General features: G+C 44.9%; 1 protein-coding gene across 1 annotated transcript; it reads right to left on the reverse strand.

Moving 5' to 3' along the window:
- Positions 1 to 7,568: 7,568 nt before the first annotated feature.
- wdr17 (WD repeat domain 17) lies at positions 7,569 to 40,382 on the reverse strand (the record flags this gene model as incomplete). Its single annotated transcript, XM_083764442.1, is given in 33 exon segments — positions 7,569 to 7,688; positions 8,339 to 8,436; positions 9,421 to 9,515; positions 9,971 to 10,072; positions 10,264 to 10,366; positions 11,020 to 11,161; positions 11,564 to 11,675; positions 14,499 to 14,577; positions 14,580 to 14,637; positions 15,259 to 15,294; positions 15,296 to 15,324; positions 15,327 to 15,358; positions 15,998 to 16,086; positions 16,196 to 16,328; positions 16,904 to 16,968; positions 17,826 to 17,981; positions 18,473 to 18,598; positions 19,034 to 19,164; positions 19,839 to 19,988; positions 23,983 to 24,069; positions 25,474 to 25,589; positions 33,531 to 33,695; positions 33,958 to 34,044; positions 34,403 to 34,485; positions 34,747 to 34,838; positions 35,419 to 35,587; positions 35,903 to 36,090; positions 36,638 to 36,760; positions 37,218 to 37,358; positions 37,451 to 37,561; positions 38,694 to 38,924; positions 39,769 to 39,952; positions 40,260 to 40,382. Coding segments are annotated over 33 exon segments (3,756 nt in total).
- Positions 40,383 to 72,089: the final 31,707 nt, after the last annotated feature.

Genomic DNA, 72,089 nt, shown 5'->3' on the forward strand with positions numbered 1-72,089 from the left:
CAGTAGGTCCAGGGTGAGCTTGTAGATTGGCTACTTTCCAGCAAGCTAGCAGGAGCTGGCTAGCAGGAGCTGGCTAGCAGGTAGGCTGGCAGGCAAACTGAGGCAGAGGGAAAAACCAAAGTCAAAAACCAAAAAACACTGGAACAAAGTAAAGTAGGCCTAGAGCAAAAACACTAGGGATAAATATCACTGGGAAACACTAAGAGATAATAGCTAGAATTACCGCACGGAAAACTGTGGGACGATCTGGCAGCTCGCGGCTGGGAAACCAGGGCTTTTATGGAGTGGTGGTGATGGGAAGATGGCAGGCAGGTGAGTGAGATTGGAAGATCAGAGCCAGGTGTGCCAATCTGGAAAACCAGGAACCAAGCCACGCCCACACATGCTCACACACAGACAGACAGACTAACACAAATAGACACAGACAGGACACTGGCAGGGGCCGTGACACACCTGACACCTTGTGAGACACCAAATCAGGTGAAACTGTATAAATATACTGAAAATAATGGTACAGTTAATTACTGTATTCCTGCTCTAAGTTGCTCAATAGATTAGAATTTAAACAAAATCTACAGTATGTGCACTGCATTTATACTATTACCACTAGTAGGCCTACTGATAATAATAATAACTAGAACTGCACTCTGTCGAGTGCATACTTGCTTGTTGCAAACTAGTAGGCCTGCATAAATGGCCTACTAGTGCGCAAGCAGAGCGCACAAGTACTTTCGACCGCTACAAACTGTCAAATGTCTGCACTGACCTAGGGTTGGGTGACGATACGAATACATCGTCAATCGTGAATATACGAATCCAATCGCCGAATATTTTTATTAGGCGATTTTTCGGGACGATTTAGCCCAATTAACCTGTAAAGTGTGAGCAACATGTGAATCAATTTGGGCCAGCAAGCGGCCGGGTGGAAATCCCCTCCTCCCGTTATAATGGTATGCTCCCACAGTCCGACTACCCGCACTCAGCAGTCAGCAGCATCGGGGAACGGCACTAACGGCAGCCGTAAGAGCCGAGGGAGGCTGTAGCCTACATGTTGTTTACGCTCCGGAGTCCAGACCCATGCAGTTTAATAATATACAGTCACAACAGAATGCACACTGCTGTCTCGTGTCTCATCACAATCCCAAGCAGGAGCTTGTGGGCTCCGCTCCGAGCCTCCGACGGACCGGTGCGGGGAGGCAAGGGAGCAAGTTACCCTGGCTGCGCAGCAGAAACAGACTGATCTACAAGCTCTCAACGCCTAGCGAACGGAGCTGCAAAAACAGGCAGGACCCGGCACCTTAAGAGCTTGTAGATCTGAGCTGTTCTCACTTTACTATTATGACACGAAAACATCGTCAATCGCCGATTCTTGGTCAGACGATGGCCGGTTGAAAAAAATTGGCATATCGCCCAACCTTACACTGACCTAAAACTTTGCTCTACCCCTTCCAACGTATAGTTCATGCCATAAGGTTTTATAGGTTTAACAAACAGCATACAAAATATTAAGCCTTAAATGTAAAATGCTCAAATCATAAACTTGACCTTATTTCAGACCAGTTTACAAAGCATACAGGCTTCTTAGTACCCACTCTTCTGGTTTAAATTCACATTTACAGTTACTAAGCCAGTGGTTCCCAAAATGGGGTCCGGGGACCCCCAGGGGTCCTTGAGTGAGTTCCAGGGGGTCTCCAGCTAAATGATACTTTGGAACCAAATGGACCCTTATGGGTCTGTAACTCTGAGAGTGCAGGTCCATTTGGTTCCATTTGTATACTCTCAGAGTTAATAGATTTTACAATATAAATTGGGGGTCCCAGAGGTAGAAATGCCATCAAATGGGGTCCGTAGACTAATGCATGACAAACTGGGGGTCCTTGAAATTAAACGGGTTGAGAATCACTGCTAGAGCCTTAAAAATCTTCTCTTATGGGGGTCCATGGCATTATGTTTTCAAGTGGGGGTGCGCAGGCTCATTAGTGTCAATTTGAGGGTCCTTTAGCCCTGGTCTAGTGCTTACAGCGGGGGTCCTTGACATGAAAAAGTTTGGGAACTACTCTAGAGTTGCTTGATGAACAAGGAACTATATGTGTCCCTGTCAGGGCTAACTGGCACATGACAGCACAGTCCTTTGCAATTTGCAACTCTAGATTTATTATAATGATATGAAGTGACTTGCCATAAACCATCCATTGACTCCCCATTCATCCAATTTGCATCTGCTTGTATTAAACGACATTAAACTCACCAACATTGCAGCTGTAGGGAAAGCTTGAATATCCACTTTCAAACTGCAAAGCTTTTGTTTCATAAAAATCCACCGAATCTTTTTCCCACTCAGCTCTGCACTTAGTTTTTCTTCTTTTTTAGTTCTATCTCACTACTAGAACTTTATGACTCTGAGGTAGATAAGATGTTTGGCTGTCAACAGCATCCATTTGTTTTTTCAATGTTGTGGACCAGAGCGTGGTGAAATAGTTGCTAAGATACGATACTGCATAGTGATTGGCTCTGCTGCATGCCTATGAAGAGTACTGACCAATGAGCTGTGCCTAGCGCCTTTCTAGACACCAGGTTCCATGTCTTCCTCCTGTTCCCATAGCTCAGATGGCTGCCCAGTAAGGGCTGAATCCATTTCTTGCGACCGGCACGTCCGTCGCTAAGCACCGTCGGCCGGTCTTTTTATAGGTCGGCCGGTCGGTCCGAATGCATTTTTAGCGGCCGACGTGAAATACGTCGGCCGGCCGGTGCGATGGGTCGGCCGGTCCGTCTTTACGTCGGTCGGTCTGTGTTCACGTCGGCCGGTCCGTATGTGCGTCGGCCGGTCCGTATGTGCGTCGGCCGGTCAGTTGTTACGTCGGCCGGTCAGTATTTACATCGGCCGGTCAGTATTTACGTCGGCCGGTCAGTATTTACGTCGGCCGGTCTGTGTTCACGTCGGCCGGTCCGTATGTGCGTCGGCCGGTGATTAGGTCTTTCTTCATATTTTTTTTTGTTCTGCTCTCGTTGCAAAAGATAAGTCCAGTGGAACACTTCTTTGTAATGTATGGCTTCCGTAGTGTCGCGGTCTATGCTGTCGCCTCTCAATTTTTTTGGGCTGGGGAAGTTAGTTCGAATCACGCTCGCGGCAGACAACAATTATTATATTTTAGACAGACAGACAGACAGACAGACAGACAGACAGACAGACAGACAGACAGACAGACAGACAGACAGACAGACAGACAGCCTGCCTGCCTGCCTGCCTGCCTATCAAATAATGTATTAATTCCATACGGCTATTTTTTTAAATATAATAATTTTTGTCTGCCGCGAGCGTGATTCGAACTAACTTCCCCAGCCAAAAAAAATCTAGAGGCGACAGCATAGACCGCGACAGTACGGAAGCCATACATTACAAAGAAGTGTTCCACTGGACTTATCTTTTGCAACGAGAGCAGAAAAAAATATATATGAAGAAAGACCTAATCACGGACCGGCCGACGCACATACGGACCGGCCGACGTGAACACAGACCGGCCGACGTAAATACTGACCGGCCGACTTAATACTGACCGGCCGACGTAAAAACTGACCGGCCGACGCACATACGGACCGGCCGACACACATACGGACCGCTTAAATTGCATTCGGACCGACCGGCCGACCTATAAAAGACCGGCCGACGGTGTGTAACGACCGACGGTCAGTCGCAATAAATGGATTATGCCCTCCCTCTGGCTGCCCCTTCTGCTTGTGTGTGTATGTGTGTGTGTGTGTGTGTGTGTCCGCATGTCAGCGACTGAGAATCACCATAACCTGCTGTCATTATTCCACGACCCCAAAATTCGGGATTAAGTGCGTCCCGTATCGGTTCATTACGGGACAGGTCTTTTAGTTGCCAAATAAGGGACGATCCCGTATTTTACGGGACGGTTGGCAACCCTAGCTAGAACACATACTATGGGCTATTTTATCTAGCTAGAGCACATGCCGTTTTCTCTTTCATGACGATGCTAAATGGCAGAAAGCTCTAAGAACTAGATAAAGCCTAACCTATTTCCTTTTAAGAATATTATATACATTAACTTTCTTACTGTTATAAAACTCTGTTCTAAGTATTGGACCCTCGTCTGGTTCTGGTGTGTGACGACCCGGTTGACATTTCCATGGTTCGGACAGACGGACATATGGGCAGGCCTGCTCCGGGAGAACGAGATTAACATGACACGAAGACTTGGTCACCTTAATTCATTCACCAGGTTTATTACACATACAGGATCATATATAGCTTGGATACTTCATGTCCTACTGACGTCACTGACTAGACATCACAATCACTGCTTGCCAGCACGCGGCCTTCAGCGTGCCCTAACACAGCTCTTAAAGTATGTTACAGTTCAGTCCACCATACATATATATAAGTACATGCATATTCACGTACAAGTACCACGTATCAGTACACAGCATGCTGTATTACAACACTTACCATTTGACAAGCATAATAAAAAAGTAGGACTTGCTCAATTGGATGTTGTCTGCAAAGGAGGTTATCTTATAGCTGTCTTCTTCCCAGGATGCTTTGCTGTTCACAGGATGCTTTGCTGTTAACAGCAAATTTACAGCAATTCCTGTAAATAATAAATAGTAATACAGTATAATACTGTTCAGATTTGCCCAGAATGCATTGCCGTTTAGACTATACTTTATGATTGATACTAATACAGTATAACATAACAAAATTTACAACAAGGTGTGTATTGATCAACTGCCGTGCCATGCTCTCAGAAGAGGCTGCAGACATCATACCTCTCCATGTAATCAGAGATGATAACTGCAGGCAGCCATCTTGGATTATAAATAAAAAAACGGGTTTAATCATTAAATGATGGATAATGGATGCATCAATTATGGATTCCTCAGCCAAATAAGTTACAGAAAACAAGTTATACTCATCACTGGAGGTCAAACGTAGAAAAATGTATTTCCGTCATAGCTGCGGTAGCCACTTTGGATTTGGGACTCTCACAAATTTAGCTCGAATTTGTTTTTTAACACTCATAGATGATAAATCCATTGAGAAATAGACCTTTGCTCTCCATGGTCACAGAAGAGTCAGAAATGACCCTACTGGGGGTCAATCGGTTTTGTAAACAAAGTGGCGTTCACAAACATCAGATCAATAAAGACAGATGGATCCTTTACATCAAACAACATTTATTTTTCATTCTAGATCTTTGATACAGGAAAATATCTGTACAAACATTCTATCAACTATGTCATACTGTAGCTCTCTCATAGAATTGCATTACGCATGAATGTTTAAACTTAAAGCATGGTGTAAATTATATTGTGTTTGTTAAAGTAGGCTACATGTTAAAAATACTATATTCTGATAATAGCTACAGTTTGTTCAGTAACAGGGGTCTCTCTCTCTCTCTCTCTCTCTCTCTCTCTCTCTCTCTCTCTCTCTCTCTCTCCAGCTCGGTAAACAACTTTCATCCGGTGGGGTGCATGTAAGACGCTAATTTCATCAAATCAAAAGAGAGAACTCATACAGGATATACATTGATTGATTGATTGATTGAAATATTTATTAACAGTTTGTAGAATTTACAGTACATTTTAAGCACAAACTCAATACAAAGACTGTTAACTGTGAGTGGACGACCCAATTAAGCATTACACTTGTTTACAACAGGGTCCACATTGTTCAATTCATCAAATATTGAACATTTGGAAGTGAGAAAAAAATGATTGTGAGTTCTCTCTCCTGATTGGATACAATTAGTATCCTCCTGACCTGAAGTTGTGTTTACTTTAAGATTCACACCCCTGTTACTGAACACACACCACCTTTATATTTACAATCCTCGCCAGGATTAATTAAAGAATGATTACTATATGCCAGCATTTTCCCCCCTTAAACCCTTATTTTGAAGATCCAAAACACGCGACCGGATGTTGTGTCTACTTAAGGGTGTGTGTGTGTGTTGTCTCGACCGGATGTTTATCTCTCGCTGGGCGAAGAGAAGTGCAGGCCGGCGCCATTACAGCGACCACCAGGCTCCGTGCAAAGCATTGTTTGCCAGTCTTATGGCTAACAAGTTGTTAACAACAGATAGTCGTCCGAAGCTAATGTGAGTATAGCCTTTCCACTAGATCAAATCAAAACATTTTATACAACTGAATTAACGTATGTTGTTATTGGCACTTGTCGAGAGTAAACAATAAAACGTAGGCTAAGTGTTGTGGGGACGAAAGTGTTAAGAGCTGGAGTGTGGTAACCACAACCAGAATAGTGGTTGGTTGTGGTTAATAATTGAAAAAGAAATCTGTCTGAATGTGTATGTATACATGTATTTATTTTGTGCTTTACATTTTATATTTGATTTTATATTAAAATTGATTTTATAAATGAGGGGCCATATACATAAATGTAGGTCTGATAATGATGTAAATCATGTAGCCTACTGTACACTTTACATTATATACAACGATTTTTCCAAAGCATACATTCCTTATTCCCCACTGGTGCCCACTGGATCTTGGTTGAGCTACAACCAATTTGTAAAATGTTTTAGGCAACAAAAACGTATAAAAGACATCATAATCAGTGGTACAGAGGCTTGTAAGACAATCAAATATGGTGATAATTGAAAGTCATAATTATGTAAAAAAGCAATTTGTAGGTTGTTTTTTGTTTTAAATTTTATGATCTGATTGTATTTGTTGATTGTCTTGAGTTTGGTTGAAAAACATCTGTCATCTCTAATTTAGTGTAAAAAATAAATAAAGTTATTTTATAAATTGAGGCCGCATATCTTGAATGGTGGTCATTAGCCTATTATATAACCAATGTGTATGGTAGAGCACTTGTTCTTAATATGACCCTCAAATTAACATTATTATAATCAAAAAAATACAGGAATTGTGCTGTTACAATGTTTCAGTGTATTTCTTCAAGAGCTATATGCTTGTAACTGATCATCCCCTCAAGGACTCCTGTGGTGGTCCCATCCCCTCAGGACTCCTGTGGTGGTCCCTGGACCCCACATTTGGAACCAATGTTTTCTGTTATTGTGGGGAAAGCTTTTGCTGAAAATAGCTGATCAACAAGCTCACAACGACGGATGCTGGGGTTATGTAGTTTTTGTTGTTATTTATTCCCTATTTGTGCCACAGAAACAAGTAAATCTTCATTATAAAAAAACATAACTGTTTGGAATTTGCAACTAACACAATAACAGAGCCAGTGTAAAATTGCAACCCAACAACACAGAAACATCGTCTACTGCCATTGCTGATGAATGTCAATGTATTAGTCAACGAGGCAAATATTGGCGGATACCGATATAGGAGCGATATATCGGTGCATCGCTGTTACAAAGCATGGATACCGATATACGAGCGATATATCGGTGCATCGCTGTTACAAAGCATGGCTAGCATGATCGTGTTGCTTCCTCCACCTTCCTGCTGAAACATCCTCTTCCTTCAATGTCCGTTCTTTCACATTAAAGACAAGACAGGGATTTGATCTGTGGAATGTTAAAGCGTGTGTGTGTGTGTGTGTGGGGGGGGGGTGATCAGAAGGGGTTAATCCGGACCCCGGTCCCCAGGGGAGAGAAGGGGTTCACTTTAGCCCACATCAGAGCATCGTTGAGGGGGATGGCTGATTTACCGTCCTCCAGGAAAAACACCGGACCCTGCACATGAGCCAAAACAACAGTGGAAGTACATTTACTTGTACAATTTCAAGTTACTTTTTTTAGGCTTCGTCCTACTCCTCCCGCACAACATTCCCTGCTGAGAGCTAGGAGCCCGTAGAATGATGTGCAGCTTCCCTCCCCCCACCACGGGGCCAATGTCCCTTGCCCCACCACAGGGCGAATAGAGTGTTGCAGTCCCGCCCCCTTTCATGATGACGACTGGCCCAGGAAATAATTCCCCATGCATTTTTCCCATATAGAAATTTCAAAAAGTATTTATTTAAAGATCTGTAAGCCTCGAACAAAGCCAACTCGGATCGTGACAAATCATGACAACAAACAGTATTTTGTCCCGAACAAATAATTAGAAAGAAGAAAAAAGTGCAGGGTACGACACTTTTGTTTGTTGTTTTAATATTTTGTTTGTTGTCATGATTGGCTTTGTACGCGGCTGTATGTATATAGGTTGTGTACACTACAGGTTAGACAAAAATCCCTGGCTTTGCTGCCGTCTCTCTGTCACTTTGTAAACAAACCACTGTGCATGTGCGTGCATATGGTCGTGCATGAGACGGACCTAGGTCCCCATAGCCTGGAGGGATGCGACGCTCTGATTGGATCAGAAACTAACACACGCACGCACGCACCTGTATTCTGTGTCCAGTGAAACAGGACAGCTGTACATCAGAGTGGCTGGGTAGATTGGAGCCTGTCACATAGTCAGGCCCACACACCACCAACACACCTAGGCAGGCAAACAAGCAAACAAACAAACACATTTAACTCACTTACAGTAATCGCTCTAATACTAGTGCCACTATTCTATGGCTGAACATTTGAAGATATTTGGTGTAGAGGGTCAAATATATGGGTGCCTAGTATAGAGCCCTGGGGGACTGATTGATAGCAATTGCTATCATTAATGATTGTATACAGCAATACAGGCTGAACTGTAATAAAAATAAATATATTAGTGTGGTTACCAGGGTCCAGTGGCTGGATTCTCTTCAGCAGACAGTTGTATTGTTCTCTTTGGTCTTCTGAAGGAACATCATACACACATCTGATGGACGGACGGACGGACGGACGGACGGACAGACAGAAATTCGTTTTAGTTGTGGTTTTGGCACCACCCCTGGTATCTCCACTGACATTTCAGCGTTTATGTGGTTTGTTGGAACTGCGATTCCCAGAATTCAGCTCAGAAATAGGGCCCTACCTGCTTATTTGTTAATTTAGTTAGACTAGTCCTTACCCGTTCTGAATATATGAACAGCAAATGATGTTCGCCGGATGGGGCAGTAGAGGGTACTCTCTACTGCCCCATCTGGCAGAGTCAGGTTAATATAAGGAAGTGTAGGCTACAGACAGACAGACAGACAGCATGACTGACAGACATCGATGCATTTATAGATAGATACACCATCCCGATTGGAGCCACTAGAGGCGACATGTTACGCAAATCCTAATGGTCTCCTAAGTGGGTGCCGGCGTCAGATGGAAGCTTGCGCTAACATCCTATGGTTACCAATGGCACCGCAGACGAGACTTGGTGGTAGAGGGGGCGTACCTGCAGGGCTACTCCCCCATAGCTACTGGCTACTTTAGAGTGTTGAAACCATAGACATAATAGGCACTGGATATGTCAATGGCAGATTGGTACGGGCAACTTGAACTCCACTGCGTGCGTGCGTGCAAATGTGTGTGTATTTTTTTTTAACATACTTATTGTGTGTGTGTGTGCACGCCCGCCATGCGTCCAGCTCTACTGACAGTTGTTCTATCTTCAGAGGAATACAAACCTCTCTCCTTTTCAACAGCTGGCTGAGGAACACACACGCACGCACGCATGCATACACACACACACACACACACACACACACACACACACACACACACACACACACACACACACACACACACACACACACACGTGTTTTACAGTACCTCTGCGCTGTTTACATTTCTGACTAATAAAGTATTCAATCAATCAATCAAAAATACAGCAGTGGTTCTCAAACTTTCTTTAACTTAAAGGACCCCCACGTTTAGCATGCATTACACCACAGACCACCAAGCACCAAGAATGCACCAAGAACAAGTTTAACTCACATGTGACCAAGAATCGATGGTAAACAACTGAAGTGATATTGATGAATTCCAAATATTATAAGTATTCTTGTATCCTGGACTTGCGTCATGACACCCTAGGTAACAGACACATATGCACGCACACACACACGCAAGCAAACATACTATAGTGACAATTGGTTGCATACCTTGTGTACTCATACAGAGCAGGCACAATGTTGAAGTATTGTCTTCTAATGGCCAGCAGAGCTCCTATATAACCACACAGTATCAGTAACTCACTGCGAGCTCTGCACACACACACACACACACACACACACACACACACACACACACACAGAGAGAGGGGTTTAGATTCTGTTCAATAAATGAAGTAATATATACAGTAGCGGTATGGCACTATAGAAATGTATAATAATAATCATAATGATCATAATCATAAATTATGATGTGAAAAATAATGAAATAAGGTGGTGTATACTCAGTGAGCTTGGTCATGAGGAGGCGGTCTGTTCTGATATAACTCAGCAGGTCCAGGATTGGTTGGACACTATCCACCGTCCAATCGGATCCACTCAGCTGCTCTGGGGAGGCAGGACATCAACTTGACTGGTGGTCAAGCACATTCATGGTACAACAGTACACATCCTCAGTGTTGTGTGCATTGTGGCCTCCTGGTGGTGCTATAGTAGGCCAATGTGAAAAGGGTGCTAGTTCTTCGGCCTAGTGGGAATGTGCATGCAAAGGTTCACGGAAATCACATGCTGCGTTCATGATTTGAGACATTTTGTTCAAAACGGACCAACCCTGCAAACTTTGAAAGCCAATGTCGGTGTCTCAGCCACACCTTGGGCCTGGTGGACACAATGCACACTGGGGGTTTTACAGTGTACAGCTCTATGAGCAGGAGACATTATTTAAGCTCTAATTTCTGCTCTTACACTCTGTATAATACATTTCTACTCCGTTTCTAGAGCTAATGTGGGGCTCCTCACATCATCAGCCCCCTTTGTGAGGAAAAGAGGTCTTAAGTATGAGCTTCCATGAGTAATTGATTTTGACTAAAGAATGCATTAGGTACAGTACCATGGACAGCTACAGATAGAAAACATAAAATGTAAAATTAACAACAAAAGTAATGTGCATGCACCAACGGTCGCAAGCACACACGCGCAAACACATGCACGCACACACACGCGCACATGCACACACGCATGCACGCACACACAGTGTTTACCTTTGATATACTCTAAGCCTACGCAGAGAGCATTCTCTGGCTCAGGACTCAGCAGGTGGTATTTGACAGTGGTGAATAAGTCTCCTTCCAACATGGCCGCCTGCGCCAGCGCACTACACTCCTCTGAGAGCGGGATGCCGCACTGCAATGATACACACGCACACTTCCATTAGAGACAACATGCCTAGAGGCTCCTTGTGAGCTTTTAAATCAGCTATTTTTACAAATTGTCTTGTAATGAAATATATAGCGCTTAAATGAGGTGGTTAAAGAAGTACTTTGTCAACCATATCTTTATATAATTGGTCCTCACTAATGCTCATTATAAGATGGCACCATTTTTGTCTACTCACTCTGTGTCTCATTGGTGGGTTTTGGGCAGTTCAGAAACCTGCCTACCAGTGACACCATCAACAGGGAATAAGAGAAAATAAAAGATATATCTTTGTTGAAATGACTAAAACTGCCTACTGATGATGTCACTGCAGGCAGTTTTCTAAACTGTCCACATCATCCACGGAGAATGAAGTGATTTCTGACTCACCCTCTGGTGCAGAGCGTTGATATGGGCGGGACTTCCAGAGTGAAAGGCACAGAGTTTGGCCAATAGCAGGTGGTTGTCGGGGATCATGTGGAGGAGGTCAGCTGACAGCTCCCTGGACGGGAACACACGAAGGACAAAAATATACATTTTGAATTACTATGAATGGGTTGTGCAACCACCGAATCAGCTTTGTCATTTGTCACATCACAGGCTTACAGAAGTAAAACAATTCATTTTCGTGCATGCATGGTTCCTATTGTATTGTTATTTCCATAGAAAAAAGAAAGAGCTCAAATGATGTCTTCATCGGATACTTTCTTGGGAAAGTACTTTATGCATGTCCTTTTTGTACCTTTTTGCACACACAAACAAAACTAAAACTAAAAGGGATGTGTTTTTGTGAATTTATAGGATTATAGAAGGATAATAAACTATGTCTAAAACTCATATCCATAATAATTTAATTATTCTATAGGTCTGCTAGATGTGTTATTGTTGCTATGTTCTGTAAGTGTACATTCCTACTGTGGATAAACTATCAACTGTATTCTCTCTGCCCTCAACTGGTGGCCTGTTGATGAGGTATAAAGGGTATAAAGGTGTATGGTATGAGGTATAAAGTACAGCAGCCTTGTGTTCATACAAGAGAAAGATTGGGTATTGTGTAAGACTGACGTTATGTATCTTTCAGGACCTTTCACTGCTTTGTCTCAACCATTATTCTATATGGCTCTGGTCTCAGACACCGCAGTGTATTTTTTCACATTCCGTTTCTCTCCAAAGTTGAATGTTGCCACTACTAATGGAACAGAACCTTAATTAATTACTATCATCGGTAACACCTGAAGTAGGCCCGGAAGTAGGAAGAGTTCTTTCCAAAATGGCTGCTGTGCATATAGCTATAGATATTTGAAAAATAGATGCCTCATTGGCCGCTGCAGTTCGTTGGAGCGATGTGTGTTGAAGGAGGGGCGGAAGAATTTACACTGGGAGAGGAAGTACGCCGGAAGTGTGGAAGGCACGTTACGTCACGCCGCCACTCAAGTGATTACTGGCCAAACACAACACATCTTTTCCGGGACTTACAGACCCGAACTGGCGGTCTAAATGATCTCACCAGCTTGTACTTCCTGGCTAATAGCAAGAAAGCTTAGAGAAGGAAAAGACGCCAACGTCATGGTGTCACGTGACTGGACGCCGGGGCTGCGGCATGACACCCCACCACGCCCCCATGTGTCAAAACTCACACTGGAAGTTCGATGAATACATTGCAGTGGATGGGAGACCGCTGGACATCTTGTAAACAAACATTATTTATGAACGATAGCGACCTTTGTCATATAATCGGTCCAGGAATATAATAGAAGACATATCACAGATTGTTTTCCGACTGGGTGTTTTTCGACTTGCTAACTGTTTAATTTTATTCAGGAATTTAAAGAGCACAGAGTACGGCTCTGGGCTGAATGGGCTTAACCTGACTCCGCCAGCTGGTGGCAGTATTGGGTTCACAATCCTGCCTTCAAAAGCCCATAGGCCTATATTGTTTTTAATTCATCAACATTACAAACTAAATAACGCTTTAAAAATGTTGAGAATAAAGGATTTTGCAATATTACAAGTCAGTGGTGTTTGATGAAATACTTTTTTTCAAATTAACAGTAGCCTTAGGACCAACCCGCCTAGTATAATACAACAGTAGTTTTAAGTAGTACACAGTGACGAATCTGCTGCCGAAACTGCTGGGAATGCATTGGAGTGAATGGAGCAAAGTATAGACAAGCATATAAATAAACACTTTCTGAATGATTGAGACCATTGTAAAATAAACGCTTCTGTAACATAACATCACACATTACTTTCTACTGTCTTGAAGTCACCACCAAGTACCCAGTGGTCTAGGTTTACTGGCGCCCACCTCCCCCTATTTTCACACCGTGTAAAGTACCGTGCCGAATTCAAATAGCCACTACTTTGCATAACAACAGCTTTAACTGTTTATACCTGAGCGGTGACTGTGAGTGCACGTAGCCGGTAAGCATGCCATGCACACTTGACTTACAGGAGTGTGGACTGCTATGGCTCCAGTAGGCTACTGCTGCTGTGTGGTGTAAGTGTTCTCCTCCATCAAAGAACAGTTACAGATATATTCGTCCAAAGCAAACCTTTTAGTTTCGCTAGTGTCCAGTAAGGATGTTTGTCTGACCATTTTAAGTCTACTTTTGTGTTTTAGGCTTAGGCTATACAGCTGTTCTGTGTGCATGCCGCGATGCGTGCATGCATGCGTGGTACCAGTACAATTTCATTTAGCCAGTCATTCATTCATATTTAACTTGAAACTGAATAAGGCAATGTCTGGAGTTGATAGAGCAAGCATTAACTCCTTTAAGGTATGCCTATGCCTACTATATTTTGAGGGACACATGACACTTAAATCGTTTAATATTACCTCTACATTTCACAAATATTATACTTTCACTACAATTATTAGTTATTACTAGACTACTATTACGTTGTACTACTGTTGTATTATACTAGGCGGGTTGGTCCTAAGGCTACTGTTAATTTGCGTATTTATTCTGAAACTTAACCACTTGTAGAGCATATTACATTGTGATACTGCTAGGCAACTTATACTTTAGTGAAAAAAACACCCAGTCGGAAAACAATCTGTGATATGTCTTCTATTATATTCCTGGACCGATTATATGACAAAGGTCGCTATCGTTCATAAATAATGTTTGTTTACAAGATGTCCAGCGGTCTCCCATCCACTGCAATGTATTCATCGAACTTCCAGTGTGAGTTTTGGCACATGGGGGGGCGTGGTGGGGTGTCATGGCGCAGCCCCGGCGTCCAGTCACGTGACCACCATGACGTTGGCGTCTTTTCCTTCTCTAAGCTTTCTTGGCTCAATAGTTCAAAATGATCTCACCAGCTTGCTGACGTCATGTACTTCCTGGCCAGTAGTTCCAGGCAGTAAGCCGTGCTCTGGTTGGCTGCTTCTCCCAGACCACGCCCACGCAGACAGCCAACTCCAACTCGTTTGCCGCGATCAGACTGGACATGGCTAACTGAGGAGAGATGCACAAACACAAACAATACATGATTGGCTTCCTGGCACAGGCTGGCAGGCATAGCTTTAATGAGTTAGGTTAAGAATACTTGTACTGAGGTTAAGGTTAGGTTTATGCATAGATGTACTGAGTGTAATATTAGATTTAAGAATAGTTTTACTGAGGTTAGGATTAAGGTTATGTTTAGGAATAATTTTACTAAGGTTAAGGACAAGGTTAGGTTTAGGCATACGTAGTTTTATACTGATGTTAGGAATAAGGTTAGGTTTAGGAATAACGGTAGTTTTACTTAGTTTACGGTTTTAATTACGGTCGGTTAGGCATAGTTGCAAAAAGTCTAGGAAGGAATAACAGTCAATCACAGTGACTACTGGCCAAACACAGCGGAGCTTCCTGGATCCATATGCACGCCTCTCTCTCTCTCTCTCTCTCTCTCTCTCTCTCTCTCTCTCTCTCTCTCTCTCTCTCTCTCTCTCTCTCTCTCTCTCTCTCTCTCTCTCTTACTCTCTCTCTCTCTCTCTCTCTCTCTCTCTATCTATCTCTCTCTATCTCTCTCTCTCTCTCTCTCTCTGCACGCACGCACGCACGCACGCGCACGCACACAATACTGTACTGTACCTCTATGTTGTCTACAGCTAGATGACAGCAGGCTGCCCATCACAGAGCGGCCATCTTGGAAGTACACTCAGCCAGTTCCTCAGACACCCTGTGGAGCAGACTGCACAACACAACACACTAGTTAGCCTGCAGTACAGCCCCTGGCCTCAAGAGGCCATTGTATAGCCAAAATATGCCCTAGCATCACACAAAAGCATCAAAAACTATTCCTTATTTTTTTATTTTCACCCTACTTAAATAGTAGTATTTTTTCTGAATATTTTCTAACTTGTTGATTGTGCTGCATGGAAGCTTCTACAGAAATCTGCAGCCTTCATCGTCACAAAATACCTTTTCTGCGCCACATTAAACATAAATATTATAAAATTAAATATCACCAACAACAATACATTATTTTGATATCGGTTCAATACTAGGTTTATGCGTCTTTCAGCATGATCAAAGGTTCAAAAAGACAGTGCCATTAAAAACAGAATTATTTTTCTGATTTCAACACACCGTGTGAAGCGAGAGGCGCTCATATCATCATACATCATCTCATTCTGGCCAATCACAATTTGCGTCCTCACTTCTCCGTCTTCAATGTTTGTGTTCACACAAACCCCGAAAGCTGGTCATAGGAGGGGCTAGCGCCCATCAACAATGCTATATTTGCACTTCAAAATTGAATATCCTAAAACATAAATCTAAAATCCACTGTCCAATATATTGTGTGGGTGCATGCGCGCAGCGAGTGTACCTCTGGTATTGTTGTCTGTTGTCTGCATCGTTGCTTGCATTGTTTTCAGAGGAGCTCTGAGGAACATGGATGTTGCCTTCACACGCCCCCTGAGGAAGATAGCCTTCATCATTACCATCATCATCACCATCACCATCTCTCTCTCTCTCTCTCTCTCTCTCTCTCTCTCTCTCTCTCTCTCTCTCTCTCTCTCTCTACCTGTGCCACCAGCAGGGCTGCAGTCAGCTGTCCTCTGCCAGTGAAGAAGCTCACTAGTTTTTTCACGTCTCCGGTGGCGATGCAATATGGGATGACATCATCATTGTCCTCTGCCATAAGCTGGTCAGCTCTCCTGGCGGTGGAGAGAATAGAATAGAATAGAATAGAATAGAATGTGCATTTAATTCTTTCTGCGCCATCTACGAACATATTCCGACCCCTATGGGCTATAGGGTACGGCAGGTGCCAACTACGTACATGTTTCATAGACAACCGTATACTCCATATATGAAAGCGGCGACTGTCAATTTACCTTTTAGCATTGCTCCGGTTGCTATGCAATGCCTCCGTCCCCACCAGCTATGGGTTTTTTTCCATCCAGCTCCATTGGGCCTCCATTATAACATGATTTTCAAAGCCCTGTATCTCTAAAGCTTCGAGCGCTGTCCATGGTGAGCCGTCACGCATCCCAATGATCGTATTTAATTTGTGACTTTGTCTCGCATTGCTCCGGGCATGTAACCGTTTCTGACAAGAGGTAAACAGTGTGTGCTAATGCTACTGGTCACTGTGCTCACAACAATAGCCAAGACCTCACTGATTGGAATATAACTATCACTTGTACACAACATAACTGAATTGACTGAAAAGGCTCAAACGATTCTCAATTTTATATTCAAGTTTGAAAAAAAGAAGAAAGAAAATTACCTCTGCATGAGTTTTTTCCAGTACTTCAAAGAAACACCAGGGGCGACAGACAACGCCTGGTCCCACTGTGTGTGTGTGTGTGTGTGTGTGTGTGTGTGTGTGTGTGTGTGTGTGTGTGTGTGTGTGTGTGTGTGTGTGTGTGTGTGTGTGTGTGTGTGTGTGTGTGTGAGAGAGAGAGAGAGAGAGAGAGAGAGTGAGAGAGAGAGAGAGATTGTTAAGGGACCAAGAAGTCACAAAGTAACTTATTGTTTTTGTGTTCTTTTTTCCTTCTCCTTCTTCTCCTTCCGCCAAAATATGATTTATTATATTTTTATGAGCCAATGAAAATGGCTGTTTTGTGAAAATTATTCTTCTGCCTCTAATACATACATGCAGCATCATATGTCACTTTACAGTATAGTAGAGGGTCATGCCAAATAGCACTGAAAGCGGTCTGGCCAAAGGGGGGTGCTATAGCCTTTTTTTTAACAATCATAACTCATGCCAAAATTCATGGCACTTGTTCCTTGACTCATGGGGAACACATCTGTCACTTTGACCAGTAAGCTCCGCCCTCAGATTGTCCACCATTTGGAGCAGTTTGAAAAATGCTTATACCTGATTTTCTGCCTGGATTTTTAAGCAATTTGCGTGAAATGTCCTACACAAAATCTATGGACCATTAGCTGAAATACCGGTTGAAGAGACGTTTGTACGTGAAAACATGAACATCGAACACACTGTAGTAATTTGGGCAATGATCCCAAAAACCAGGACACACATAATTGGTATAAAAAACACTGAATGATTTTGCTGTTTACAATGAAGTAATTTATTGTGTCCGTGTAGCTCAGTCAGTAGAGCTCTTGCCCTCGGACCACAAGGTTGTGTGTTCAAAACCAAGTAGCCTATACCTGTGCCAACTCCACCAAGTATATCCTACCTGTCCCAGCTCCACCATGAGTTCACAGTATCTCTGGATCTGTCCCAGTCTGAGATGGATCTGTGCTGCTTCCTTCAGTCTGTCCTCCTTGCTGGGAGCTCCGATGCCTCCTCCAAACTTAGACATCTTTACTATGGTCAACTCCTGAGCCTCTGACTGGAGAGGAGAGGAGAGGAGAGGAGAGGAGAGGAGAGTTTTCTGGTCATTTTTGAGGGGTGTGTATAGTACCACATGTGATGTATGACGATAAGAGTGCCCGATGTATATGACGATAATAGCGCCCCTCACTTTACATAAGTGTGATTCTTTTTCTGGTCTTGTTGAATCTCGCCCATGCGCCAGAGCCATAGATTAAGACAGAGTTACGACAACTCCGTTTACTTCATGGGGCCAGTCCAATGGCGGCTATTCTACATAGACTTCTGTTAGCGAATAGGGACACCGGAGGTTTATGGAATGCATTGGAGTCTATGGGCTCGCGCAAGTATACATGAACCACGTGACCGGGCAGTTTTCTGCCCCCTCAATGTCGCAACTCTGTCTTACTCTATGGCTCTGGCCCATGCCTAATCAATGAGAAGAAGAAGAATTGCAGTGATAAATAGATACATGTACAATTGTACATAATAGTTTTTCTGCAGACGTACAGTTTTAAAGCGCAGTAGGTGTTTCATATGCATCACTCCCTTTCCATAGCTAGGTGGCAGCAGAGAGTCATCCTGCCCATTGATGACTGACACCAAGTCCCACAGGTTGTTGCTTCCCCCTGGAGGCTGGAAGAGGATACACACACACACAGGTGTACAATCACACACACACACACACACACACACACACACACACACACACACACACACACACACACACACACACACACACACACAAACACACACAAACACACACACACACACATTCTGTGTCTTCTCTTTCAGAAGTATCCTTCTATATTTTAGCCTTTTACCAATCAAAAACTGTGGTTCTCAAATGTTTTCATGTCAAGGACCAATTTATTTAGTTATTTTGTTTATTTTTTTTGTTTAGTTATTTATTTGTTTATTCATTATTATGTGCTATACTTGGCTTTGGTACCATAGTATATCCAAACTATGATCCTATTAGGACAATGTTATATATATGGTATAGTAAACAAACTAGGATCCTATAGGATATACGACATATAAATGACATTGGTGATGTACTGTAGTTACCGAGAAGCTCTCCGATAACCAGCGTAGCTTTTTGACCCTGACGTCCGACGTCAATTTATCCAGCTCCTGCTTGATGTCCCGGGACACTTTACCACAGAGCAGGGGCGGCGAGCCAGGAACCATGGCTCTGTCTGGACAAACGTAACATTACATGATGGAATACCAGTTACTGCTCTGTCTGTGAACAAACATAATGTAACATGATAGAGTACCACTGAACCATGGCCCTGGACATGATGTGTAAGTACACCTCCTGGACATGATGTACTGTACGCCCTTTGTAAATGTCACTGGTATGTCACAGGGACTTATTTAACTCCAATCCACCCTTAATGCTGAGTGCCAAGCAGGGAGGCTTTGGATTAAATTTGTATAGTATATGGCATGATCCACCCCAAGGATCGCACCCTTATACCTCCCAATCTCAGGGTGGACACTTTAACTACAAGGTCACTGAGCTGGGATTCAACCCTTTTTCTCAAAAAAAACCAACATATTTACACATAGTACCTGAGATAAGATATACATATAGTGTGAGCATATTGGCCGATGTGTATGTGCGCACACTATATACTTTAGTATATAGTGTAGCCATTAGTTAAAGTGATACAATAAAAAGACGAACACACAAAAGACTAAAGTCAGTGTGTTGTACAGTACATGGGATTAACACGCAAACTGTTAGAGTGTCCGTGCGTGTCAAACGCATAATCTACATAAAAAGACTGACACAGAGACTGGTGTAATCCACGGCTATAGCTCCATGAGGTAGAGTGAAGAAAGTGCACGTTTACTATAATCTTACCAGTGTTTCCTATGATCCTGTCCCAGGGCTGCTCAGTGAGGACATGCAGCAGCAGAGGAGAGATGAGAGGGGTCAGAGACCACAGCCGCACCGTGCTGTCTCTGCTGCAGCTGGCCATGGTGAAGGGTCGGCTGGGGTGGCACGTCAACCCTGGAGACAACATAACAATAAGGTGGCACGTCAACCCTGGAGACAACATAACAATAAGGTGGCACGTCAACCCTGGAGACAACATAACAATAAGGTGGCACGTCAACCCTGGAGACAACATAACAATAAGGTGGCACGTCAACCCTGGAGACAACATAACAATAAGGTGGCACGTCAGCCCTGGAGACAACATAACAATAAGGTGGCACGTCAGCCCTGGAGACAACATAACAATAAGGTGGCACGTCAGCCCTGGAGACAACATAACAATAAGGTGGCACGTCAGCCCTGGAGACAACATAACAATAAGGTGGCACGTCAACCCTGGAGACAACATAACAATAAGGTGGCACGTCAGCCCTGGAGACAACATAACAATAAGGTGGCACGTCAACCCTGGAGACAACATAACAATAAGGTGGCACGTCAACCCTGGAGACAACATAACAATAAGGTGACAGCACGTCAACCCTGGAGACAACATAACAATAAGGTGGCACGTCAACCCTGGAGACAACATAACAATAAGGTGGCACGTCAGCCCTGGAGACAACATAACAATAAGGTGGCACGTCAACCCTGGAGACAACATAACAATAAGGTGGCACGTCAGCCCTGGAGACAACATAACAATAAGGTGGCACGTCAACCCTGGAGACAACATAACAATAAGGTGGCACGTCAACCCTGGAGACAACATAACAATAAGGTGGCACGTCAACCCTGGAGACAACATAACAATAAGGTGGCACGTCAGCCCTGGAGACAACATAACAATAAGGTGGCACGTCAGCCCTGGAGACAACATAACAATAAGGTGGCACGTCAGCCCTGGAGACAACATAACAATAAGGTGGCACGTCAGCCCTGGAGACAACATAACAATAAGGTGGCACGTCAACCCTGGAGACAACATAACAATAAGGTGGCACGTCAGCCCTGGAGACAACATAACAATAAGGTGGCACGTCAACCCTGGAGACAACATAACAATAAGGTGGCACGTCAACCCTGGAGACAACATAACAATAAGGTGACAGCACGTCAACCCTGGAGACAACATAACAATAAGGTGGCACGTCAACCCTGGAGACAACATAACAATAAGGTGGCACGTCAGCCCTGGAGACAACATAACAATAAGGTGGCACGTCAACCCTGGAGACAACATAACAATAAGGTGGCACGTCAGCCCTGGAGACAACATAACAATAAGGTGGCACGTCAACCCTGGAGACAACATAACAATAAGGTGGCACGTCAACCCTGGAGACAACATAACAATAAGGTGGCACGTCAACCCTGGAGACAACATAACAATAAGGTGGCACGTCAATCCTGGAGACAACATAACAATAAGGTGGCACGTCAACCCTGGAGACAACATAACAATAAGGTGGCACGTCAACCCTGGAGACAACATAACAATAAGGTGACAGCACGTCAACCCTGGAGACAACATAACAATAAGGTGGCACGTCAGCCCTGGAGACAACATAACAATAAGGTGGCACGTCAACCCTGGAGACAACATAACAATAAGGTGACAGCACGTCAACCCTGGAGACAACATAACAATAAGGTGGCACGTCAACCCTGGAGACAACATAACAATAAGGTGACAGCACGTCAACCCTGGAGACAACATAACAATAAGGTGGCACGTCAGCCCTGGAGACAACATAACAATAAGGTGGCAGCACGTCAACCCTGGAGACAACATAACAATAAGGTGGCACGTCAACCCTGGAGACAACATAACAATAAGGTGGCACGTCAACCCTGGAGACAACATAACAATAAGGTGGCACGTCAACCCTGGAGACAACATAACAATAAGGTGGCAGCACGTCAACCCTGGAGACAAAATAACAATAAGGTGGCACGTCAACCCTGGAGACAACATAACAATAAGGTGGCACGTCAACCCTGGAGACAACATAACAATAAGGTGGCACGTCAGCCCTGGAGACAACATAACAATAAGGTGGCAGCACGTCAGCCCTGGTGACAACATAACAATAAAGTGGCACGTCAACCCTGGGGCCTGGAGACAACATAACAATAAGTCAACCCTGGTGACAACAATAACAATAAGGTGACAGCACGTCAGCCCTGGTGACAACAATAAGGTGACAGGTCAAACCTGGACAACAACAAGGTGGTACATAGTTCAGTTATTTCCACATTTTTACATTTCATACTGTAGGTTACATGCAGTTTGATATCATTGCTGTCGTACAGAAACCATATTTTAACGTGATGTGTTTAGAGCTTGTAGATCTTATTGTCTCCACCAGGCCGAAGGCATGGGGGGAGAGTATGTTTTGCACTCCGTCCGTCCGTCCGTGTGTGTGTGTGTGTGTGTGTGTCCGTGAGCAGCTAATCTCGGCCACCGTTAATCCGGTCGATGCCAAATTTTGCACACACACTCCCTGGATGAACCTCTGCCCCAAACTTTCCAGAACGCCCTGTTATAGCGCCACCAGGAGGCCGCTTTGTGCAAAACAAGTTTTTGCACAGTACACCTACAGATTTTGTCCAAACATCACGCAAATTGGTACACAGTCTCTCTAGAGCCATTCAACGAAACCGGTCTTTCAGATTTCTCAGACTCCATCCTGATTGGTTAAGATTGGCTTCCAAAGTTCACAGGAGTGCTCAGTTTCAAACAAAATGCTGCAAATCATGAACACATCGCGTGATTTCTGTGAAATTGTGCACCCACATTCCCACTAGGCCGAGGACGAAATGCCACATGAACAATTTCAACTCAGCCTCAAGGTGGCGCTATAACTGGCCGAAAAGTGTTTTTACCTCTAACTGCACGGATCTGTGGATAACTTTGTATGCCAACTCCCTAGTTTACTTTTGTTGCCCTTTTATCCAACCACCAGATGAAGGCAAGCTGCAATGTCCTACATTCCTATCCTGGTGGACACCTGTGCCCAGAAGGGCACTTTTTCTAGTTCTTTTTCTTTTTTTTCTATTATTTTTTTATCTGGAAAAGTGTCATTTTTGGACACATGAGGTTTCCACCTGACAGAGCCGATGTGCAAATTGGAGCAGGATTTCTCAAAGTGGGTGCCGTGCCTCAGAATACTTTAATAATATTTGGAATTTACTGTATCAATATCACTTCAGTTTAATCACTGTCTAAACTTTGTGAAACAGACCTGAGTTCACTCTACTTTGGCTAATGTTCCCTCCAGATTAGGAATGCTGAGGTTTAAAGGTATATTCAGTGATTTCACTCAAAAACCCTTAGGTTTCGTTTTTGGCTGTGGGACCCAGCCTTTCGTCCAATCAGGATAGAGAGTCAAAAACGAAACCTAAGGTTTTTTGACCCCCAGGGGTTAACTGGGGACAGGGAGGAACTCCTTATATGGCCAGCACACTCTATAGTAGGGAGGATTATCACAACAAAACAAAAACATAAGTGATATTTGAATTAAGTGAAATCACTCAATATACCTTTAAGTGGTTAAACGCCAAATGTCATTTTCAATCTGTCCTAATAATGTAAACAAATATTCTCCTTGTGACAGACTGTACCTTGGGGAAAAGATGTACGAATTGATATAGCGTATATGACATAAATGTAAAGTGCAGTAAACAAAATGTAATTCAGGGCTGCCGTGTGTGAAAAAGTTATTGCCAGGGTTTCCCTGAGTCAAAAATGTTTGAGAACCACTGCATTATATCACAGACCCACATTTGAAACCATTAATTGTCTTTCATCTCTGCGACCCCAATCTACACTGCTAGTCCTTTGGCAGCCTTTTATCTGTTTTTATCGTTTTTTGTGTGTTTACTATTATGTGTCTTAATCTGTCTTTAGTTTTATTAAATCTTATTAAATTATTTATTTTTACTGTTACAGACCTTAACCTATAACACATACAAATATAGACACAAATAAGGATTAAGGGATACATTGGGACCTGTACTGACTGTACTACCTGTACTGTTAACAGTACTGGTACATTCTCACCATAAACATCAGCTCCATGATCGAACACCGTGTCTAGACATGTTCCATCTCTGGTGTCCCACACTCTGATGGTGTAATCCCAGGACCCTGAAACACATCAGAGCATCACTGTTCATTTAACTTAGAAGAGTGTACACATGGAACCAAATAACAAAATCAAGTTACTATTACTGTCGGCATCATCAGCCAGATCGAGCGTGGGAATCTATCCCCGTTTCTCAACGCGCTAGACCTCTGGCTCTGGGAGATGGATTGCTGAGGTGAAGTACTAAACCTACCACCAGCTGCCAGTACTAACCGCACCCAAGCCATGCTACTCATATGCAGAGTATCCCCCCCCCCCCCCCCCCCCCAATTACATGATTTGAACATGCTGAACATTTGACATCTAAGGTCGCATTCACACCAGCATGCTATACTGTGATTAAAATTAATCCTGCTGCGTATTGTCGAAAAGTGTGCTTCGTTTGGCAGGTGTGAAGGCTCAATCAAATCCTGATGCGCATCAAAGAACTGCATTCTACTTCGCCAAAAAACGGGGGTTTCACTTCGCTTCCAAGCGCACCTGACTACGATTCACTGTAGACTGTGTGAATGCAATCACATCCAATAAAGAAAATGTACAAAACAAACCTTTGTATATTGTACAGTATGTACAACTGATGTCATAAATGACAGAGACAAATCAACTAACTAACTAACTAACTAAGCAAACAATGTGGCGGATGAATGAGGATTAAACACAGTTGGAGACGGAGAAGGCATATTTTACGCAACACAAACATGTCCCGTTACCGTGGATAGACGTGGTCCAATAAGGAGACCGATGCTCTCATCGAAATTATGTCTGTGCATAAACATGGAGGGCTGTCACTGTGAGTCTGGATCCGAGTAGACTTTTCTTCATCTTGTATAAATTAAATACTTCAAAATGAAACACGTTTAGCTCAGCATGATCTATAAACTGTATAGCTAACATGGAATATGCATAATCATTTTATATAGTGATCGGATTGGATCATCATGATGCGGTTTACACAGCCTTGATGTGGTTTACACAGCCAGCGTGAAGGCAAACGCAGCAAATTAAATATGCAATAATGATGCAACTTCTCCGCCAATTCACATCGAGTCTACAGAAGTAGAAGTGTGAATGCGACCTAAGTTAAGGCCCAATATTGGGCTTGCTGGATGCATGTTCCATCCCCTAGTATGTCTGTCAGAAGCAGTTGAGGGGTCATTTCAACCGCGTGCCCATGTGGAAGGGTAAGGTCTGATAATGACCATAGAGATTCAATTGCGTGAACCCTGGCATCCCAATTTTGGGCATGACTGAAATTGTATGAAATATCAGAGCCAAAAAATATTCTAGCTACGAGCTCAAAACGGGTTACGTATATCTGCTATTTTATGAAAATAAAAGAATAGTGAATAGTGGTTAAGTGTTAATAGTGGTGAAGTGGTTAATGTGTGGTTCTGCAGCAGCCTTACCTGAGGTGAGTAGATATGGGATCTCTGTGTTCCACAACAACCCTCTGACCGGAGCTGTGTGACCACTCAATACGTTTATACACGCATCCTGTGTGTAGTCCCAGATACGCACCGTACTGAAGGACAGGACAGGACAGGACAGGACAGGACAGGACAGGACAGGACAGGACAGGACAGGACAGGACAGGACAGGACAGGACAGGACAGGACAGGACAGGACAGGACAGGACAGGACAGGACAGGACAGATGGTAATGGGATGGGAGAAGATAAGTTATACAGCCACAAAAAGCAGGAAAAGGGAAATGTGACAAAATGCACAACTTAGTTTTATATCCTGTTTATCTAAGCTCATCTCGCTCAAGAATCGCCTAAGGCCTAAGGGTGGCGCCATTTCCATGGTGCCAACACAGAATAAATCCATATACTCACGAAACAATACTGATTGGGTCGTGCAGCTGTCTATCACGGCTGTAGCTGCAGGCTCCGCCCAGAGCCTATAAAGCAGCGCACAGCCGGAAAGACGTCATTCCTGCTTTTTTCTGGGCTAACACAGATGTATTTCTAAGACTACCACTTCCATAACTCCGTTGAGACTATTATTCCCCCTGGACGAGTGCTTCACTTGTACCCTGGAATTCGCGGTGGAAACCCGGTGGTCTTACACTCACGAGAACGAAACGCAGTAAGTTTCAGAAACAAAGAAAAAAAGGGGCTTTTTTCTGTCAGTGCTGTGAAGCCTCTCGGACATAGCCCCGTTAGCTTTGGCTAACACTAGCTTAGCTTTAGCCTAGCTGTTGACAAACGCTAGCTTAGCTTTGGCTCAGCCTAACCAGTGTCGGGGGACCTCACGTTAGACAAGACACAGCCGCTCGTCGGAAAGAAGCTCAGCCCGGCGACCCGCGGGAGTCAACCTGCACTGCTCTGCTAACGGTGAGTTGATAAACCTCCGCTTTGCAACCCCAGTTAGCTCTGTTTTCTCCCCTGTTTTCTCTACACTATCGTTGGAAACTTTGAGGGACCCTACTAGCTAAAACGCAGTTTTCACAGACTCCCTCGGCCCGCGCTGACCCACGTTCTTTCCCGCTACGCTGTGTCGCAAGACCCCGTCGGCTCGGGAAGCTCTTTCCCGCCACGTTGTGTCGCAAGACCCCGTCGGCTCGGAAGCCCGTTCCACGACTATCACAGGCTCCCACACGGCCGCAAGGCCTAGCGCTAGATCGGCGACGCACGTTGCTCCGCGTCGAAAGACCCTAGCTACTAGCTAGCTACTATCTAGCTGCCCTCTGGCTACTTCTAGCCTCCTCTAGCTGCTATCAGCTACTCCTGTTGCTTCTAGCTACTGTTGACTACCCCTGGCTCTTGGTGTGTGTTTCTGTAGCTGTTTACAGTGACTTCTAACGTCATCTGGCTACACCTAGCGACTTTGTAGCTGTATTCTAGCGACTTCTAGCTACTTCGGAATCTAGCGGTTTCTAGCTACTTTTTCTCCAGACTTCTGGAGAACACTGCGCTTGGCCTACAAAACTCTCTCCGTGTGTCGGAAGACCCTGGTTAGTTTTCTAGCCTTTACTACACCTCAGTGGACAGTTGGAAAACTAAACTAGGCAACATGGCTACCGGCGGTGACGCTACACAACACAACCAGACCCAGGAGGACCCTCAGTGGGTATGTTTCAGTCGCAACTGCAACAGAACCCTGGCAACAGACAACCCGCATAAGCAGCAAGCTGCAACGCTGTTTCGCTTGCTACCGGTGTTTCTAGCTAATCCTCGGCCGCTAGGCGTTGATTTTAGCACCACCAACAACAAGCAACCACCGTAGCCGGGTTACGACGCTAGCTTGCTATCCAGCCGCAGCTTCGCTAGCCTTCCTAGGTTAGCTAGCTCCCGCTAATGCAGCTATAGCCTTTTAGCTCCGCTAGACACTAGCTAGTTTCCAGCCGTCAGGCGTTAACTACAGCTTCTCTAGCTTCTCTTTGGCACGGTTGTTTTTGCTATCGAAGGCCACAGGCCTGCTCTACGCAACCCGCACTACCCAACGAACCGCCGCATCGCTATGTGTCGTCAGACCTAAACAGCACCAGCCCGACGGCCGCGCTACGCGAGCCCCAGGCTTTGCGGCCTTCCCGTAGTCCGGCGCCTTTTCTTTCACGCAACTAAACAGCTTCTCTGGCCACCACAGTTTCACAACGTGGTCGTCTCTGTTTAGACAGCGGATTTTCAGTGGAGCACCACGAGTCCTACTCTTCTACTCCACCACCACTTTTCCTTTTTTATAATTTTTATATTATAACTTAAAGGAGAAGTGCTTCTACAATGTCTTGAACTGCTGGTTCCTTCTTTAAGCTACAACTGTGCTTGACCTACAAGACTCTTCCCTGTGTCGGAAGACCCTGGTTAGTTTTCTAGCCTTATTACACCTCAGTGGACAGTTGGAAAACTACACTAGGCAACATGGCTACTGGCGGTGACGCTACACAGCACAACCAGACCCAGGAGGACCTTCAGCAGGGGTGACAACAGCCCTCCCGGGTTCCCGAGGAGGAACGCCACCGGGAATTTCTCATGCAACTGCAGCAACCTGCTGTCCCCTGAGGACAGTCACTCTCGCTGCATGGTTTGCCTGGGTCTAGAGCATGCTCGCCAGGCTCTCGAGACCTCTGGTCTCTACCCCTGCTGTTTCTGCTTCGCAGACGGGGAGAAAAGCTGACGCATCTCACGCGTCAAGAGTCACCAAGACAGGTCCCTGGTCGACACCTCCGAGCCAGGCTGTCCCGACCAGCCCCAAACTTCGAGGCCTAGGCCCACCACCTCGTCCTCTCTCTCCAGACCCCTCAACCTTGACGCGTCTCAGAGACACCGTGACGAGTCCTTCCTGGGCTCCTCCCCTGCCAGGAAGGCGGCTCGGACCGCCAGCAACAAGCTCCACACGCTCTTCACCACACTGGTAAACAGGCCGGTGCAGCCAGACCCAAGACATCAGCCAGGCCTCGCCGGCTGGCTCTGGGTGCTGCTCTCCCTCCAGCGGGATCTCGTCGGCCCACCAACGAGGCTCCCCCGAGCCGGGCCTCCACCGACAACTACCGCTGCTACTACTTCACGCAGCGGCCGAAGGCACGAGTCTCACTCGACATGGTTCCCCAGCGACCCTCGACTACCGACTGCTTCCCTCAACATTACAGGTATGTACATTGTGAAGCTAGGGTTGTTTAGCTATTTAGCTAACTTTTTCGAGGTCGGGAGTAGCAACCTCGTTGGATGGCCGATGCCACCCTAGCATGCTTAGCATTCTAGATAGGCTGCTTTTCAAGGTGGACGACGGACAGCGAGCTCCTCCAAGAGCTCCCTCCGCACGCCAACCCCGACACACCAGCGGTGGTAGGGGTGGCCGCTCTGGCTCCAAGCCCCACCAGGAGAGGGCAGGAGGCCAGCTGGCACCGTCCGGTGCCTCGGCCAGCACCCCCAACCGTGACAGACGCCCGGCTGGGCGTGGCCACGGCCGCCCGCCCCATGGCCCCAGACGAGGCCAGGGCAGAGGCCGTGGGGAGCCACAGAGCAAATGACACCGTCCCAGTCCCAGGGGAGACGAGACCAGACGTCTCCCCTCCCCCCCTGAGCCTGGATTTGAGTATTCTTCTCACACTCAGACCGCCCAGGAAGAGGCGGGGGCTCACGATGCGGAGCATCACCACGGGTGTGGCCGATCATCGACATGTTGTTGTTTCCAATGTTGTACCTGTTTTATTTCCTGTAATGAAGGCCTTCACGCCATTAAAACAAACAACGACAACAACATCGGGGGGACATGAACCCACTGCCAGGGGTAGCCCCCGGGCTCTCCGACACAGTGGGGCGGGACCTTGGCCTTGTGGCGGGCCTAAACGCCACTGGCAGGACGGGTCATGCCAAAATTTTCTCTGGTCCACCAGGGGGCGCCAGCCCTGCGCAACGACGCGCTCCCCTGGCGATGGAGAACCCCCTTGCGCGTCGCCTGACACAGTGGGAACTGTGCGGAGCGTCTCCTTGGGTTCTCCGCACCATAGCGAGAGGTTACAGGCTCCAGTTCGCTATGAGACCCCCTGCATTCGGAGAAGTCCTCTACTCCGATGCACGCGGCGAGGCGGGTCAGGTTCTCCAGCAGGAGATCGACTCTCTGCTGGAGAAGAAGGCTGTCAGAGAGGTACCCCTGAGCCAGAGTCGCAGCGGGTTTTACTCACGCTACTTCCTGGTCAAGAAGAAGGGGGGGGGGGCTACGTCCAATCATGGACCTACGAGCTCTCAATCGGTACCTCAAGTCCTTCCGCTTCAAGATGCTGACAGCCAAGTCTCTTGTGCGCTCTATACGCCTGAACGACTGGTTCACATCTATAGACCTGAAAGACGCCTACTTTCACATCCCTATCTACCCACCTCACAGGAAGTTCCTGAGGTTCGGTTTCAAGGGGAAGGTGTACGAGTACACGGTTCTCCCCTCTGGGATGTCCCTGAGCCCCAGGGTGTTCGTCAAATGCACCGAGACGGCTCTGGCCCCTCTGCGGCGACGAGGTCTACGTGTAGCAAGCTACATCGACGACTGGCTTCTGAGCGCAGGCTCGCCACAGGAGGCACTATGGAACACCACTCGGGTGGTGTCCCATATGTCCTCCCTAGGGTTCACCATAAATCACGAGAAGAGTGTTATGGTGCCCGCCCAGTCGATCAACTTCATAGGCATAGCACTGGATTCAGTCTCCTTCACGGCTCGGTTGAGCCCGGAGAGGATCGACGCCTTCCTGAAGTGCGTGGCCCTGTTCCAGAGAGGACACAGACTGCCACTCAGGATCTGCCTACGTATGGCGGGACTGATGGCATCGGCCATCTCTCCGGTGCGGTTGGGCAGACTCCACATGAGACCCTTTCAGCGCTGGTTGAGGTCTCTACGGGTGCCCACCAGATTCCTCTCGCGGCGAGTGACAATCCCCGGGGAATGCACGCTCGCCCTGAGATGGTGGTCGGACAGACGGATCCTGACGGAGGGAGTCCCCCTTGGTCTACCGTTGACCAGGAAGGTCGTCACTACGGACGCGAGCCTGAGTGGGTGGGGGGCCACCCACGAAGGCAGGTCAGCCAGAGGGATATGGGATGGAACCTTGAGGTCCGCCCACATCAATTATCTGGAACTCCTAGCGGTCTTCCTCGCGCTGCAAGCGTTCGAGCCGCTCATAGGGGGTTGTCATGTCCTCGTCCGTACCGACAACACGACAACGATGTGCTACATCAACAGGCAGGGTGGACTGAGGTCCCTGCGCCTGCACACGTTGGCATACAGGCTTTCGACTTGGTGCGACAGACGTCTTCTGTCACTGACAGCCTGCCACGTCCCGTGACTTTGGACGTTGTCCAGAGGTCTCCTCCGCTACAGCAACTGGTCCCTACACCCGGGTGTAGTGGAACAGATCTGGGACAGGTTCGGGACACCGGTCGCAGACCTGTTCGCTGTGGGCGGGAACGAGAAGTGTCCACTCTTCTTCTCCCTGACAGGCTCACTGACGTTGGGACTGGACGCGATGGCACATCGGTGGCCTCAGGGCCTACTCTATGCTTTTCCTCCACTGGAGTTGATTCCCTTCACCTTAGCCAGGGTGAGGGTTCAGGGCTCGAGCGTGCTCCTAGTGGCGCCAGCCCGAGGATCCTGGAGGCAGGACATCTGTCCCCTCCTCTACGACCGGCCCTGGCAGCTCCATCTATGAAGGGATCTGCTTACCCAGGCGGGTCACGAGATATTCCACCCGCGCCCGCAGGACCTAGATGTCTGCGTATGGCCGGTGAAGGGTCGACCCTAGTAGCCACAGGCTTGCCCCCTAGAGTCATTGAGACGATTTTGGGAGCCAGGGCCCCTTCAACTAGACAGCGGTACAACACGGCTTGGAACGTGTTTGTGCGCTGGTTTGCTGCGAGGCCGGAACGGGCGGTTCCTTTTCAAGCCTCGGTGGTTCTTATCCTAACCTTCCTGCAGGAATTGTTGGATAGAAACTTGGGGAACTTCTCGGTCAAACTCAACCTGGCGGTCGTTCGGCCTACCATGTGGGTATGGACAACAGACCAATAAGTGAGAACTTATTGATTCGTCAGTTCATGAGGGGTGTCAAGCGTGCTCGGCCGGTATCTAGATCCTTAGTTCCGTCCTGGGACCTGACTTTGGTGCTACACGCTCTGTCAAGAGCCCCCTTCGAACCACTGGACACAGTGGGTTTGAAATTTCTCTCACTAGAGACCGCCCTGCTGGTCGCCTTGGCTACAGCGAAGCGATCTAGTGACATGCATGCGCTCTCAGTGAGCTCAAGCTGCATGAGGTTCAGTGGGAACGATAACAGGGTTTCGCTCAGGCCGAACCTGTCGTTCCTGCCGAAGAATCTTCCTTCCGGATGTGCTCCGGTAGATTTGGCAGCTTTCCACCCGCCCTCGTTCGCATCGGCGGAGGACGAGAGACTGAACAGTCTCTGTCCTGTCAGGGCACTGGAACTGTATGTGAACAGGACTGCTGCCTTTAGGAAGGGCAGTCAGTTGTTTGTTGCATGGGACCCTCAGAGAAGAGGGACTCCCATAACCAAGGTGAGACTTTCACAATGGGTTGTGGAAGCCATACAGTTGACTTATGCCGAAAGAGGAGCACAACCCCCGGAGGGTTTGCGGGCTCACTCTACGAGGGGCATGGCTGCATCCTGGGCCCTTGCGAAGGGAGCCTCACTTCAGGATGTGTGTACGGCGGCGAGTTGGTCGTCCCCTTCGACTTTCGCCACGTACTATAACTTGGACGTGGCATCTTTTGGAATTGCTCACGCCGTTCTGGGAGCTGCCGCTAGGTGATGGGACAGTTGGGAACAACGGTCACACACGCGCACTTCAGGAGATAGAGCCTAGGGCATATAAGATGGGGAACCATCAGCCCGCGTCTGAGTGCTTAGACAGTTTTCACTGGCTAGCTAGGTTCTTGTCTACTGGGCCTGTGGTCCAGATAGCCTCCTTGCCTTTCCTTCTCCCCACGGGCAGGGAACTGCTGGGGGAGGGGTCCCGGGTCGGGCCTCCTTTTCAACTGGTGGTAGTGATACGGGGGGTTTATGTACACCCTTAGGCGATTCTTGAGCGAGATGAGCTTAGATAAACTCTGGGTTACTTTAGTAACCTCAGTTTATCAAGCGAATCGAGCGAGAGAATCGCCCTTACTACCCTTCTTGCTTAGAAAGAGCACAGAAAAAAGAACTGGTTGATAGGAATGACGTCTTTCCGGCTGTGCGCTGCTTTATAGGCTCTGGGCGGAGCCTGCAGCTACAGCCGTGATAGACAGCTGCACGACCCAATCAGTATTGTTTCGTGAGTATATGGATTTATTCTGTGTTGGCACCATGGAAATGGCGCCACCCTTAGGCCTTAGGCGATTCTCTCGCTCGATTCGCTTGATAAACTGAGGTTACTAAAGTAACCCAGAGTTTCGATACAGTAACCATTTATAACAAATGTGGCAATAAAAAAGGTTTGTACACCCCTATGCACACACAAAAATTGTTAAAGGACCACTTCACCACATCTTCATATAATTGGTCTTCACTAATGGTATGATAAAATACCAAATATTTTTTCCTACTCGATCTGTGTCTCATAGGAGGGCTGTGGGCAGTTCAGAAACCCCTACACCAGTGACATCATCGTTAGGCAGATTTTTTCCAGGAATAAAAAGCCTGCTGTTTCTATTAGCTTGGATTCCCCATCAATGATGTCACTGGTGGACGGGTCAAAATAGGTCATATCGTGGAATAGGCCTTTACTGGTTAATTAATTGCATATTGTTTGAAAGTTTAGATTCCGTGGAGTCAAGTTTTTTAACTGGTCCTGAATTTGCTCAAAAACTCAAATATTTTCTTTCTTTTTGTACTGTACTATTTAAGGTTACAGATTTGCAGGTAAAGAGTAAGAAAAAGTTAAAGTACTGTTGTGTACAGCAATACAAGGCAAAATAAAAACCTAAATTAACTTGTCCTCTTTGAGAAGAAGTGTGAGAGCCAGAGTGGCTCTTCTTACCCATCATCAGATCCAGAACACAGGATTCCTTCTCTGAGAGGAGACCAGCGGACATGGAACACCTTGGCCAGGTGACCTGTGAACACTTTGAGAGGCTGGTCTGAACTGGTGGCCAGATAGTAAACACGCACGTTCTTATCCTCACAGCCTGTAGCTATCATGTCCCTGCAGACACGCATGCACACACGCACGCACGCACACACACACACACACACACACACACACACACACACACACACACACACACACACACACACACCATTTGTATATGAAAGATCTTTACATATATACTATATTTGAATTAAAGGTTTTATCAAAATAACAGACAGACAGACAGACAGACAGACAGACAGACAGACAGACAGACAGACAGACAGACAGACAGACAGACAGACAGACAGACACACACACACACACACACACATACTTGTTATTCTGGCTCCAGTCGCAGCCAAACACTGCAGCAGGATGTTTATATTTGTGAAGGACTTTCCCATCAATGTTCCTGATGATACTGCAAACAATACAACAATATGCTGATGGTACTGCAAACAATACGACAATACAATATGCTGATGTTACTGCAAACAATACGACAATATGCTGATGGTACTGCAAACAATAGGCCTACAACAATAAAATATGATACTGTAACCAAACAATATGCAATATCCATGCATTGTCTAGTAATTATAATAATTTAACAACAAAAGTTTTCAAAGAAGAAAATATTAAATTAAATTATCAGTCTTCCTTGGATAAAAAGAAAAAACCCTGCAGTGACTACACGGAACCACCTTTAGACTGAAATGTGTTGAGACATTCAGACTTTAGACATAAACTAACGTCTACCAGTTAAGAAGGTTACTGACCAAAATCCATCTCCACTACAGGTAGCGATCCTCTTTGAGTCCTTATGGCTCCACGCTATGCAGAAGATACCACTTTGACCATGCTGGGGGAGAGAGAGAGAGAGAGAGAGAGAGAGAGAGAGAGAGAGAGAGCACCAACTGCACATTTCAAGTCGTACAATTGGATTGGCTTATAAAAACTGGCTTCAGACTGTTCTAGAGAAACTCTGAAATCCGTTCAGAATGACGTGCAGGGACATCACACACACCACTTTACACATTAACCTGCCTGTGGGTGATCTGCTATCTCTTTGGGTGCTGTAAGAGTGTACGAATGGAACCAAATGGATGTACAGTAAACAGACCTCGTTGAAGCGAGTGATCATCTTTCCTTTCTTCACATCCCAGATGAACGCTCCGTTACGAGACGTGGCCCCTGCTATGCAGTTCAGATCTCCTTCACACAACGTACACATACACAGAGGAGAGGAGAGGAGAGGAGAGGAGAGGAGAGGAGAGGAGAGGAGAGGAGAGGAGAGGAGAGGAGAGGAGAGGAGAGGAGAGGAGAGGATTAATCGCTATAGGTTAAACTTGGTAGAGAGGGCAGCCTTAAAGAACTGCAGTTAAACGTTTGCATCATAGACTGTAAAACATATGGACAAAGCGTTCCGCGGGTCTAACATAAATGTAAAATGAAGCCTGTCAGTCCTTGAATTGTACATCGCCATCTTTAGCCTGTCAGTCCTTGAATTGTACATCGCCATCTTTCTAGATCCGTTTGGGCCCAGCTGGCCATTGGCTGGCCCAGACAACGAGGTGGGACTTCCCCCCTTCTTCTCCGTTGGTTTTTATTTTGACTCGAGTGGGTGGGGAATCCCGATCATAGACTGTAACGGTAGCCACGCCCCTCAGAACATACGCGACTTTATGGTCAACTTCTTTATAAATGGGACCATAATTTTCCATGCACTGGCCTACACGCGTGTGCGTGTGCGTGTGCATGTGCGCGTGTACGTGTGCATGTTTGTGTTTCATACCAGGTGCCCAAGACAGAGAGTACACCACTCCTTCATTCCCCGGGGAGGTGTATACCGCTGTGAGGGTGTTGGTGTCCCACACTTTAATGGTCCCGTCGAAGCTGGCTGTGGCCAGAAGGTTGGGGTCGTCTGGCTTAAATTTACAGTCAAAGATTGTCTCCACATGACCCTGGAGAGAGAGACACGACACACTCAGTGGTAATGAAACATACCTGTACTATGAACACTGTGATTGGGCCTCTTCGTTACTTCCTTCATGTATTAACAAATACCAATGATAAGGCTCTGTTCCATTGAGTGTAGCACAGGGGTTCCCCAATCTCAAAAATATTCCAACACCTGGCGTCATGTGGCGGACCTTTTGCTTTAGGTGCCCCTCACTTCACACAATATCATGTGCAATTTAATATAATGTACAACAACAACAACAAAACAAGGGATGAGCAAAAACATTACAATATTACATATTTAAATGTAAATATACCAAGTCTCGTAGAAAGTCCCATTTCTTGGCTCCCATGTCGTAGAGGCCAACGCCTCCGTCCATGAAGCAGCATACAGCGTGTCCAGGAGGCAGAGAGAAGCACTGGTTCTGGGACAGCGTGGGAGGAGGGACTGCCTCACTGGTGGAGCTGGTGTACTGGCTCTTACTGGGAGAGCTGGAACCCACAGCTAAGAGAAAGACCCCCCATGTACATTCAATTAAGTTTAATTAACCCATTCAAACCTTACTGGGAGAGCTGGAACCCATGTAAGAGAAAAGAGCACACATTCATGCAATTAGCCCAGTGGTTTTCAAGTCAAGGTCCATTATATTTATTCAGCATTTGAGCCACGGACCGCCATTTGATGAAATTCAGCCTCTGAGATTTGGTCATTGAATAAGATTTGATCAACAGTTCTAAATCGGACTCTTAATGGTAAACGGTGCATTTATATGCCTTCATCCAAAGCACTGTGCATTTCATTTACCCAATCACACTGACGGCACTCTACCTCCTGAGCCACTACCGCCCCAAATTAATCCAATCATTCATACATGCAGGGAACATGCTTACATTGCATCAATTTCTGCATACTTGGATTTAAGCATATACACCACCTTTCTATAGGACACACTCACATAAAACATCTTAGGCTAAAAGGATAACATGCACAATTGGTCCCGGGGACTTGTTTCCATTGTGGTCCTTATATGTTCAACACTTGCATGCATCACCTTTCTTGGCGGGAGGGGAGTTGAGGACATGCAGGGCGTGGAAGCCTGTCTTCTTCAGTTTGAAGTTATCCAGAGGAGTGGAGCGAGATACATTCCACATCCTTAATACTCCAACCTGGGAGTCTGAAACACACACACACACACACACACACACACACACACACACACACACACACACACTTACAGTTTAGTACAATATGGATTTGGATTACAGACGACAAATATTAGTTCTCCAGTGGCCGGGTCATACCAAAGACCCAGTGCCTCCCTGCTTGGCACTCGATCAGCATCAAGAGTTGGGTTGAAGTTCACCCAGTTGTTAATGCGTGAGGAGCCATATCTCCAAAACCGTTTTTTTATCGCATTTTTAGACGGCCCTTTAGACGAATATTAGACATCTATTAGACAAAGAAATGCTCAGTGGGATGTATCAGTTCATCATTAATTAATCATAAACCCCCAGAGGGGTGCCAGGCAAGACACAAAGTCTGTAACTCTTAGAGTGTGCAGATGGAACCAAATTGACCCTCTACACAGGTACAGGTCCATTTGGTTCCATTTGACGGAACAGCTCACGTACCTCCAGTGATGAACATGCCCGGTGCAGAGGGCACCCAGGCCAGACACTGGACCGAGGCGGCAGCCGAAGGGAAGCTGAAGGACGTGATGCAGGTCAACGCCTCACTGTCCACCAGTCTGATACCATTGTGCAGGTTAGACACTGGACAGACAGACAGACAGTGTAAATATGTATACAGTACATATAGTACATCCCAGTAAATACTTGTATCCCAGTAAATACTTGCATCCTACCCAGTAAATAGTCAGTGGACAGAGGGTCCCATTCCAGAGCAGTAACTGGGTCTTCTTCGTCTGTTCCCTCTAGAGACTCTGGACGGAGCACATGCTTCTGGCTCTTACAGCCTGCAAAGACAACAAAAAACACACCCGTGTGAAGTAAGTGAGGGGCGCTTTAGAAACCCTTATCATCTTACATCATCGCGATATCATAACATAACATGCATATGCTGATTTGATCAGTATAACAGACATTAAACTCTGACAAACATTAAACCTGTAGGGCTAGTGCCCCTTCAACAAACAACAACAACACACATTGTGTTATACCTTAATTTACACACAAGGATTTGGATCTGAAATAAATGGTATTCCACAAAAAAGCTGAATGGAAGATAAATGTCTGCACAGTAAAATCCCAGTGTTAACTTAAGTATATTTACTAGTGGCCCAGGCCGTAGCGTAACGGTCTGGGCACCGGACTGGTAATCCAGTCGCAGTGTGCCGCGGGTTCGACTCCCGGACCCGACACGGCCTTTACTGCATGTCATCCCCCCATCTCTCTCCCGTTTCCTGTCAGCCTACTGTCTGTCCCTTCAAAAATCAATAAAAGGCGTAAGCCGCAAAAAAATATCTTAAAAAAAAAAAAAAAGTATATTTACTAGTGTATTTATTCTCGAAAGACACTGAGGTTAATAAACAGAAACAGAACAGAACAGAAACATTTGCTGATGTAATACATGTTTAAAAACAGTTAAGGGGCTAAGTCTGCAATCAAAGATTTAAATTGACCGTATGCTATGGGAGAACAGATCTTTAATTTAAGTTGTAGGTCATTTGTAAAACAATTTACTAAAATGTATTTAATTTAGCTGTGCAGTAAAAATGTCCTTACAAGCTCTGTCCTTTTTTCCCAATTAGACCTGGGAAGCATCTGTGTCATTTTACTTGATGTTTTGCTATGTACATACTGTATAATAGCAACACGACGCTTATCAGAAAAATTTGGTTAGGATATAAAAGCCATTTTTAAAATGGCCTCAGGTCTAAATGGGCTATTTGTGGCTGCAGCTGCACTTTTCTGTGCCTTTCATCTTCAAAAGATGCCACAACATAATTGCGCATATGGGTTTGTGTGGTGCTAGCTAGCATACTGTATGTATACAAAAGTGAAACATGAATCTATGGCCCACACCAAAGGACACAGACTGATTCTTTTCATTTTGTTTGTATTCCCGTGTGTCTGTCCAGGTTTTACCTGGCTGAATGATAGACAGACTGCCGTCTGTGTGTCCAAACACCAGCTTCCCTCTCTTGGCAGGGTGCCACCTGAACAGGCAGATGTCAGAGAGGAAGGAGTGGGCCTCCTTGTGCACCGTGACCCCCGGGTCGGGACCCCCGTACACCCACACGTACAAGGGTCCACGGAGGGACACGAACGCCACTCCGTCTGCAGAGTGCCAACACCAGCTGACTGAAGCAGGGATTCCTAGGAGAGGAGAGGAGAGGAGAGGAGAGGAGAGGAGAGGAGAGGAGAGGAGAGGAGAGGAGAGGAGAGGAGAGGAGAGGAGAGGAGAGGAGAGGAGAGGAGAGGAGAGGAGAGGAGAGGAGAGGAGAGGAGAGGAGAGGAGAGGAGAGGAGAATACAAAAATTAATGCACATTATGAATTAAGCACTTAAGCTCTTTTTCAAAAAAATTTTTTAAATCATGTACATATTTACCAGTTGAATTATGCCAACTATAGCCTACACAAAAATTAATGATGGAGCTTGCAAAAAGAAAAGAAGAAGAAAAAAAAGAATAAACCTGTGCTTCTGATTACATTTTATCCTGTTCCATTTCCAATGTTGTCTGCAAATTGTCAATACACATCTCTAATCAGTACCTTTAGTAATGTCCAGTTCATTTCAAATTATTACCTCTTTGGCTCTTTATTGTTGTCCACTACTCTCTAATCAGTAGCTTTAGTATTTTCCAGTGTATCTCTAATCAGTATACCTTTAGTTGCGAACGCAGTGAGCCACTTACTATGACAGCAAGGGCTGAATGTCTGTGTGTGTGTGTGTGTGTGTGTGTGTGTGTGTGTGTGTGTGTGTGTGTCGCTGTTACACCACCCGCCCGCCACCAGAGGGCGCAGCTGTAGCACACACACACACACACACACACACACACACACACACACAGGGCGCAGCTGTAGCGCACACACACACACAACCACACACACACGAGCTGGGTTCGCTTCCTGCGTTTGCGCGTCTTACTTGTGATGTCCAGTGCATCTCTAATCAGAATCTTTAGTATTGTCCAGTGCATCTCTAGTCAGACTCAGCACCTTTAGTGTTGTCCAGTCGTGCGACAGCCTTCTGCTCGGCAACGTTCCAGATGATGAGCAGGTTGTCTGCGGAGGCCGAGGCGAACAGGTCCAGGTTGTCAGGACACCAGCTGATGGCTGTGATGGTCTTCTTATGTTCTGACATGATGGAGCGCAGCTTGAACTCATTGTACTGTTGGTCCAACTGAGAGACAAGAGACACGTGGTTTAAACTCTATGTACTGCTGGTCCAAATGAGAGACAAGAGACACATAGTTTAAACTCAATGTACTGCTGGTCCAAATGAGAGACAAGAGACACATGGTTTAAACTCAATATACTGCTGGTCCAAATGAGAGACAACAGAGACACTTTTTAACCCTGTTACTGAAGACACTATATCAATGATTACTAAAACAATATAGAGCTATAACACTGTTAAAAACAGTCTATAGCAATGATTACTATCACAATATGGAGCTATTTAACACTTTACGTATACTGTAGATTACCTGGTAGATGTATATAGCCAGAGTAGCGCAGTAGGCAAAGCGGTCTCCGCTGGCTGCACACACATCTTTGTTCCAGGGCTGACAGCCTGCAGCCAGCAGGCCTACCTGTTTCACCTGAGACATGATGCGTCCCTCCTGGGAAGACAGACAGGAAGTTGTTAAGACATCACCATTACAACCTGTTTCACCTGAGACATGATGCGTCCCTCCTGGGAAGACAGACAGACAACAGCCATTTACTGAGACAGGGCTATCCAACCAGGAGTCACCCTGGCTCGACCTGAGGCCGAGGCCTTCTCTGTTTGGAGGTAGTCCAACATTTGTATCATTTGGCAGAATTTGCACACAATAACGACTTGCATTTTGGGGGCATTATGTTGTCAAAATGTGTCATATACAGTATAATTGTTCAATATCTTTCAAAAAGTAGGTGCTGATGTGTATTAGCAAAACTTCAGCAGCCACAAGGACAATAGCCCCGCTGATATTTGAACAGTTTGACTTATTTCTTTGTGGACAGGCGTTTGGTGCCCAATAGAGCTTGGTGCTAAGAGCTGCAGCCCCATAAAGCCTGTGCATTAAGTAATTTGGGCAGTTGTATTTTGGGTCTTCCTGCTATTCTACTGAAACATTTACACCATTTAGCACCACAAAGTCCTTAATAACAAGGCTCCAGACATGCTGCATGGCCTTCTATAACTTTAGTACCCAAAGTACAGAGTACAGCAACTTGCATTGGGCCTGGTCTACAAGATACGCTACACTTCAATGACACCCATGTGTCATGTGTCATGTGGACGTCCTTGATGTTTTTTGAAGTATATATACTTCAAAAAACATCAAGGACGTCCACAATCCCAACACCAGAGGGAGCGTCACAGAACACATTCAACTCAGATTTGTCTCAAACAATTTAGGTGTTAAATTCGTTGCCACAAAAATGTGGAAGGCCCTGCCAACAGTCGTAAAGGAATGTGAATCCCTAATCTCCTTCAAAACCACTCTCAAAGAGCACTTACAGGTGGCTGCCAACAGCCCCCCTTCCCAGACTGTTTACTGTAATATACATGGGACCGCCAACTCAGCGTGTGAGTAGCACGGCTTGGGTGTGGCAAGTTGTGTGGTAAGTACTGGGAGCTGATGGTAGGTGTTGTGCTCCACCTCAGCAATCCATCGCCCATGGGTCTAGCCAGTGCATTGTAGCAGGGAGACTCCCGTGTGTTAACGCTAATTCCGACAATAAGCCACTCCCGATCTACTTACTTATGGAGGGGATGCAAAGAGACAAGGAGACGCACGCGCACGCGCACACGCACGCGCACACACACACACACACAGCAGCCACTACAGCATCGTCCACTCAGCCTCTGTTACCGTGGAAACAGAAGTGGAGCAGGATGTTGGTATCATGCACAAGTATAGTGCTGACTAGTGAGACTAGGGCTGCAACGATCAGTTATCTTTTCATTATTATATTGACTATATACCTTCTCCATTAAATACCGGAAATCACGAAGCGCAATAATTTGAAGCTGCCTTTTACAAAGGGGCAAGGGCCATATCTTCCGGCAGGCGCAACGCAGGACAAAGCCAAATAGCACCAGAACAATTAAGGCACATTTCAGTCTCTTTCTCCCGAACGCACACGCAATGTTGTCTGGAAGTAGTTGATCCAGTGCTCACATTCTGTGTGGGGTTGTGTTGGTGTTAAAATGAGGTGTGGCCTGGCGCGATCACGCTGCCATGCTATTATATGTACTGAACTGTAACACATGCACGCACGCAGATGAACACACACAAAGATAAATTAACCACTTATGTCTCTACTATATGCCTATACTACTTTGTCCTACAAAAATAGTGACAAAGCCGATCTACAAGCTCACAAGGACCTATTGTGAGCTTGTAGTGAATGACTGTAATGGAGCGACCGTTTAGTTTGGTAAAACCATTTGTTTGTTTGTTTGTTTGTTTGTTTGTTTGTTTTATAGCTTTCATATCTATATATTTTTTTTATCCCACAATTTTTGTAACCCATTTATTCACCAGGTGCCAATTGCCTATATACGCTGTAATCCTGGGCGCTACTCTCCCTCTGCTAAACTGGGGGGAGTCCCGAACTAAGCTCATGCTTAGGCAGGCCGCTTCTTATCACCTGTTTCCCTGGTAGGACGTATAGTATGTGGAAGGGACACCTTATTCCAACCAGTTCCTTTCACCTCTATCAGGCCCCCTGACTGACCAGGATAGAGTTGCATGTTTTTGTGAGGATACCTTAGGCGGGGACAATTGAGAGAACATGCAAACTCCACACAGAAAGGCCCCTTCGCCAACCCCACCTAGGGTATGGGCACTGAGAAAACGGCCCCAGCTGTGAGATGACAGTCTACCAACCGACAGTGTACCAACTGTTTTAGTTTTAATAAACTAAAACAGTTTAGTTTAGAATGACGATAGTGGAGCGACCATTTAGTTTGGTAAAACAGTTGTGTCATGTAAAAAAAAAGAAAAGAAAATCACACCCATCATACATCAACTCAATCTCAACCAATGGAACATCTGCCACCCAATCACGCCGGCCAATCACAATGACTCACTCTGTGTGTCTGTCCTTGTTTCTTGTGAACCGCCAGACCGATCGACTTCAAACTCGGCCTGACCAGTCGGATCAGCTGTGGGCTAGATCTGCCGAGTCGACCGATATGCCCTATATGCAGATCTCGTTTAACAGAACCACCGATGTGAATATGTGACATGCCCTTATATGGGCATACCACCTGCAACCCACCTGCAACAAGCAGGTGGGGAAATGGCGACACTCTCTAGGCCCTAGAGAGTGTCGCCATTTCCCCACCTGCTTGTTGCAGAAGATGTATTTCATCCCATTAAAGTGTATCGGTATGTGACCAGATTATGCACTTGGTCTTCTTACCTTTCAGTACTTTTGCACTGTAAATTATGCTCCCATAATTTCATTAATAATAAAGATGACTGGTTCTACTGAGTGGAGACCCGCCCTTCGCTGCCTTTCCACCCATACGTTTTTCGGTTCCATTCGGGATTGGAAATCCAAAGGATTTTAATAAGCTGAAATAGTGTCTTCAAAACAGCTCTGTAGAAACCAATGGATGACGTCACGGCTCCCTTCGACCATTATTCTTTACAGACTTATGGGCTTATATTCTCTGTGTAATTATTGTTCATATTTTTGCTAATTAATAACATTGGGTCTGCTATTACATGATGAAGTCTTGTTTGTGTTTTTCTGAGCTCACTTTTTGATTTAATGTGTTTGCCAGTATCTTGGGGAGGATACTGGGAAGAGTCAGCATTACCTACTCCAAAAGCCTTTTGACAATTGACACCAATCATCCTCAGAGGGAAACTCCATAAGTTCCTGAGATGGTGGTTCAGTTGATAGAGAAAAGCTACTGCCAGACTCTAGCCAAGGTTCAAACCCACGGCAGTGACACTAAAGCAGGCATCCTATACAGGGTGACACTTCCCGTTCATTGTATGATGGGCCATGCACTGAGACTCGCAATCAGTGGCAGAGAGGAGGCACATGGGTTCACTCTGGTCCCGAGGACGTCAAGGTGAGTACACCCCATCATGATTACTGACCTCAAATATGCAGATGACAGTTCCCTAGTCAGAGCAGAGAAAGGAAGGGAACTACTACTGGTAGTAGAAATGGAGTGCAGCTCCTCAAGCTCAATGCCAAGAAAACAAAAGCAGTCAACACAGAGGACAAAACTATTGCCACTGCCGACAGGACGATGCTCGAAGCAATCAAGGACATCTAATATCTCTGGCCTGGACTGCTTCAACAGAACAGGACCTGAAGGTCCGTAGGGCACCTGCCTGGAATGCATTGCTTGGGATGAGAGGAGTCTGGAAATCAGACAAAGGAGAAGAGCTCAAGAGGTGGTTGTTTGTATAGCTACACTGGATTCAGTACTGCTGTATGGGACTGGGACATGGACCCTCACTCACAACAGGAAAGGGCCCTGGATGGAAGTCTACACAATAATGCTATGAATGGCACAAGGTGTCACATGGACAGACCACAGAAATATGGTCCTCTATGGGACCTACCACAAGTCACAGACAAAGACAGAGAAAGAAGGATGAAACTGGCCGGGCACTGTGACAAGCACCCAGAACTAGTAGCAAGCAAACTAGCAGGAGCCAAACCTGATGTTAGACATGAGGGTGTGGAGGGCAGCAATTCAGGAGTCCAGAGTTGGTGTTGGCTAGACTGCCCTCTCGCATTGCATATTTGTTTGTTTGTTTGTTTGTTTGTTTATGTAATTATTTCACTGTTATTATTAGCAATCATGCCTGCCAGTTCACACCTGACATTGTGTGGGAGCCCCGACTGCTCCAAATTGTACTGAATAACCACTAGCTTGCATAAAGACTTAAGACTAGGACTTAAGTCTAGGACATACAGTTGACCAGGTGTGTGCACTCCTCCAATGAGCATGGTACAATCCCCCACCATGCAACAGCACATTCCGTACATCAGAGACGGGCCTTTCCCCTTGGGCTCGACCCTCTTCCAGGAGAAGGTCTCTGGGTTGAACTTCCACTGATCACTCAAGACCCAGTCCAGGAGACGGCTGTGGCCACCAAACATGTACAGCTCTCCTCTGTAGGTGAAGGCTGAATGACCCATGCGTCCTTTTGGGAGAAGCTGTGTAGTAGGCGTGTTCAGCCAACAGCTGGCCTCTGTGTCAAACACCCTGACGTTATTGTAGTATTTCTTGTAGGGTTCATTGTAGCCTCCAAATACAATCATCTCGGTCCCGATAATAGTTGCAGAGTGCCCTTCTGAAGCAGGTGGCTCAGTGCCTCTGGTGATAATTAAAGACCAGACCATTGTGCTGGTGTTCAACTTGTGGATGTCATTAAAGTATCCGTTCCAGTTGTACCCTCCGTGTATAAACATGACCTTCCCAAAAACACAGGCTGAGTGGCCACATCTCCCCTCTGGAACCCTCTCAGAAACCGTGGGTTTGGACCATCTGTGCGTGTCAACAGTGAATGCATAAAGAACGTCACAGTACTTCCTTGCATACTTATCCCACCCACCCCAAATGTACGCAATGTCGTCCATCAGCACGGCTGTGTGGCTGCGGCGCATGGAGGGAGCCTCCTCTGTTCCGTCTGTCACTGGGAGCACCTTTGCCCAGCCGAACGTGGCTGTGTTGATGACGTTCACATCGAGCTTGTCCCCGTTCCCCATGTAGGACCCTCCAAACGTGTAGACCTTGTGCCCGACTGCCACCACTGCCTGACCGTCAGGTCCTCCCTTCTCTCTGGATGCTGTCCAGCGCAACATCTGCGCCTCTCTCTTCCCAGTATGCTCTCTTTTGTAGCGTGGCCTCTCCTATACGTGTCTCTGTATCCGCCTTGGCTCTCTCTCTCACTCTACAGTGTGCTGTGGCAGCAATGTGTGTGCTACGTCTTTCATACGCTTATCCAGAGCTCCAGTCTGACGTCACTCACAACACACATCGTTGCCAATAGACCATGTGGTGGACAAGGTAGCCCCAGCTTACAGTCAAAATGTTTACGATAACATACTGGAATTCTTGCTTTTTAATTCAATTCAATTTTATTGAAGTGTCAAATCACAACAAGTTGTCTCAAGACACTTTATATGTGGAGCAGAGAACCGACAGATTATCTTTACAAAATCCAGCGCAGCGATAGTTCATTACAGACATGGAAGGCAGGAGGCTACTTCTATATCTCTCCCCGGACCCCCCATTCATTCGCTAATAGTTAATTCATATATACTGTCTCCCACTAATCAATCTGTCTGTCTGTCATAAGCTTCAAGCTAACTCATACATGCCCACAGTATATCAGGCGGTCCATTTAAGCAGTCACCATTCTGCGTTCACTTTACATGACACTAGCTGAGACAGTAGTGTTCAGATTTTCCGATGCAATGGGTGATTCAGTGATAATGTGATTTATGGATTGTTTTTGTGTATGTATGTGTATGGTCAGTATGTATCATATTTATCTATGTGGTATATGGCATACAATTGAAAGTTGTTATGTTGTTCAAGTCTTATCTTATGCTCTCCTCTGGGGTTTTTGTGATCTCAGAATGTGTATGTTGCACAGGCAATCTGTTGTTCAAGTCTTATATGCTCTCCTATGGGGTTTTTGTGATCTCAGATTGTGTATGTTGCACAGGCAATCTGTAATATCACATGAGCAGATCCACACCGACAAACTAAATGCAATAGTTTTGCAATAAATTAATGGTAATGGTCAACCCTGAGCTGAGGAGTCTTAATGAAATATGGATTTACTTAATAATAGTTTTCAAAAGTACAAATTACAAAGATTTTGATATCAATGCATTGCTATATAGAAACAAAATATTGGAACACTTTTGACACTATAGCCGAAAAATATGTTCACTACGCGTATATTTGCAACAGAGTTACTTCATAATGTACTTTCTCTTCCTGGAAATGTAGTACAATATTTGTCTTTGAAATGTAGTGGAGTCAAAAAGTCATAAGTATCCATAAAGTACAGTACACAATGTTCAGTTACTGTCCAGCACTGCCAAGGATCCCAGGGAATGATGGAAATGATGGACAGATAGGCCTATTATAGGCCTATCTAGACAGTGTTCAAGCCCACTGTCAACACCTGGAAACCTGAATTTAGACCCTAGACACTAGATCAGCAAAACAACAACTACTACTCATTAGAAAACTCCCAATAAAAAACAAACACAATGCCAAAAATATGAACTAATCTAATGTATTTGAGTACACAGCAACCTATACCTTCTGCTCTCTCTCTCCCTCCCTCCCTCCATCCCCCCCTATCTCTCTCTCTCTCTCTCTCTCTCTCTCTCTCTCTCTCTCTCTCTCTCTCTCTCTCTCTCTCTCTCTCTCTCTCTCTCTCTCTCTCTCTCTCTCTCTCTCTCTCTCTCTCTCTCTCTCTCTCTCTCTCAACCAAATACATCACAGTCAGTGTAAGCATTGGTAATCAATGTATATTGGACACCATTTTATAAAACTAAATTAAATCCTGGCATTACAGTCCCAGTGGTTCAACAAGCATGGCAGTTTAATAACGCTGTAATGAGCCTGTTGCTCATTAATCATGTATTGCTTCGTTTGAACTATTTGACAGACTCACAAGGAAAGCAATTAAACTTAAAATGACCCAATATGTGGCTTATAATATACAGTGATATACATATATTCAAGGTCAGACTCATGTATTAAAACTAGAGCGGTGCAACGGGCTCTCGCCTACTTGGAACGATGCAAGTTGGAAATCCATGACCCACAAAGTTGTCTTATGTCTGTGTCCCTTTTTGCCCAAATATGGAGTCTATATATATATCAGTCATGTCAGAACTTCACTGTGATTTCAGAACAGGCCAGCTCCATATATGGCAGTTATAAAATCAGTTATAGAATCCATTTCATTATATGGCAGTATATGTACTACTAGAAAGTGATTGGACAAAATGGGACAAAAATCCAGTTGAGATCCTGCATGCAGAGTTCTGCAAAACTATTATCCGGGTATAAAGAAAAAGCCCAAACTGCACACAGGGCTGAATTAGGCCAATATATTTTACTTCTTCATATTAAAAAGAGCGACCCTGCTTGTTACCATTATAAAGCCCTTGCCTGTCAAGATTTGAACATCCAAAGGAGCCCCATCAGTCAACTGGTTCTGAAACCATTGACCTCTCACCTTCTGACATCACAAACTGCAGACTCAGTACATGTTCACTCAGAAGATTAGACCTAACCAAATTATAATAAATAGGCCTATACATATTGGAATGAACTCACACAATAATCACAAACTAGAAACATATTTGGCCCTAAACCGATATGGGTATCAGTTTAGTATACTATGGCAGACTACCTAACCACAGTAACTGATAAAAAAACATGCAAGACTTTGACAATGTACAGACTCAGTGATATAGTTTGGCAATAGAGAAGGGCAGACACAAACAGACCTGGCTGCCCAGAGAGGAGAGGCTGTGCTGTCACTGTGATGACGGAGCTATAGAGACAGAGTTACACTTCTTAACACAATGTAAAGACTACACAAATATAAGAGAGTTATTTCCAAAATTTGAAATTGCCCAGAATTCCAAAGTATGACAGAAAGGGAGAAATGACCACTCCTTCTGGGGGAACAGACAGAATGTGCCGTTTTGGCTGCAAAATATGTTAATTCCTGTCATAAGAAAGGGGACAACAATGTCATGCCAATAAAGCCTGTTGAATTGAATTGAATTGAATTGAATTGAATTGAATTGAATTGAATTGAATTGAGAGAGAGAGAGAGAGAGAGAGAGAGATGGCTCTTAGCATAAAATACTTATTATTTTCCTATGTGCCCAAAAGCAAAACGTGATGACGGCTTTACAGAGCCGTTAATGTCATTTCATTTCAAATACAGGGGATTATTCTGAGCATGCAACAATAAGTGTTCTAATGCTGCGGTAGGCAGGTTTAGGTTAAACTCACAGACAGCTCAACCCTGATTACAAAGGGCCTAATAGCAACAGGCTACAGTCTGCAAATAAAAGGAAATACATATTAGTAGGCTATATCTGAATTCAAGTTCTAAACGAGCCGATCACAATAAGCGTCGTAATTTGCTTGTTTCATCATAACGTATCATGAGCACTGTCTATAAACGTTAGTCTTATAAAGGCACGCCACGTAACGCATATGAGTGCATGCTTAATGCTTATATATGCTGCGAACTGCGTTCCATTTTGCCGTTTGTTTATTTATTTAAGTTCTGTTTGGCTAATTATAGTGTTAAAAAATAACAGGGATGTAATCATGTAATCCTTTTAAACATAATCCCAGCGCGGGGGGGGGGGGGGGTGTCAACAATAAATTACTTGAAAATGCGATCGTGCGTTAGATTTGACAACTTCGCTGCAGTAGCTAGCATGATTTAGTTAATGAGATCAGCCTATATGAAACAATCCCATTCCTATTGAGAGGAGATCAACAGGCCTGCTGTTGTTGTTTTTAACCACTTAATACCTATAGACTTAAGTCATCTGGGGCTGAGTTGTCCCTGTGTAGCTTGCGTAGCCTACTTGAACCCCCTTTCCCTCTATCCACCAAATGTCTTCGCCAAAGCTGAGCTACGCGCGTCGTTGTGAGCTTGTAGATCAGCTATGTTTTGGCTACATGTCCACGGTCCACCACCCCCAGAATATTCATGGCTGCATGGGGTTGATAAAGCTGGTTGTTTTAGTGTGGTAGTTCTCTTACCTCAGTCAGTCAGTCAGTCAGTCAGTGGCCGGCCGGCGGGCTCACACTGCAGGCTGCTGAGTGGACAGCTCCGTGGTGCTGAAATCTGTTCCTAATTCAGACCATAATCAGACACCCACAGTCGGGGCTGCTAGTGGGCGGGGAAGCACCATCGCGCAGCCAGTGGTTGGTGGTGAGGAGGGGAGGGGGTCATCTCGGTTCAGCTATTGGCTTATGCGGGCTGTCAATCATTATGGTGCTGGCTAGCTGAACAACGTCAACGTTTCCCGAACGTATGGTCGTGGACCCGTTTTGAGTCGCCGGCCCGTTTTTATGGGTCGTTTTTATGTGTAAGTAAGTAAGTGTGCGTGTGCGCGTGCGAGCGTGCGAGAGAGAGAGAGAGAGAGATCAATATGGAGTCGGACCCAAGCGCAGGACATACAAGCGGAGGCAGAGAAGTATAGCCTACAACACATACCGGTAAGTTTTTATTATAAAAACCCACAGGAGGGAACAAGTAGCAAAAACACCAGGGAGCAGTAACGAGGAAGTACGAGGAAAAGGTTATATATAGGTACCAGGCAGGAATACAATTAAACACGCTGTGACTTACTTTGATTTGGTGAACTGACAAAATAACTGGAGGCATACTACACACAGGTGAAACTCAAAGACAATCAACACGGCTAGGCTAGACACAGGTGAACCAGATAATCAATAATCACAGTGTAGGGTGAGACCAGAGTCCTTGGGCTAGAGGCCTATTTCTGGGATCGGTACCACTAAAAAGGACAAAGGTTGCATTATGATTTTTGTATCGCTACATGTCTGTAGTTTATGAAATGATATGATAGCAATCTCAAAATGGCAGCTGATTACTTGTTTTCAGCCCTTATATCTATAATGAATGAAATTGGTACAGTGAATAGCATAACCTGGCAACTATGGGCCGAAGTGTAGGTTTTCTGGGGCGGCTGAGTTGATTTATGAGATGACTCAATTAAAGTTCAACAATTAAAGTTCAGTCAAAGGTCGAAGGTCAATGTCAACGTCATTTTCGATCCAAAATTAACCCAATCTGTGGCAGGAACGTCAGGTTACGTTTTAAGCAGCAGATACTACCTGTGCCAAGACGTAAAGCACCTGCACAGTGTTTCTATTGTAACAGGTGGCATGGATTGTAATTGTAAACTGGCATATCTTGGCCTTGACTTTTATGTTGACCTTGATCTCAATAATACGTAGCAAATAAAATAAAGATTTGTAGCAAATACACAACAAATAAGCTCAACGGATCAACCCGCAATCTCTTTATAGTGCACCCGAAACGTAACCCAAAGCTAATCGGATGATAATAATTTCGGAGACCTTTCTGAATTCATAGAACTAAATATTCATGTGGGTCTTGAAAGATTAGTAAAGACGCTAGCCGTGTGACTGTTCTGCGGAAACAGTTAATGAGTTCATATTGAACTATTCAACCTCTTCCTCATCAGAACTGTCCTGTACAACTGTAAACATTGAATCTTCCTCAGGTGCTTGGTTTGTAATTGCTTGGACTTTGCAGAGGTCTGTACATCTCAACCCATTGCTGAGACACCTGCACTTAGGAAGCTTGCATACAAATGCACATTTACAAGCCAAAAACTCAAGGACTACATCTGGTGCAGGGACTGTGCGCATCCACTGAATTGCTAACTGTCCACCATCAACAGTTGTCCATCCACACTGTATGGAATCTGGTGCTGATGGATGAGTCTGTAGAGAACATCTCCATATTCGAGTCTGGTAATTGGCACGGAGGGCATGGAGAAATAGACATTCTCTACATGGTGGGAGTTGACTGGAATCTCGCTTGTCTATGGCCACAAACTGTGTGTGGTTTTGTGTAACCACGCTACTGATAGATAGGATAAGGGATGTGTTTTTGGAAGGCTAAATAGAGAACCATTATATCAGCATCTCCAGAAGTAACATAATTGTGTGTGTGTGTGTGTGTGTGTGTGTGTGTGTGTGTGTGTGTGTGTGTGTGTGTGTGTGTGTGTGTGTGTGTGTGTGTGTGTGTGTGTGTGTGTGTGTGTGTGCGTGCGTGCGTGCGTGCGTGCGTGCGTGCGTGCGTGCGTGCGTGCGTGCGTGCGTGCGTGCGTGCGTGCAAAGTATAATTCAGCATGTGTGTTGTTATATTATGATGCGTGCGAAGTATAATTCAGCATGTCTGTTATATTATGATGTTGGTCATGTGCATCCATGGTAGAAACATCAGAAATGTGCATAAACGTGAATAATTTTGGAGTTTAGACAACAAGAATTATGTGGTATCACAATATACTACTAAAATAATATTCAGCTGCCCTTCTGAAACTGCTATCACACATTTTCTCACTCGTGGATGTCAGACGAACAAAATTATACCACACATGTCTTGTCCCTTTTAGTGGTACCGATATATCACTCGGCCCAATGGGGCCAGTCCAATGGCGGCTCTTATAGACTTCTATTGGCAAAGTGCTAGGCGAAGAGTGACAAAGTCCTGGACCGGATGTTGGCACAATGCACTGGACTCAGGCAACAGCCCAGCTTTAATTATCTAGTACAAAATTGCTGAAATTTGCGCCGACCCTCGTTGAAACCAATGAATTTCAAACTCCAGCTTGTAACTCTCCAGGGCTTCATGAACAGTGCTCGAGCACTGTTTTCTGCCCCCTCAGTGGTGTAACTCTGTGTAACTCTATGGATCTGGGTGAGACATCACAGGTAACAAAAGACGGAGGAAACCATGCAAGACTTTTTGGAGCTACATGAAAATATACGTTATCATTGTTAATCTGTTTACAATATAACATGTTTGTGTCGAGACATAATCAGAGTTACATTATATTTGATAAAAACCCAACAAGGCTGGTCGGCCATTCTGTGTTTGGTGTTGGGATGTCTGCCTTTGGGCTCTGCTTGGCTACAGTGTAAAATGGTCAAGGCCTAGCAGGCAGAAGGTGTTGGAATCTTTGGCCAGTTTGGAGAAGGCAGAGACGTACTGTTCCGTCCACACTGAGGAAGACTGTAGCGGTGTAGCCTTTCCGTTGTGTTCTCTCAGAGCTTGTTACAGGGGCCACGATCCAACACACTCTCAGAAAGAAAGAAAGAAAGAAAGAAAGAAAGAAAGAAAGAAAGAAAGAAAGAAAGAAAGAAAGAAAGAAAGAAAGATTTCATTCAACTAGACAACAGCATTGACAGTGTTTTAGACCCGGGTCTGTTTCACGAGAATGAGATGTAAGGTCTCTTTCATACAAAGTACAGCAGTCTATTGTTCCATTGTCTCTCTGTCCTTCTGTCTCTTTCTCTCCTCCCCTCTCTCTCTCTCTCTCTCTCTCTCTCTCTCTCTCTCTCTCTCTGGTTGTAACTCTTCCACAGTAGGGTCTCTGTCTCGCTCTCTCCGCCTCCGTGGCCACTTACAGTTCCGTAACTCAGAGAGAGTCACACATGGAACCAAATGGACCCGTAAAGGGTCCATTTGGTTCCATTTGTCACTCTGAGTTAAACTAACACTGATGATGTTTAGAGTGTAGACTAGATGAAGTGGCTCAGTGACAATAGCTGAAAACTAAACCACTGGACATACAAAGTGACGGACCGTAACACCTTCAACAGCTGTCCTGCATTTCTCTAATAATCTGTGAAACTTTAAGGTGTCTAAACAAGAACGCAAAATGGGTAAGAAGTAATTGCTTTCTCATGTTTAATATTTTCTTCTACACAGTTATTTCCCACGGTTTAGTATTCCTGAATTGGTGAATGCTTTTTTAAATCATACTCATTGGGGGAAACAAATCTATGCTATATTTTGCAATTATTATTATTAACAAAACTAATAATAATTTATACTATTCGTATAAAAGTAACGCTTTAGTGGTTATAACATCTCACGTAGACTTAACTGGATTAAGGCACTTTTACAGTGTAGCCTATAACTAAACTGAATGGACATAAATGGACATAGAACTTAAGATGACACACATATATACAAACTAGTAACTTGTCAAAATGAGAAAACAGCTATGGAACACTGCAGTGTCACCCAGGGAGATGACAGGACAATGACAGGAAGGGAAATGCATTAATACAGGAAGTGACATGTCTATTACAGGAAGGGACATGATTATTGCAGGAAAGATTATCAGTTGTAGACAAACAAACATCATCTTCTCATTTCCTCTATGTTAGTATGTCTTTGTCTCAGTACCCGCTCAGAGCCGCTCTTCCGGGTTTTTAGACAGCTGGTGGATGGAAAATGAAGCTCGAACGCGGCTTCCATTTGCCGCGGAGGAGAGTGTTTCCGGGGATCTGGCCATCGTGGCATTCAGCCATGATGGGTGGAGCTTAATTTCCATTCCACCTGTCTAAAAACCTGGCTCTGAGCGGAAAACGGCCGCGTGTGTCTGCCCAAGTCTGGCAACAGCTTCTGTCTGTCTGCCTGTCTGTCTGCCTGCCTGTCTGTCTGTCTGCCTGCCTGCCTGCCTGCCTGCCTGCCTGCCTGCCTGCCTGCCTGCCTGCCTGCCTGCCTGCATGCCCTCTCTCTCTCTCTCTCTCTCTCTCTCTCTCTCTCTCTCTCTCTCTCTCTCTCTCTCTCTCTCTCTCTCTCTCTCTCTCTCTCTCTCTCTCTCTCTCTCTACGTGAATCTGTGTGATTGTGTGAAGTCACATTATAATATGAGCCTGAGAACATGGTTAACATCTATGAATAGGCCATTCACTTCTGCAACATTTGCACGCGCACACACACACACACACACACACATGCGCGTGCGCACACGTGTGACGTGCGCACAGAGCATGGCCTTCCTTCATTTGTGAAGGAATTCAGTCAGACTGATGTTTGCCCTTTCTGTTGGAATTTATTTCCCACATCAATGTGCTGGATTCAGAGCTTGAAATCATTGTACAGTGTACAATTTAATCTAATTTAATTAATTTGGCTGTCAGTTGATAATCAATTTGAAGCCTATCAACATTATTATAGAGAGAACCTTTCAACATTCTTCACAAAAAAGTAAAATAGGCAATCCACAAGGTGACAGACAACCTTGTGGATTGACGATTATCTTTTGCCTATGTAGAGCTACTCCAGTAATACCAACATCAATGAGCAACAAGTTGCAAATGTGTTGCTTGGCAATCCATGTCAGAGTCACTACAAAGATGAAGAATGCATTCTACAATCCATGTCAGTCATTAAAAAGTAAAGAAAGCATTCTACATAGAGTTCTGTCTGTGTACAAATTATTTGAAGGAGAATACCAGCACTCACTTAGTCCTTTAAGGCACTTTATTGTTTCATTCTAGTAAGCCAAGTAAGGTATGCTGCAGGTACAGTATGTGTTCAAATGACTTCCATCTCCATTTTGATATTGACATTCAGTCTTGTCTAGAATGTAAAGGGATGTGCTGCCTTCAAGTAGGCCTATTAGACATTTTAAACCTCTCTGAGCTTTCAGTTTTGTCCCAGCCCACATTCTCAGGTACTGGCAATTCAGCCTTTTTGTTTGATGAATGGGCATGACAAGGCTACCTTTATTTAAACCTTTCCTGATGTGAAGTGTGCACTATAGAAACATAAGCAATGTTGATGATCCTGATGAGCCTACAGCCTCCTCCAATGTGATATTCAGCAATATATATTATGTGGCATATCTCTGTCGCTGTCTCAGTGTGACCATCATTGACTGAGATCTAACTAGGCCAATTAATTCATGCTTTGAGCAATTTATGCTTGGAGCATGTTAAGTGGTCAGATGGGTGGGCTATGAAAGCCTATATATTTTTCAGTGGGCCCTGATTCACATGCTACCATAGCCTATAACACTTTTGCAAAGACGAATACTGCCTGCTTCTAAAGCCAATGATACTGTGGTAAGATGCTGTCATTGTCATGTGTTGCACTGATCCTGCTGCATCGTGTCTAAGTAGCATGGAATTACCTTCTTCGCACAGGAACAGTTTTTATGGCAGCCTTTGATAGTGGGCTTGATGAGTGGGCCTATCTATTCTATCTATACTGTTTCCAAAGCAAGTTATATGTAGTATTAACTCTTTAACTTTTAACTACACAATTGACAGAGCAACTTTCAGTTTTGTCCCAGCCCACATTCTCAGGTACTGGCAATTCAGCCTTTTTGTTTGATGAATGGGCATGACAAGGCTACCTTTATTTAAACCTTTCCTGATGTGAAGTGTGCACTATAGAAACATAAGCAATGTTGATGATCCTGATGAGCCTACAGCCTCCTCCAATGTGATATTCAGCAATATATATTATGTGGCATATCTCTGTCGCTGTCTCAGTGTGACCATCATTGACTGAGATCTAACTAGGCCAATTAATTCATGCTTTGAGCAATTTATGCTTGGAGCATGTTAAGTGGTCAGATGGGTGGGCTATGAAAGCCTATATATTTTTCAGTGGGCCCTGATTCACATGCTACCATAGCCTATAACACTTTTGCAAAGACGAATACTCTCTGTCCTTGTTTTTTTTTTTTTTTTTTTTTTTTACTATAACATAACCTTAACCCTATAAACTTTAGCCTGGCATTAGCCAGATTGAGAACGTGGATTCACTCACACATTGCTGTAGTTTGCTTTTCACTGTTGCTGTTGTTAACCTTAACTTCACATACATGACATAAACCATGCGTAACCTGATCCAATCATTCATCCCCCTGATTCCCCCATGCAGCCAGCACACACTGACCAGTCTGGCTGAAAAGCCTAACAATGGAGGAGGAAGTCACTGCAAAATGTGATAGTTGCAGCTTGTTTGGTAGAGAACAAGTTTAAGAACCACTGGTTCATAATGTGTTGTGAGCTCTGGTTCATAATGTGTTGTGAGCTCTGGTTCATGACCTGTTGTGAGCTCTGGTTCATAATGTGTTGTGAGCTCTGGTTCATAATGTGTTGTGAGCTCTGGTTCATAATGTGTTGTGAGCTCTGGTTCATAATGTGTTGTGAGCTCTGGTTCGTGACCTGTTGTGAGCTCTGGTTCATAATGTGTTGTGAGCTCTGGTTCATGACCTGTTGTGAGCTCTGGTTCATAATGTGTTGTGAGCTCTGGTTCATGACCTGTTGTGAGCTCTGGTTCATGACCTGTTGTGAGCTCTGGTTCATAATGTGTTGTGAGCTCTGGTTCATAATGTGCTGTGAGCTCTGGTTCATGACCTGTTGTGAGCTCTGGTTCATAATGTGTTGTGAGCTCTGGTTCATAATGTGTTGTGAGCTCTGGTTCATGACCTGTTGTGAGCTCTGGTTCATGACCTGTTGTGAGCTCTGGTTCATAATGTGTTGTGAGCTCTGGTTCATAATGTGTTGTGAGCTCTGGTTCATAATGTGTTGTGAGCTCTGGTTCATAATGTGTTGTGAGCTCTGGTTCATAATGTGTTGTGAGCTCTGGTTCATGACCTGTTGTGAGCTCTGGTTCATAATGTGTTGTGAGCTCTGGTTCATGACCTGTTGTGAGCTCTGGTTCATAATGTGTTGTGAGCTCTGGTTCATGACCTGTTGTGAGCTCTGGTTCATAATGTGTTGTGAGCTCTGGTTCATGACCTGTTGTGAGCTCTGGTTCATGACCTGTTGTGAGCTCTGGTTCATAATGTGTTGTGAGCTCTGGTTCATAATGTGTTGTGAGCTCTGGTTCATAATGTGTTGTGAGCTCTGGTTCATAATGTGTTGTGAGCTCTGGTTCATGACCTGTTGTGAGCTCTGGTTCATAATGTGTTGTGAGCTCTGGTTCATGACCTGTTGTGAGTTCTGGTTCATAATGTGTTGTGAGCTCTGGTTCATGACCTGTTGTGAGCTCTGGTTCATAATGTGTTGTGAGCTCTGGTTCATAATGTGTTGTAACTTGTGAGCTCTGGTTCATAATGTGTTGTGAGCTCTGGTTCATAATGTGCTGTGAGCTCTGGTTCATAATGTGTTGTGAGCTCTGGTTCATAATGTGTTGTGAGCTCTGGTTCATAATGTGTTGTGAGCTCTGGTTCATAATGTGTTGTGAGCTCTGGTTCATAATGTGTTGTGAGCTCTGGTTCATAATGTGTTGTGAGCACTGGTTCATAATGTGTTGTGAGCTCTGGTTCATAATGTGTTGTGAGCTCTGGTTCATAATGTGTTGTGAGCTCTGGTTCATAATGTGTTGTGAGCTCTGGTTCATGACCTGTTGTGAGCTCTGGTTCATGACCTGTTGTGAGCTCTGGTTCATAATGTGTTGTGAGCTCTGGTTCATGACCTGTTGTGAGCTCTGGTTCATAATGTGTTGTGAGCTCTGGTTCATGACCTGTTGTGAGCTCTGGTTCATGACCTGTTGTGAGCTCTGGTTCATAATGTGTTGTGAGCTCTGGTTCATAATGTGTTGTGAGCTCTGGTTCATAATGTGTTGTGAGCTCTGGTTCATAATGTGTTGTGAGCTCTGGTTCATAATGTGTTGTGAGCTCTGGTTCATGACCTGTTGTGAGCTCTGGTTCATAATGTGTTGTGAGCTCTGGTTCATGACCTGTTGTGAGCTCTGGTTCATAATGTGTTGTGAGCTCTGGTTCATGACCTGTTGTGAGCTCTGGTTCATAATGTGTTGTGAGCTCTGGTTCATAATGTGTTGTAACTTGTGAGCTCTGGTTCATAATGTGTTGTGAGCTCTGGTTCATAATGTGCTGTGAGCTCTGGTTCATAATGTGTTGTGAGCTCTGGTTCATAATGTGTTGTGAGCTCTGGTTCATAATGTGTTGTGAGCTCTGGTTCATAATGTGTTGTGAGCTCTGGTTCATAATGTGTTGTGAGCTCTGGTTCATAATGTGTTGTGAGCTCTGGTTCATAATGTGTTGTGAGCTCTGGTTCATGACCTGTTGTGAGCTCTGGTTCATGACCTGTTGTGAGCTTGCAGATCGACTAATTTCCAATAGCCTATATATTAAAGGAGAAGTCCATGCTAGAAGGCTTTCTTACCTTTATTTGTAGTTGTTACGTCCCCACCAAAGAGGTCCAGGTGTTATTTTGTGCAAAAGTGCATTATTGGCTATTTCCCCTATACCATAAGCCACTTGGGGATATTTACATTATGAAGAGAGGATATATACCAAAAAAAAAATGTTTGAGCGATGGAAATAAGCGAATTAGCACAACACCCCATAGCCCCATTCAATTCAATGCAATTCAATGCAATTCATTGAGGGCTTATGGTAGGGGAAATAGCCAATAATGCACTTTTGCACAAAATAACACCTGGACCTCTTTGGTGGGGACGTAACAACTACAAATAAAGGTAAGAAAGCCTTCTAGTATGGAATTCTCCTTTAAGTATAAAATAGTGTTTTAAGCTCATTGTGATGCTATATTAACTAATTTTGAAGGGGATGCCCTGGAACTTGCTTTTACAGTGACAGCTGACTGTTATGGCAAAAAGTTATTTTTATAGCTTTAGGGCTATAAAAAGAACAAAAGATAGACTATTTAGTGACAAACAGAGTGAAGCAGAGTGCAAGTTGAGGTTGCCTACGAGGTTGCCTCGTTTTGACATCTACCGTATGGTTCTGTCCTGCCTGCTTCTAAAGCCAATGATACTGTGGTAAGATGCTGTCATTGTCATGTGTTGCACTGATCCTGCTGCATCGTGTCTAAGTAGCATGGAATTACCTTCTTCGCACAGGAACAGTTTTTATGGCAGCCTTTGATAGTGGGCTTGATGAGTGGGCCTATCTATTCTATCTATACTGTTTCCAAAGCAAGTTATATGTAGTATTAACTCTTTAACTTTTAACTACACAATTGACAGAGCAACTTTCACTTGTATTTGAGTAATATTTGACCAGGAGTATGCATACTTTACTGGGCAGGCCTTTCATTTTGCATGCAAACTGTATATGGACACGTTTGGAGGAGCAAAGCATTTATCTTTTGTTTCGTTAGTTGGCCTCAAACTGGACGGGCAGCTGCCCCACTCGCTGGCCCATCGCTGGCTACAGTACGTCTCTGGTACTGATGGGTTGAGTACTTTATCCACCACTTCATCAGAGGATCAGAGCTCAATTCTATGACATTCTCAGAGCATATATATTTTTTAACCCCCTTTTCTCCCCACTTTAGTCGGTAATGCCAATTGATTCCTCTCCAGTCCCCACACACGTTTCTGTGTTGTCAGTCATTGCTGTTGTATCCTTCTGACTCACCTACAATGTGAGGAGCCCACACCAGGACGACATATAGAGTCTTCGCCCTGCTCTTCCCTGCTGACAGGCTCCGCCCTCCAGCCCGTAGGATTACGTGCAGTGACAATTATCACCCTCCCCCCTATATGTTCACATATAGACGCTCGACAAAGTCGGATGAACCACAGTGGATTCGCAGCCACAACCTCTGTGCTGGTGGGCGGGCGTTTTACCACTGCTCCACCCGAGCACCATCACTCGACGGAGCATAAACTAGGTTTATGCCTCATCTAATTCATACTCATGACTTGTTCTGGCTGCAGAAACCCACGGTGGTGCCGTCCAAATCAAAGATGGCCACTCTGGGTTTGCCCAACTGGAGGCTTCACAAGGGGATTCCACCAGCCAATGGGTGACGTCGCCGTCACTGCGTCTGCTATTGTTTACCGTCTATGTGCAGGACAAGCACACACACAGCGACACACACGGGGGCACTGAGGCTATTTGCATTGGGGACGGGGACCCACAGCCCACCGACCCCACCCTCCAAGGTAAGTCTGCAAAAAGACTGCTGATCTACAAGCTCACAGCGTGTCGCAATGTGACACATCATGAGCTTAAGCAGCCCACCCCCCAAGGACGTCGTCATGTGACAGCCAAGTCTTTGGACTTTTAATGTTTTTTGTTTGTCTTTTTAGCGCCTTAAATATAGATTTTCTGTGGGAGAACTGTAATTTGACGTTTCCCCATTAGGGGCCCACAGGGGCCACAGCAGGCACACCGTTTCTTTTTTTTTTCTTTTTTTTTTTTTTAAGATATTTTTTTGTGGCTTACGCCTTTATTGATTTTTTTTAAGGGACAGACAGTAGGCTGACAGGAAACGGGAGAGAGATGGGGGGATGACATGCGGTAAAGGCCGTGTCGGGTCCGGGAGTCGAACCCGCGGCACACCGCGACTGGATCACCAGTCCGGTGCCCAGACCGTTACGCTACGGCCTGGGCCTGGGGGCACACCGTTTCTTTATTCCCCACCACACTGGACACAAACACTCAGCTATTTATCTGTATTATAAGGAGTTGTTCAGAGAGAGAGTGTGTGTGTGTTTATATTGTCCATATTGCGACAGACATATGGCACTGCGATGAGCTGTGCACAGTGCACAGCGTGCGAACCAACATGAGAGAGAGTGAGAGTGAGAAAGAGAAATCTTGTGTAGACATATTCAGACCACACTTAAAATAATTGCAGGACGGTGTGGGGAGATTTAGCAGAGCCTGCAGGTTTTATTTTGACCGCCTGTTCATGACAGAAGGTCTTTAAATATTGTCTTGGGACCCGCGGGTACCGCAGTATCAGCCCCAGGGGCCACACCCAGCTTACTGCCCCCAGGGGCCACACCCATCTTACTGCCCCCAGGGGCAACACCCAGCTTACTGCCTCCAGGGGCCACACCCAGCTTACTGCCCCCAGGGGCAACACCCAGTTTACTGCCCCCCAGGGGCAACACCCAGCTTACTGCCCCCAGGGGCCACACCCAGCTCACTGCCCCCAGGGGCCACACCCAGCTTACTGCCCCCAGGGGCAACACCCAGCTTACTGCCTCCAGGGGCCACACCCAGCTTACTGCCCCCAGGGGCCACACCCAGCTTACTGCCCCCAGGGGCAACACCCAGTTTACTGCCCCCAGGGATCAACACCCAGCTTACTGCCCCCAGGGGCCACACCCAGCTTACTGCCTCCAGGGGCCACACCCAGCTTACTGCCTCCAGGGGCCACACCCAGCTTACTGCCCCCAGGGGCAACACCCAGTTTACTGCCCCCAGGGGCAACACCCAGCTTACTGCCCCCAGGGGCAACACCCAGCTTACTGCCCCCAGGGGCAACACCCAGCTTACTGCCCCCAGGGGCAACACCCAGTTTACTGCCCCCAGGGCAACACCCAGCTTAATGCCCCCAGGGGAAACACCCAGCTTACTGCCCCCAGGGGCAACACCCAGCTTACTGCCCCCAGGGGCCACACCCAGCTTAATGCCCCCAGGGGCCACACCCAGCTTACTGCCCCCAGGGGCCACACCCAGCTTACTGCCCCCAGGGGCCACACCCAGCTTAATGCCCCCAGGGGAAACACCCAGCTAACTACCCCCAGGGGCCACACCCAGCTTAATGCCCCCAGTGGCCACACCCAGCTTACTGCCCCAGCTTACTGCCCCCAGGGGCAACACCCAGCTTACTGCCCCTAGGGGCCACACCCAGCTTACTGCCCCTAGGGGCCACACCCAGCTTAATGCCCCCAGGGGCCACACCCAGCTTAATGCCCCCAGGGGCCACACCCAGCTTAATGCCCCCAGGGGCCACACCCAGCTTACTGCCTCCAGGGGCAACACCCAGCTTAATGCCCCCAGGGGCCACACCCAGCTTAATGCCCCCAGGGGAAACACCCAGCTAACTACCCCCAGGGGCCACACCCAGCTTAATGCCCCCAGGGGCCACACCCAGCTTACTGCCCCTAGGGGCCACACCCAGCTTAATGCCCCCAGGGGCCACACCCAGCTTAATGCCCCCAGGGGCCACACCCAGCTTAATGCCCCCAGGGGCCACACCCAGCTTACTGCCTCCAGGGGCAACACCCAGTTTACTGCCCCAGGGGCCACACCCAGCTTACTACCCCCAGGGGCCACACCCAGCTTACTGCCCCCAGGGGCCACACCCAGCTAACTGCCCCCAGGGGCCCCTGAGGGCCACGGGTCATCAAGGTGCACCATCGCTCCAACACTGTTCAGGGGTTTGGCATGAGAATACTCACACTCAAAACTAATTTAAATTGCACATAATATGAAGTCGTGGCGCAACATAATTTATATCATTTTTATGATGACATAGAAATAATATAATCATCATTTTGGGTCATCATTATATGGAGGAAATGATCAGTGATGTTCTGAAACAACCAGGCATGCTATGCAGTGCTACACTTGGTTGGTGAGCTTGTAGATCTGCTATTTTCTCTGAATTAGTTTTTTAAATAAGTGATTACCTCCCAAGTGTAAAAACTAAAAACATGAGACCTTCGGTGCAGAAATGCAGACATACACAAGAGGGCGCTCAAGAGACAGATAGCTAAGGCAGAAAGGGAAAGAGGGGCTCCCCTATGTTGAGGGAAAAGAACACACACACACACACACACACACACACACACACACACACACACACACCCCAGCGCACACATACAGTACACTGTCTGCACACACTCACACTTACATTCAGGCATAGTCTAGTCTAGAGCATATCCACAGCCACAGAGCGGAGCGTAGAAGGAGCTTTAAGCAGCTTTTTGTAGAGGACATACAGCCAGTAACCAACCTGCTGCAATGGAGGACAACATGGATGATTCACAGAGCCAGAAGGGTAGGAGAGAGAGAAAGAGAGATGTCTCTGTCTTTGTGTCTTTTCATCATGTCCCATCTGTCATTTAACGCTTGAAATGCCCCCCCCCCCCCCCCCCCCCCCCCCCCCCCTCTCTCACAGGCTGGGCTCGCTCCCTTTGTGTGTGTGTGTGTGTGTGTGTGTGTGTGTGTGTGTGTGTGTGTGTGTGTGTGTGTGTGTGTGTGTGTGTGTGTGTGTGTGTGTGTGTGTGTGTGTGTGTGTGTGTGTTGCTGTGAGAGAGAGAGAGAGAGAGAGAGAGAGAGAGAGAGAGTGTATATGAATATCCTATGGTCTTATAACCTTACATTGTCTCGGTTGGAATCTGAATTCTCCAGTGAATTCGGCCCAGTGTTTAAAATCACCGCATCTTTGCTTCACCTGCTCACGATGCACCTGCTTTTGTGGGAAGGACAGACGGACGGATGGATGGAGGGCAGACAGATGGAGAGATCGATAAACAACAGATTGAGAGAGAGGACAGGAGATGCCAAGCTTCAGATTGGACAGGGTTGTTTTGGGGAGGATGGATGGATGGATGGATGGATGGATGGATGGATGGATGGATGGATGGATGGACGGATGGATGGATGGATGGATGAATGGGGGGGAGAGAGAGAAAGAGAGAGAGAGAGAGGGGGGGAGCGAGAGGAACAAGGAGGGGGAAGGCAGGAGTTGCAGGGAGGTGGGCAGAGAGGGAGAGAGCTGGGGGTGGGGGAGGGGGGCTAGAGGTGGAGAGAAATTGAAATGTTGATTGAAAATAAGCGGGAGAGCGGGCAGAGGGATGGAGAGAGAGAGAGAGAGAGAGAGAGAGAGAGAGAGGAAGGGAGAGAGGAAGGGGAGGGGGAGGTAGTGGTGATTAATGCCCCAACCCTGCTGGCTTCTTTGTGAGCCTCCATTGTTAGCGCTTCACGCTTGTCAGAATGTTTCTATCCCTCCTTTCTTCTCCCCCTGTGTGGATCCATGTCTACCCCCCCACCACCACCACCACCCCCACCCTGTTCTCCCCCTAAACACTGCAAGACCCCGAAGAGACTAGTGAATGTATACCTCTGAGAATGTACAAATGGAACCAAATGGTCCCGCTCCATTTGCTCACACTCAGATCGATGAACGTTGGTGTCAATCGTTTTAATTGTTATAGATGGATCGATTCAACCCCTTATATGGGTCTTATCCTGTCTTCGACCCTCCCTGTCTTTCACTTATACATATCATACACTCCCTTTTTCTTGCCGCGTCGAGCCCATTTTCTTTCTCTGTTGCGCAACAGCGTCACTCGCCTAAAAAAAAAAGACGACAGATTTTCCAAGTAATGTATTCTTTCTTTTTTTGCCGAGCGACAGAGTCTGAATTAGCATCAGTCGTGCTTTTTATTTTATTTTTTTATTATTTATTTCCCGAGCGATTTCATTCACCCGTCCATTTCGCCTCGCCCCGTTCTTGCCGCTCGAGCCACAGCATCCGCTTGGTTGCCACGGCAGCACACCCATGGTGATGTTATTGTTGTTGATGGCGGTGAAAAAATGGGCGTGTCCGCGCCGTTTGGAAAATACCCCTCCCCAATTGTTTTAAAATAAAATGCTGTCGTTTACACCCCTCCAAAATGATACACACAAAAAAGAAAATTCAGAAATTCATTGTTGATTGTTGATGACTGACATTTCTTCATTTTGTAGTTTTATTTATTCATGTCTTGGGGAGCCGGGAGGGGGAGTTCTGACAGCGTCTCTGAGAAGGGTGCCATCTATTGTTGCGCGAGCGGATAGCGCAGTGATTTCTTCTGGAGGGAAATTGCTTTTAGCCAATCAAAAGAGGAGAACAGGACGATGCGATGTTTCAACAAGATTCTTTGTCGTCTCACGCACCCTTTCCTTATATATTTCATCCATCCATTCATCCATCCATCCATGCATCCATCCATGCATCCATGCATTCATCTGTGCATCCCTGTGTCCATGCATCTATCCATCCATCCAGCCATGCACCCATGCATTCATCCATGCACCCATGCATTCATCCATGCACCCATGCATTCATCCATGCATCTATCCATCCATTCATCCATGCATCTATCCATCCATCCATCCATGCATCTATCCATCCATCCATGCATCCATGCGTCCATGCATCTATCCATCCATCCATGTATCCATGCGTCCATGCATCTATCCATCCATCTATGCATTCATCCATACATCCATGCATTCATCCATGCATCCATGCGTCCATGCATCTATCCATCCATCCATGCATCCATGCGTCCATGCATCTATCTATCCATCCATCCATGCATCCATGCGTCCATGCATCTATCCATCCATCCATGCATCCATGCGTCCATGCATCTATCCATCCATCCATGCATCCATGCGTCCATGCATCCATCCATCCATCCATCCATCCATGCGTCCATGCATCTATCCATTCATCCATGCATCCATGCGTCCATGCATCTATCCATCCATCCATCCATGCATCCATGCATCTATCCATCCATCCATGCATCCATGCGTCCATGCATCTATCCATCCATCCATGCATCCATGCATCTATCCATCCATCCATGCATTCATCCATCCATCCATCCATCCATCCATCCATCCATCTATCCATCCATGCATCCTGAGTTGGACTCAACCATAGTTGGACCGCCTTTTCCCCGTCTATACACTGAATCTCTTTGGCAAAACAAAAAGCAGATCTACAAGCTCACAGCATGTTGCATTGTGACATGTTGTGAGCAGAAAATACAAATATGTACAAAGGAGAAAAGGGCAAACGGTGGCAGTGAATGACACGTCCTTTAGTTGGGAATTTACATTTACCTCCCCTTGTGGTCTCCTGATAGATGTTCTTTCAGGCCAGTTTTGAAAGAAACCAGGGAATTTTGGTGGCAGAGTAGTAGAATGATAATTTCCCCATGTTTGTACTAAATATGGGGAGGTACCAGATCATGGTCGCTCCCTCTAGTGTCGTGGCTGTCACTCACTTTGTAGAAGTATCTGGTAGTTATGATATTTGGTGAACTATTATAGTAATAGTGTTTATGTTGTGGCTGTAGTTGTGGTGACAGTGCCACAAATGAAGCAACTTTCATCTGAATTGCAATTCATACATTGTATTGTATTATCTAGTTGATTGACACAGCTCTTGTCCTCTTTCCCTGATATGAAACCAATACTAGTACTGTTATCACCTGTCAGGTGTTATTACTTAGGAAACTGCAAGAGACACAAATTAATGAAGAATGCAGCTATTGAATAATATAACTTGCATGATTGTATGAATGAATCAATGAATGAATGATAATGCTGCTATTGAACAATATAAAACATGTGATTGAATGAATGAATTAATGAATGCATGAATGAATGATTGATAATGCCGCTATAGAAGACGATGGATGGATGGATGGATGCTGCTACAACAAAAATAAGTTCTCAACAATAAAAACTGAAGAGTTTCTTCAGTTGAAAATCGAATTTGAAAATTGAAAGTATATAACACACACTTTGTCAAACCAAATTTCCAAATTAAATTAATAGTTAATTAATAGTGGCCAGTAGAGCAGCCGGATTGGAACCGTGAGGTTCGATCCCGGGCTTAGTGTCGAAGTGTTGTTGATCAAACGCTGAACCCCTAATTGCTCCTGATGTGTAGGTTGGTGCCTTGCATGGTTTCCTCCAACATTGGTGGGTGAATGTATATGTATTTACCATTTACAGCAGTGTTTAACACGTCCAATATCAGGACAAATTTGTATTAAATTGTGTCAAATCACAACAAGTTGTCGCCAGACACTTTACATGAAGAGCAACAATCCGACAGTCCCACCCTGAGCAAGCTAGTTTGCGATGCAAAAACCTCCCCCTAGCTGGAAGAAACATCACCATTAACCAACATGGCAGGATACACACGCCTCATTTATGCACTGTTCTGCATCTGTGTTGCAGAGGGAAAATAGCCCATCTATACGCTCACAACACCTTACATCTGTGGCGCACTTACGTGTTATAGATAGGCTATATCGGGTAGGTACCCTCACAAAAAACATGCAGTAATCCTGGTCACTAAACTGCCTCCGCCTGGCCAGCCGGGGCGCCTGATGGAGGGGAAAGGAACTGGTTGGAATAACGTGTTCCTTCCACGCGCTACGTCCAACCAGGGAAACTCCCCCCTGTCAAGTGTAAAGGAGCAACTTGGATACTCAGGCATGAAGGAAGCATGAGTTCAAGTCCGTTGCTCTCCCCATGTCCCTCATATATGGGGACTAGGTTGGTGGAGGGTGTCTAGAGCCCAGGATCACATTAGATAATTGACACAGGGGTGAAAAATGGGTTACAAAATCGTGGGATAAAAAAAAAAAAAAGAAAAAAAAAAGATCGGCTATTTTCTTTCTGCAATGCTGTAGTGTTGCAATGTATAAAACCGGCTTACCTCTCCAACTATGTTAACTTAAAGTATGTTGGTTGGATTGGAGGTGTGTAAGAACATATTGATACAATTGAATATTTGTTATGTTTGATACTTTATCTAATTTAATCAATTATCTAAATTAAAAAAAGTGGTGGTAACCATTGACCAAACTGGGGGTCGGGGTTCCCAAATCATTTTGTGGCGGTCCCCAGATGATTGTGAACGCAGTGAGCACTAACTATGAGACCCTGCAGATCATGTCTGTCTGTCTGTGTGTGTGTCTGTCTGTCCCGCTGTGACACCACCCGCCCGCCACCAGAGGGCGCAGCTGTAGCACACACACACACACACACACACACACACACACACACACACACACACACACACACACACAAACAACCGCACACACACACACACACACAGTAGAAAACTTAAAAAAATTACTAACTAAAAAGAAAAAAAAAGTACGTAATTTATTCTAATTGTTGTTATTGCAATTTACGAGCTGCGTTCGCTTCCCGCGTTTGCGCGTCTTACTTGTTAGCCTGATGTGCAACATTGATTTCTCACTCAACAGGAAACAAACCAACATACAGTATAAGTGTAGAGGATATCTGCACATTTCTAAAGTGACCATTTCATGACTTTTAAGACTTTTAAGACCCTTTAATACAAATTGGCCAAATTGTCATATTACATAAGAAAGAGGCAACATCTCGCACTGTGAGGCGTTGGAGCTTGTAGATCAGCTATTTTCACAATATTTATCTGTGGAACAGAGTCAAACTAAATGCAATGCCTACATTTCCAAGTGCTTATCAGGGTGGGGGGTCCCCAGTTCGAATAGGATTTGTTTGGGGTGCCGCGGCGAGTTCAAGGACCATAACAAGCCTCGATGGACCCCAATATACACTGAAAATCCCCAGTGTTCATTTATTATTAGGAGGAAAAAAACATATCCCTAGTGGATGGTTGGCAAAAAAGGTCCCTAAAACTTCCCTATAACAGCAATTTGGGTTAATTTAATTTAATTTAATTAGAAGATAATACCATTTTTCACAAGTGATCAAATGAACCATGGGATGTAATTAACTTTACCTCATGGGACATTATTCAGAACACTTACATACGCCATCATCCTCAGTGGTAATAAATTAAATCAAAATTCAGCCGAAAATAATGAGACTGTTATATACTGCTAAATTATGGCTTCACATAGGAAGGTTTGCTGGACATGAAAGTACACATGCTTTATGTAACCTACATCCATTTCATTACGGCGACCACTAATGGTGGAAAAATGAAAAAAGAACTAAGCTATGATGACTAAAACTGTCTTGCTCGCTGAAAATAGCAGATCTACAAGCTCACAACGCTTGTAGATCAGCTATTTTCAGCATGCAACCAAGTCAGCCATTATACGATGCCATCAAGGCGCGCCAAAATACATTTAATGTGTCAACAAAATAAACTTTAGATTTAGTCGACGACTAAAATTAAATTAACACTACCGCTAATGAACAGCAAATCCACAAAGTACTGAACCCCAGTACCTGAGTCGGAGAATAAATGCCCCTGGTCAAAATATATTTAAAAATATAGGTACAATTTTAGTTTTGACCTGTAGTGGAGTGAAAGTTATGAGCATGCAAAAATACAAAGACTACAAATACAAGTACAGGTACTCAATAATGTACTCTTGTTACTGTCCACAGCCGTTTAACCTACATCCATTTTATTATTGAGACTGCTAATAAAAAGCTACTCGACAGAGAGTAGAGCTATGTCGATACAAATGCACTTAGAAGACCTTGCAGAGAAGACAGGAGAGGAGAGGGAGGTGATGGGAGGCTACAGGAGGAGAGGAGAGCATTGGACAGGACAGGACAGGATAACTTTTGTGGTGACACTAAAAGGACAGATTAACCTCTTGCACATTGCAGTCAAATTCTTTCTTGCTTTAGTGGAACTGGAAGCTTGTTGCATTGAAGAAACAAAGTAACCAGCTTTAATATAATCCATGGATCATTGGTGTGACTGTCTCAAATCAAGACAGATTGTTGGCTCCCAACAATCCTTCTGCCTATAGGCTGGGCAATTCACCCAAAATATATTGAAAGCGTTATTCAGAAACAATAAGCAACTTAATCTTCCTCGTGCAGTTAAATCGAATAACCTGCATCATCAAACAATATGAATTACAAAACAACTGTATGTAGCATTTGAAGATTATAGAAGACATACAGACATGTATCTTTTCCTGTAATTTCCCTGCAATCCCCTCCTTTGTCCATGACAATGCTTGGACAAGCCACTGATGTTTCACTGAAGTGCCAATGACAGGATCTCTGAAACTTTGTAATGTCACATCTGTGGTTAAAAAAAAGAAAAAGTAAATGGTGCATTGATCCAAAGCGCTCTACATAGATTGTGCATTACATTCACCCATTCACACATACATTCACATTCATACACCAATGGTGGACGAAACCATGCAAGGAACCTGCTCATCGGGAGCAATTAGGGGTTCAGCGACTTGCTCAAGGACACTTCCACACAGTTACACTAACCAGCCACTGCCACCCACTGCATATGGGCAGGCGTGAGAGGCTCCTGTATGTTGGCTCCAAAAAAATATGAATAAATAGTGAATACACTGATTCTAAATAAATAGTGAATAGCACTGATTCTAAATAAATAGTGAATACACTGATTCTAAGTAAATACAGAAGACACTGATTCTAAATAAATAGTGAATACACTGATTCTAAGTAAATACAGAAGACACTGATTCTAAATAATAGTGAATAGCACTGATTCTAAATAAATAGTGAATACACTGATTCTAAATAAATAGTGAATACACTGATTCTAAATAAATAGTGAATAGCACTGATTCTAAATAAATAGTGAATACACTGATTCTAAATAAATACCGAAGTCACTGATTCTAAGTAAATACAGAAGACACTGATTCTAAATAAATAGTGAATACAGTACACTGATTCTAAATAAATAGTGAAGCCACTGATTCTAAGTAAATACAGAAGACACTGATTCTAAATAAATAGTGAATACAGTACACTGATTCTAAATAAATAGTGAAGCCACTGATTCTAAGTAAATACAGAAGACACTGATTCTAAATAAATAGTGAAGTCACTGATTCTAAGGAAAATACAGAAGACACTGATTCTAAATAAATAGTGAATACACTGATTCTAAATAAATACTGAAGTCACTGATTCTAAGTAAATACAGAAGACACTGATTCTAAATAAATAGTGAAGACACTGATTCTAAATAAACAGTGAATAGCACTGATTCTAAATAAATAGTGAATACACTGATTCTAAATAAATACCGAAGTCACTGATTCTAAGTAAATACAGAAGACACTGATTCTAAATAAATAGTGAATACAGTACACTGATTCTAAATAAATAGTGAAGCCACTGATTCTAAGTAAATACAGAAGACACTGATTCTAAATAAATAGTGAAGTCACTGATTCTAAGGAAAATACAGAAGACACTGATTCTAAATAAATAGTGAATACACTGATTCTAAATAAATACTGAAGTCACTGATTCTAAGTAAATACAGAAGACACTGATTCTAAATAAATAGTAAAGACACTGATTCTAAATAAATAGTGAAGACACTGATTCTAAATAAACAGTGAAGACACTCATTCTAAATAAATAGTGAAGACACTGATTCTAAATAAATAGTGAAGACACTGATTCTAAATACATATCAATAAATAGTGAAGACACTGATTCTAAATACATATCAATAAATAGTGAAGACACTGATTCTAAATACATATCAATAAATAGTGAAGACACTGATTCTAAATACATATCAATAAATAGTGAAGACACTGATTCTAAATAAATAGTGAAGACACTGATTCTAAATACATGTACATAAATACTAGTGAAGACACTGATTCTAAATACATGTACATAAATAGTGAAAACACTGATTCTAAATACATATCAATAAATAGTGAAGACACTGATTCTAAATACATATCAATAAATAGTGAAGACACTGATTCTAAATACATGTAAATAAATAGTGAAGACATTGATTCTAAATTCATGCAAATACATAGTGAATATGATTCTACGGCTACAAAAAATATCTGTCTTCTGATGCCCTTACAGTATTTGCTTCTGATTGTCGAAGCTGCAAAGTCTGATTCAGAAGGGCCATCACACTAGTGAATATTATCTATATATTTGTAGTCGGATTGTTTAATTACAATCTCAACATTCTCTTTTTCATTTAGTTTAAACAAAGCGGTTTTCAATATTCGTTTTGTTTAAAAAAAATATTTTGCTACTAGTGTAGTTTAGTTTTTATTGAGTGAAAAGACTTGGTTTTAGTTTTATTGTTCAATAGTTTTATTCAATAGTGTGTGTGTGTGTGTGTGTGTGTGTGTGTGTGTGTGTGTGTGTGTGTGTGTGTGTGTGTGTGTGCGTGCGCGTGTGTGCGTGTGTATGTGGTAG

This window comes from Protomyctophum parallelum, assembly GCF_964188405.1.
Source record: "Protomyctophum parallelum genome assembly, chromosome: 5".
NCBI classification, from domain to species: Eukaryota; Metazoa; Chordata; class Actinopteri; order Myctophiformes; family Myctophidae; genus Protomyctophum; species Protomyctophum parallelum.